At 39.7% G+C, this 72,089-nt stretch overlaps 2 pseudogenes; both read left to right on the top strand.

Moving 5' to 3' along the window:
- Positions 1-29,877: 29,877 nt before the first annotated feature.
- On the top strand, positions 29,878-48,837 carry LOC114892069 (annotated as a pseudogene).
- LOC114893510 lies at positions 46,005-46,177 on the top strand (annotated as a pseudogene).
- Positions 48,838-72,089: the final 23,252 nt, after the last annotated feature.

Genomic DNA, 72,089 nt, shown 5'->3' with positions numbered 1-72,089 from the left:
CAGGCTCCGGACGCGCAGGCTCAGCGGCCATGGCTCACGGGCCCAGCCGCTCCGCCGCATATGGGATCTTCCCGGACCGGGGCATGAACCCGTGTCCCCTGCATCGGCAGGTGGACTCTCAACCACTGCACCACCAGGGAAGCCCTAACATATTTCTGATATTAAAGTTTATACACTTTTTCAATTTATGGGCTTAGTTCCCTTGAGGAAATTTTGTACTGGCCAATTAAGAAAGCAACATGGCTGTAACTTTTTCTATTCATATTTGCAGTGTCAAAACACTTTTTAAACGTTTCTTTCATGAAATCTGATAAGAAGACCACTTCCTGGAACCTAAGGAACTCATTTTTGTTAAAAAGCTATGTGTGTTATCACTGGTTTATCCAGTTGCTTATTCTCTCTGCCCTTGTATGAGAAATGTGACATTTTCCACTGTCGAAGATAAATAAACACTAGTTAAAGCAGTGAGGATGGATTTTATTCAGTAATAAACTCTTGCAATAGGGAAAAGGGTCTAACATGAACTGAACTCAACTTCGCAGAGGTGACTGGGATTTTAGGGAAGAGTGAGGGAATAGAGATTGAGCAGAATCGGGTAAGGGAAAACTTACAAAAAGCAGGAAGGGGGTCATATAATGTGACCAGGCCATCTGGGTTTGTTAACTGGTGCTTATCTGGAGGAGAAACAAATTTCTGTATCTTTATGACAGGAGGTAGTGATGTAAGAAGTTAGGTTCTTATCCTCCCATGGGGACCAGAAGCTAGAGTCATCAAATATTTGAGTTTCAAAGAGATGGCTCTCAGGTCCCGGAGGAGATGGTTCTAGTTGGTGAAAGAGTTACATGTCAAAGAGGCAGAGAAGGGATTTATAATTGCAAGCTTTCTCAAGTAACTGCTCTAAGAGGGGGTTTAGGAACCTACCTATCACCAGGTTTGGGCTGGAACAAACAGTAAATTTTCCTGGCAGTACTGAGCTTTCTCAGGCATGCATTTTAAGAAGGGTTGGGGTCATCCAAGATGTGTGTGAGTGGGGAAGGGAAGACGGGTGTGCTGAGGATCTGATGTTTTTATGAGCCAAGATTCTGATGTTTTTATGAGCCAAGATTCTCCTAGTGGAGAAAAAGGATCAGAGGATCAGAGGAATTTGACTAGAGTTTGGTCAGAGAGACCCTCTTTGCCATCACGCTGTCCAGAAGAAGCTTTAAATACCACAGAATGACTTGTATGCTGCCCTCTTGCTCTGGTCTTCCATCGTGGTAACAGTATATCCCCAAAAGTAACTACCAAAAGATATATGGAGCTGAGTCTAGCCCACAGAACCCAGTGGAGCTCAGAAAAGCCTACTAGTAGGGCTAAGTAGAGTCCAACAGAGCTCAAAAAGGCCTAGAAAAACCCAAGAGAGCCCAGTGAAGCCAGTGACATCCAATAGATCCCAGAAGAGACCGGGAAAGTAGCAGATAATCACAGCAAGAAATGAATGTTGTTTCCTATATGCTATCGTTTACTGCTGTAGCAAAGCTGACCAATAAACCATGAAATCCTTGTCCTGGAAGATGCTTTATCACCTGACCTTTCCCCCTCCTTCAGTCAGACATGGGTGATGAACTACATCTGCCCAGGCCCAAATGGATTCAATAAAGCAAAGGAAATAAAATTGTAATTAAGTCAGACCTGTTTGCCTCCTAACCGTCCCAAGCAATGCACAGAGTCCAAAAAGAAAGGGGTGGAGGTGGGATATTTGTCTTATCTGTATTGTGGAGAATGTTTCCTTTCACACACATAAAATAAAAGCTTTTGATTCCCTAGGTTTAGAAAACTATAACCAGCAACAGTTGTTAACCAGAATATATCCAAACCCCTTTTTATAACATGTAAGAGCCTTCATAAGCTGGCACAAATCTGTATTTCCTCTCTCTGTTCTAGCAGCATAGAACCACCCACCATCCCCTGAGTGGTTTTTTGTGTCCATGAACTTTGCACATACTATTCCCTCTGCCAGACATACCTACCATTACATTTTCTCTATGTAGATCATTCCTACTTTTCTATGAGATCCAAGTCAGATGTCCCCCCTTTTATGAAGCTTTTCTCAATTTCGTTGTTCCCCAATGTCCTAATCGCTCCCCCATATTCATCAAATTCTATTTCGACCTCAAGATCTATTATAATTCCAAGTGTCTCCAATATCCATGTGGTTGACTCATTTGACAACCTAGTTTGACACTTCTTTGACTTCCTGAACCCCAGTGGTCTTCATATTTATTCCATTTCATCCATCTACATGGATGGCATCCATAGGAATTGTTTCACCTCTGGAATCTTAAATTCTAAAGCCCTTTTTCTGACTACAGCTTCCCCTCTAACTCTTTCTCCCAATGTGACAATTTTTTAGTCTCATCAAATATTGACTTTCTGTTTTTGGTCATCCCATAAACACCATCCTGGCTGTTGGCATGTCCCTACCCAGCACCAACCTCGTGGTTCAGTACTTTAGGGAAACACTTGCCTACACCTTCAACTGCTTTTACTCAGACAAACTCACCCTGTACAATTCCACCGGTAATTCGGTAATTTGCTTCATTTTACCTTAATCTAATGTTCTGAGGATTTTTTTTTTTTTTTAAGGGAGGTTGCAATTTTAATTAATTAATTATTTATTTATTTATGGCTGTGTTGGGTCTTCATTTCTGTGTGAGGGCTTTCTCTAGTTGTGGCAAGCGGGGGCCACTCTTCATCGCGGTGAGCGGGCCTCTCACTATTGTGGCCTCTCTTGTTGCAGAGCACAGGCTCCAGACGCACAGGCTCAGTAGTTGTGGCTCACGGGCCTAGTTGCTCCGCAGCATGTGGTATCTTCCCAGACCAGGGCTCGAACCCGTGTCCCCTGCATTGGCAGGCAGATTCTCAACCACTGCACCACCAGGGAAGCCCCCTGTTCTGAGGATTTTAACAGAAAAACCACAAAACCATTTTCTTTTACTTAGGAAATTCTTAGCTTCAAGTTATGGAAAAACTAAATGAAAATGCTTTAAACAGTAAGGATGTTTATTATTTCATATAACAAGAAATCCAAAGGAATGGTGCCTCATTCCTAACATTGATTCATCAGATTGTTATCTTGGTTTGGTCATTGGGCTTATGCCTTTAAGACTGCAAAATGGTTGCTACAGTTTTCTGCATCACACATAGATAGAAAAATATTCAGAACAAGAAAGCACGAGTTTAATCCTATTCATTTGTTTGAATGAGATGAAAGTCTCTCTGAAAATTCTCTCGGTGTATTTCCCCTAAGCTTTCATTGGCCAGGTTTGGGTCATAAGCCCTTGATATAAATGTGAGAGAGAAAGCAAGGATCTGGCATTTTAGTAGGAGTTCAGGTTTGTCACCAAGCATGGATTGACTTCTGGATAGGCAACAATAAGCGTTTCCTAAACATTAATATTGATGCTTATAAATGCATAGTCTCCATTTTCAGCTGGCACTTCAGTGGTACTTGACAATACGCCTGCTTGTCCCAGTGCACCTCAAACATTAATGTACACACAAATCACCTGGGGATATTTCAAAAAGAAGATTTGATTCAGTTGGTGGAGTGCTGAGATCTGCATTTCTATCAAGCTACCAGGGGATGCCAAAGCTACTTGACTAATGGCTACTCTTGAGTCACAAGGCTCTATCGCCTTCCCTTATTTCAAATATTCACCCTCACTCTCCACTAACCTAGCACTGTCCCTGTCACTGTCAGGAAATTATCTCATTCTCTATTTCACAGAGAAAATAGACCCCATAAAGTAGGGTATTCTCAACTTAAGAGGTAATATTGTGTAAGCATCAAGAGAGAATGACCTGTAGCATTGATATACTACTTCCTCCCCTGTGATGTTTTCCAATATCTTTAACCTTTCTGAGCACCAGAGCCTTAACATATAAAAATAATAATGCCAAACGCCTGGTGTTTTGAGAATTGATATAATTTGAATAGGTCCTATTTAAGTTTTTTTGATTATAAATAAAGAAACAACTTAACTTAGAAAAAAGAATTGAAAGGATCTTTTTAAAAATCGGGGTATAGTTGCTTTACAATGTTGTGTTAGTTTCTGCTGTACAGCAAAGTGAATCAGCTATATGTATACATATATCCCCTCTTTTTTGGATTTTCTTCTCATTTAGGTTACCACAGAGCATTGAGTAGAGTTCCCTGTGCTACACAGCAGGTTCTCATTAGTTATCTGTTTTATACATAGTAGTGTATGTATGTCAATCCCCAACTCCCAATTCATCCCACCCCTCCTTTCCCCACTTGGTGTCCATATGTTTGTTCTCTATGTCTGTGTCTCTATTTCTGCTTTGCGAATAGGTTCATCTGTACCATTTTTCTAGATTCCATATATATATATATATATATATATATATATATATATATATATGTTAATGTATGATATTTGTTTTTCTCTTTCTCACTTGCTTCACTCTGTATGACAGTCTCTAGGTCCATCCACGTCTCTACAAATGACCCAATATCATTCCTTTTTATGGCTGAGTAATATTCCATTGTATAAATGTACCACATCTTCTTTATCCATTCATCTGTCGATGGACTTTTAGGTTGCTTCCATGTCCTGGCTATTGTAAATAGTGCTGCAATGAACATTGGGGTGCATGTGTCTTTCTGAATTATGGTTTTCTCAGGGTATATACCCAGTAGTGAGTGGGATTCCTGGGTCATATGGTAGTTCTATTTTTAGTTTTTTAAGGAACCTCAATATTGTTCTGCATAGGGACCGTATAAATCTACATTCCCACCAACATTGCAAGAGGGTTCCCTTTTATCCACATCGTCTCCAGCATTTACTGTTTGTAGATTTTTTGATGATGGCCATTCTGACAAGTGTGAGGTGATACCTCATTGTAGTTTTTATTTGCATTTCTCGAATAATTATGAAAGGATACTAAATAATATATTGGTTAAGATTAATTTTAACTGTAAGAGAAAAACCCAAAATCACAGTGGCTTAAACAAGTTAGCTGCTTATTACTATCTCATAGTCAAGGGTCTGGAGATATCCTGTCCAGGTTGGTATGGCTCTTCACAGTGACAGAAACTCAGACTGGGATTCTTCTAGTTGTAGAGAATATTTATTTCAAGCATACACTTGGAAATAGAGATGGACTCAGTATATACTGGGCTTACTGTGAGATGGAATCAAATTAAAACTACATTTATCAGCTCACTACACAAGGCTCCACTATTCCTGGTTGGCTGTTGTGTTTGTGATCCCAGGAGCTGGAGTTGACTCGTAGTCTCTACTCAATGAAACCTGAAGGGTCTGGTTATTTCCCTTTGCCCAGTGCACATTTACTCTGATAAATGGATGTAAGCATATTAGAGAAAAGTAAGAAGAAAATTTACAGAAAGTATTTGTGAAGTGATTGATCCATCCTGCCTCAAATTTACCCAGCTTCTTTTTGATTCAGGGGATGCTAGATTTGGATTAAGGGTGAGATATTTTGACTTTATATGGTGATGGCCTAAATCAGGTCTCTGGTGGACAGAACTAGAGTCCTTTCAGTTATAAAAATCAAGTATAAAACTAGTGGGTTACACATATATTTCTGTTGTGTGCTCATATCTTTCTGATTACTTTTACACACTTTCTGCCTACTCTGATAAACATAGCCCATCTACTCCCTGGAAATTTAGAACTCCCATTTGTCTCTGACAACTTGAGATTCTTTCATTTCTCTGAAATACGGGAACCAATCTCAACAGCACTCTCTTTACTAGGGACTACAAACAACAGAAAACAGTCAAAATGCTTTCTAAAGCTGCAACATTTATCACTATCACTATCTCTCTCTCTCTCACACACACACAAACACACACTCATAATTGTAAAAATAAAGGAGAGGTATATATAAGGCAAATGATCAACCTACAACAAATTAGAAAATAAACCCTTCATGATAGATAGTTTGAGAAACACTGGTAATGCATCTGTGCATCTCCTAAGGATCCATGAAACCCACTCTATAAAACTTTGGGAAGAAAATCAAGCTTTAACAAATGTGATTTAAATATATTTACATTTCTTCATTTGAAATGTAGTAATTTCTCAGCATTTGTGTATTTAGCATTCCATATTTCAGCTATTTTTAAGCAACTCAGAAGGTTCTTGGTATTCAGTTCTTTGTCATTTTGCAGAGGCAACCATTTGAATTTTGCTTTGAGACTGGTATGTCCAAGTTAATCACTGCTAATAAGTAAGCCTTGTCTGACCCAACATCCATCACAGTGTGATTCTGTAACATTTAACTCCTTGTCACCCACACAATTTATAGTGAGGATTTTATATTGCCATTGTATTGAGTATCTGAACGTCACAGGAAGTTCTTTCAAATGCCTCTAAAAGTAAACATTAATTAAGCAATCATTATAGTTAACATTAAATTAATAAACATTATAATGGAAAGAGAAATATACTTAAATGTCAGATATATAAAATAACAAGGAAAACAAAATATATATGTTCACTGAAGAGAATGAGAAGACAAGTCACAGAGTAGAAGAAAATATTTGCAAAAGCATATCTGGTAAAGGACTGTTATCCAAAATACACAAAGAACTCCCAACACTCAACAATAAGAAAATGGACAACTTGATTAAAAAGTAGGCAAAGATCTGAGCTGACACTTCACCAAAGAGAATATACATATGGCAAATAGGCATATGAAAACATGTTCAACATCATATGTCATTAAGGAATTTCACATTAAAACAACAATGAGATACTACTGCATACCTATGAAAGTGGCAAAAATCCAAAACACTGACACCATCAGATGCTGGCAAAGAGGTGGAACAACAGAAACCCTCATTCATTGTTAGTGGGGATGCAAAATGGTACAGCCACGTTGGAAGACAGCTTGGCAGTTTCTTGTAAAACTGAACATATTCTTACCATACGATCCATCGATTGCACTCCTTGGTATCTACCTAAATGAACTGAACACATGTCTACACAAAACACAAAAAGCTGAACATGGATATTTATAGCAGCTTTGTTTATAACTGCCAAAAGTTGGAAGCAACCAAGATGTCCTCTAATAGGTGAATGGATAAACAAACTGTGTTACATCTAGACAGTTGGAATATTATTCAGCACTAAAAAGAAATGTCATGAAATGCTATGAAAAGACATGGAAGAATCTTAAATGTACATTGCGATCTGAGAAAAACCAACCTGAGAAAGTTATATATTGTATGATACCAACCATGACACTCTGGAAAGGCAAAACTATGAAGACAGTAAAAAGATCAATGCTAGAGGTTGGGGAGTGGTGGAGGAGGAAAGGATGAATTGCCAAAGCACAGAGGATTTTTAGGATAATGAAACTACTCTGTTTTGTATGGAGTACACATGTCATTATAAATTGGTCAGACCCATAAGAGGCACACCACCAAGAGTGAGCTTGAACATAACCTACGGACTTTGGGTGATAATGGTGTAACAATATAGGTTCATAGATTATAACAAATATACCAGTCTTGTGTGGGATGTGGATGGTATGGTTGGGAGTATGTAGGAACTCTCAGTGTTCTGCTCCATTCTGCTGTGAACCTGAAAAAGAAATCCTATTAAAAGAAAGAGCCATGCAGACAGAATTTATTCATAATCAATTTACAGGCATATTGAGCCATGATTCCATAGTTTAGGATAGTAATGACAAAGAAACCTTAACATGGCAATTTATTCATTTAAGGTATGGCCCTGGGAATAGATGCATCATCCATTATTTTGTAAAAAGCGTGCTCTGTATAACCAATTAACTGGCAACACACTCTCTAGAAATGGGCCTGATCCATTCAACATGGAGCATTTATCCCGTAATGTGTTTGCTTGTGAAGTCATATGTTTATTTACCAAAGATTAAAGACTATATTACAGTGCCAAAGGTTTTGTTTCAATTAAAATATTTTAACGCTAGTAATTCCATAACTTGCTTAGAAAAGAGACAACTGGGAAAAACAATGTTTATTAAGTACAAGTGTTGCTTTTACTGGAAGGAAGCTAAGTCTCAAAGATAACTCTCAAATTATAATGCCCTACATATTTTAGAATTAGCACGAAGATTCTGATATACACAGCTTTTAGCCTCCTGGCTTGTTTTCTGATTGAGTGTCATTTGTTTTAGCTCCTTATCATTTAATATCTGACAGAGTTGAGTGTGTGTTATTTTGTTCTTTCTTTCTTGTATTCCACAAATGAATTGAAATAGCCTACTCTCATGTAAAATAATTATCTGATATAAACTTTCTGGCAGAGAATAAATTAGTTTATAAGAATTTGGTAGCCATTTTCCTGCAGCAACCAACATACATTCTTCAAATTTTTCACTTCTTTTTTCCAACTTTAAAGAAATTTTGATGAGAAAAACACCTAGAATTAGACTCAAAAAATCAAATTATTACCATATTTTGTCATACTAATGACAAAAAGTTACTAAACTTTAAATCAGTGTATAGAGAAAACATGAGGAACATAGTATATGATAAAAGTATCATCTCAATTAGATTAGAGAATTTTTCATTTTAAAATCATTTATATTTGTATTTTCAAATACATGGGGCAATTATTTGGAAAAAATGCAATCAGATTCTTACTTCATGCTGTTAAAAAAAAAAAAAAGATGAAATGAATGTTTGCATGTGTGGTAGGCTAAATAACAGCCCCAAAGATACCCAGGTCCTAATCGTTGGAACCTGTGAATGTTACCTTATCTTGCAAAAGAGATTTTGCAGGTGTAATTCAGTTAAGGATTTGAAATGGAAAGATCATCCTAGAATATCTGGGTACACACTGAATGTAATCACAAGTGTGATAAGAAAGGGGAAGACAAAGAGAGATTTGACTACAGAAGAGACGTGACAATGGAAGAAAGAGGTTGGAGTAATGTAAGAAAGCAACTACCAGCCAAAGGATGCAGCCATTTTGAAGCTAGAAAAGGCTTGGAAACGGAGTGTCCCCTAGAGCCTCCAGAAGGAACCAGTCCTGCCACCTGTAGCCCAGTGAAACCGATTTCACACTTTGGGCCTCTAAAACTGTAAGAGAATAAATATGTTCTTTTAAGCCACCTAGTTCTTAGTAATTAGTTTCAGTTGCCATAGGAAACAAAACTACATGTAAAAGTAAAAAGGCAAAATATATATATCAAATACATACAGTATGCATAGTGAAGCATTTGGGAAATGTAATTGATGAGTGCCACTTTGAAATGAATAAAAATAGATTGATGTGATGGATAGAGTGATGGAAAGATGGATAGATATATAAGAAACGAAGAGAACAATGATAATGGTAGAATCTAGATGGTAAGAATATAGGTTTCCACTGTGAATTTTTCTTTTCAGGCTTTCTAAGTTTGAAATATTTCATAATAGAATATTGGGAAAGAGTCATAGATGAAAATATAGGTTATCATGGGATAGGAATTTTTTTTTCAGGCTTTCTAAGTTTGAAATATTTCATAATAGAATATTGGGGAAGAGTCATAGATGAAAATATAGGCTATCATGGGATAGGAAACAATCTTTTTTCCATGAGACCAAGGGTAAAAGCTGGAAATTAAAAGGTTATTGGATTTGCATGAGTCAAAATGAAAAGCTTTTGAAGTAGAAAAATTTTAAATGAACAAAGTTAAAACAAAAATAATGAAGTGGGAAATATTTGCAATATGTGTATCAAAATATATGTATCCATAATATGACAATGAAATATTGTCCCTAGAAATCGACATTATATACACTACTATGTGTAAAATAGATATCTAATGAGAACCTGCTGTATAGCACAGGGGACTCTACTTAGTGCTCTGTGGTAACCTACATGGGAAGGAAATCCAAACAAGAGTGGATATATGTACACTGTGCATACATAAAACTGATTCACTTTGCTGCATAGCAGAAACTAACACAACACTGTAAAGCAAGTATACTCCAATAAAAATTAATAAAAGCAGAAACATTGTCCCTAGAGGTTTTTAATGGTCTCCTAATGATGCTGAATACATTAAAACTATTGTGTTTAAGATTCAGATTAATACTCTGTAGTTAAACTTTGGAGTCAACTCCTTTCCTTTATCAACTATATTATTACTTTTACAATTTGGGGGAAATTATATGCAAAAAGTATGGAAAAAGAAACCCAATAAGAGGTTATGGGAAAGTTAATAGTAATGATGTTAATACTATTAACAAAGAAAGAAAGTTAATAATAAATGATGCTAATTAGTGATGTAGATGATACTCTGGACCTTTCATCTCAGAGCATGCACACTGGATGCTAACTCTGAAGTAAATGTGCATCTAGATGACCTCGCCAGTCTTTCCTGGATCTCTCTTCCAGCACTCAAGGTGGTTTCTTTAGAAACTAGCTCACCTCAAGTTAATTTAAACATTATAAACCAAGTATAAAATATGAAGTGCTGGGCTTCCCTGGTGGCGCAGTGGTTGAGAGTCCGCCTGCCGATGCAGGGGACACGGGTTCGTGCCCCGGTCCGGGAAGATCCCACATGCCGCGGAGTGGCTGGGCCCGTGAGCCATGGCCGCTGAGCCTGCACGACCGGAGCCTGTGCTCCGCAACGGGAGAGGCCACAAACAGTGAGAGGCCCGCATACCGCAAACAAAACAAAACAAAAAAAAATGAAGTGTTATTTTCTATAATAAAGATCATTTAACCATTATAAAGATGAGATACCACCTCAAGAGTCTCCACTGGAAAAAGAATTAATAAGAATATTATGGTGTAAGTAATCAATGGAAGAGTATGTAGCCAGTGCAAATTGTTTTCAGAGAATTCTCAGCCATCAGACAAATTGTTCATAAAGGACATTATATGAAATAGCAGTTATATATAGTTATTTGTATGGTATGGTCCCAGCATTTCAACAAAATCTTCTAAGTAGAAATAAATACACAAAAAATAAAAACCAGAAGGAAGAACATCTAATTGTTGGCAGTTGTTTTCTAGATTGTGGGAAATGGCCTTTGTTTCTATCTTTCGGTTTTCTCCTGTATCTTTCTTTCTTCCCTCCCTCCCTCTCTCTCCTTCCTTCCTTCCTTTCTTTCTTTTTCTTTCTTTCCTTCTTTTGCCATAACCATGAATCATTTTTATAATAAAATAACTATCTATCTAACACAAAAGGTACATTTGTGTATGCATGTGTGTATAAGTGGACAATGTGATTCCATGAAATCATGGCAGCAATGATTCCAGTCTTAGCAAACGGAAGGGGGTCAGTCACTAATGATTCCACCTTGCCTGCTTCTCAACTATGCATCCCTGGTTCTGCACTACAATTAGTGAGGGAACTTTTTAACATAAAATACTTGAGCCCTACCCTTAGAAAGGCTGAGATTTTCTTGAATGGGGACAAAGCATTTGTATTTCATTAAATTTCCCCAAGAAACTCTAATACGCAAGCAGATTTGAGAATTACACAGCTAAGCAATGCTTTTCAGACTTTAATATGTAGAATTACCACCTGTTGCTTGTTAAAAAATACAGATTTTTGGACTCTTACCTTTCAGTCTGAGGCAAAGCCCAAGCAGAAATCTGCATTTTTGACAAGCACCCAGCTGTTCCATGTGTTTAATAGGAAACACATTATGAAATAGAGCAATCATGCTTTAAAATAATACAGGGAAGTTGAAAGAAAGTATTTTATGAGGACAATTTTTACCTTTACTCTAAATTCACCCTGCCATGAACACATGTGTATGTATGTACTTTTTTTTTTTAACTATTTCACAGCTTCCAACTATTAGTTTCTGTTTGTAATTTACCTTATAAATACAGAACTGTCATCTAGGGGTCAAAAGAGGTAACTGCAAGTTTATTCAGGTTTTTGCATTAAATTATTTGTACTTCGTCCGTTTCTAAGAACCCGGCGCCTAGACACTAGAGAAGCAAGACAGTTTCATGCTTGAAAGAGTTCTGAAGTCCTTCTGATCTTTGCTTGCTTTACCACTTACTAGCTGTATGATCCTCTGAGTCTCAATTCTCTTATCTGAAAAATGGGGCTGTCAGTAGTGCTTACTCCACAGGGTTAGGTATCAGTGCATGAAAGTACTTAGCACAGCACCTAGTGTCCACTACAAGCTCAGTGAAAGGTTATGCTTTCTTGTACCAAAATCCACTCACTAAATTTGATTCATATTTAAGTTGAATAATATGACTCCAGTGGTATGTATTATTCCTGATCATTGCAAAAGTGCTAACATCTAAAATCTGGAATAAAAGTTTAGCTACAGTCACGCTTATGCAAACTACTGATGTTGTTATGATTGCTAGCCCTAACATGTGTACTCAGAACTAAGAATCAGTTGTGAATTCAAATTAGTTCATTTCTTTCTATGACTTAAAACTTATACAACACACTCCAAGGCATACCATGTATGAGGCAGTCCCTGTTTTCCAGGCATGGACAATTGCTCTCCTGAGTCCTATAATTTTTGTTGCAGAACACTAGCCTACAGCCCATGGGCCAAGAGTAGCCTGTGGGGGTTTCCCTGGTGGCGCAGTGGTTGAGAGTCCGCCTGACGATGCAGGGGACACGGGTTCGTGCCCCGGTCCGGGAAGATCCCACATGCCGCGGAGCGGCTGGGCCCATGAGCCATGGCCGCTGAGCCTGCGCGTCCGGAGCCTGTGCTCCGCAACGGGAGAGGCCACAACAGTGAGAGGCCCGCGTACCACAAAAACAAAAACAAACAAACAAACAAACAAAAAGAGTAGCTTGTGGGTGATTGTCATCTACCTGTGTTCCTCTTGACACTTAATAGAATACCTATTCTCTATTGCTTTCTAGAGACATTGTGGCCAGCTGCCTAAGAAACTCTGGCAGGAATATGCTCCCCAACACCAGCCTGCATACCAGGATCAACAAATCTACCTTTGTCCCTATATAAGAAAGGCTGCATATCATGTTGCAAAGATGGCTGGTCCCAGGTTCACAGTTTATTGGCTTGGTTGCTTAGGACATGAGGTTCACGGAAGTAATGTCAAGGATACGACAATATTGGCCTGAGTGGAATCTGTAGTTTATCTGACCTCAAACAGGTGTCTCTCCTCTTTCTCCCTCTCTCTCTCTTTTTCTTCCTCCCTCCCTCTCTCTCTCTCTCTTTCTGTCACATACATGTGCGTATATGTATATTAAATATTATATTATAACAAATGAGAATATATGTAAAGCTTTTCACACAGTGGTTGGCACATATAGAATATTTGCTGTATGCCAGCCAGTATGCTAAGAGCTTTACATACATTCTCATTTAGTCTCACAAAACCTTAAGAAGTATATTACAATATCCTCATTTTGCAAATATTATTGCAGGATTAAAGAAGTTAAGTAACTTATCCAAGGGCATGAAGCTATGAAGTGATAGAGCCAGAATTCAATATTCAATCTCAGGATTTCTAACTTCAAGTTATATATACATATGATATTTAATATATATATATTTATTTATATATGTGTGTGTATATATATTTGAAGTTATATATATGTTACATGTAACATATATGTTTAGATGTAGGTTTTCAACGGAAAAATACATATATAGATACATAGGTATACATTTACCTACTTATATATATTTAAGCTACTATAAGTATAAAATTAAAGCTACTGATCCACCATTAGTAGAACATATGTTTTTTTGTTTTGTTTTGTTTTGTTGTTTTTTTTTTTGCAGTACGTGGGCCTCTCACTGTTGTGGCCTCTCCCGTTGCGGAGCACGGGCTCCGGACGCGCAGGCTCAGCGGCCATGGCTCACGGGTCCAGCCGCTCCGCGGCACGTGGGATCTTCCCAGACCGGGGCACGAACTCGTGTCCCCTGCATCGGCAGGCGGACTCTCAACCACTGCGCCACCAGGGAAGCCCAGAACATATGTTTTGAATTATTTTCTCAGTTTGTAAATGAATTTAGGTTACACCTCTACTGAGTTCTTTTTTGTTCACCGAATAACACATACGTGTGTGTGTGTGTGTGTGTTTTAAATACGTTTTATATATATGTTTAAATCTATACATCTATATGTGTGTGTGTGTGTGTATATATATATATATATGCATACCCCCCCACACACACACACGTTCTTCAATGAACAAAAAAGAATCCAGTAGATGTGTGACCTGAATTCACTTGCAAGCTGGGAAAATAACTCAAAACATATGTCTTACCCCTTGTGGATAAGTAGCTTAAATTTTACAGAATATGCCAATTCCATGAGTTTTATGCAATCTCTTGGTTGTAAGGGTTAGGGTTAGCGTTTATTTTTTATTTGTTTTCTGATCCTCAAAGAATAGGAGAAAAGATGCAACAAACTTAAGAGAGTGCTTGGGTTCACAGCAGATATATGCATGGTTGGTGTTAATCCTTGTTTAGAACTGGGCAAAATCCAGAGACATCAGAGCTCTCTCCAGCATTCCTTCAGTGTTATCTTTGGAAAATCAAGTTACTCTGTATTAACCACACAAATGAAAATCTTCATGCTTTAGCCAAATGAGTGGATTTGTTAACTCCGTTGACTTAACCTGGTTCTCCTTTCTATTCATTTCAGAATATTTCCTTCTTTAATTGTCCTTTATGTGTCTATTCATTATCTACCTTGATTATTAGCCAGATTAATTTTTAAAGCCAACTAGAATCTGTTTTCAATTTGTTTTAGAATAATCAACCACACAGTGTTCCCAGCCTTTAGCCTGAAGTTTTCAATTAGGTTGCAGTGACTTTTTAACTTGAAATATTGTTGTTTTTTCTGGCTGTATACTTAACAAGAAAGGAAAAACAACTTTCCCTTTACTTTGATAGTCTTCCACCAAATAATAAAAGCCTGATCCAAAACATTAAAGTAGATCAGTCCATTGAAACTGGTGGGAAGTAAGATGCAATGAAAATGAAGTGGCACTGAAAACTTCTGACAATAAGTTAATTTTGTATGTTTTTTAAAGAAAGCTAACATAATCAAAGCAAATGGAAATGTGGTATTTAAAAATAACATTTGTTCTATCTTTAGAGTTTATTATAAAAATATTATTGACTCTGACTTCTGTAGTGTTTTCATTCTAAAGATCTCCAACTTCAGTCTAATTTTCAATTTCTATTTGAGGATGATTTAACAAAGGCATGAGGAGAAAATCATTTTCTATGGGGTAAATCTTAATAAGAGAAGATATAGATTCATAAGCTTCCCACTTGTCTGCTGTATTTCTAATACTGAAGCTATAGAGCTTTATTCTCCTTGATTTTCCACATCCTATCATTTGAATCACTGTGTGGTATTGGAATAGATTTACTGAGAAAGATTGGAGCAAATAGTGCTCTAGCTTATCACTATGACCAAACACTCTTCAACAAAGCCCTGACATACTTACTGAACACTTAGTGTTTTATTCAGACTCTGGTTGGAAACTAATGCTCCAGCAGGGAGAATACGCTCGTCAACATACTTAGAGCATCACTAGTATTCAGTGAAAAAACTAAAGTGTAAGATATAAGTTACAAACCCATACGTTGTAGGCATACAACTGCCGCTAACTATAAACAGACACCATATTCCAATCATTTCCCTGTCACTGGCATTATTTTTCTTGTGATTTTCTACTGACAAGGTTACCAATCCATCTAATCATTGATTTGGAGAGTACAAAGATAAAAATACTATTTTGTTCCACCCTATGTATTATATCATAAATATATAACATTTTAATTAATCTTTAATAAATACGTTGACAGCAATCACTTATCATTAACTATGTGCCAAGTACTCTGGTCAATGCTTTATATGCATTTTTTTTCATTTAATCCTCATATCAACCTTAAGAGATAAGCATTATGTTTGTCACCATTGATAGATAAGGAATCTGAGGTTCAGTGAGATTCAGTGGCAGTGAGGCACACTCAGTAAGCATCCATTGATTGTCTTATGTTATTCATGCCATCGCTTCTAATACCCCTGAGCAGCCACATCTCTTACTTTAGCAGGGAAAATAGAGATGATGTCCTTTCAGCCTTATTTCTGGATATCAAAGAATGGCTGGACTTGCAGCCACCCATTCCCTGGAAGAAAAGCTAAACAGTGAGCAATAGAAGTAAAGCAATAGAGTCACAGACCAATTACAAATATAAATTGTACCCAAGTGACTACAAATATAATTATGAATTTAGTCAAGGACTTACTTACCTTTCAGAGTTCAAAAAGAATCAATTTTACCCTCCAAAATGTGCCAAATCTGATATTAGAAACATTAGCTAAGAGAAGCCAAGTTTCTAGATATGGAAAAGCTAGAAACTAACATGCTTTATTGTTAATCAGCCAAAATGATTTATTAGGCCAAATGAATGTCGTTTGAATGAATATCAACATCATCTTTGCCAGGCAGATATATTATCAACAACTACCTTGCCCCTTCCCTACACAAAAACTCTGAGCAACACCTATTCTAAGAGCATTAAAGAGTCTTGATGGAAAACGTTGCCTCTTTCTCCAAGTTCCCTGGCCCAACTTGAACACACAATCAGTTGCCCCAGTGTGTCATACCCTAAAGAGGACAGAGTAAAAGTTATTCTTCCTCAAATACAGGCAAGATTGCTCATTGCCACAAAATTACTAGCATACTTCTTTCTTCTCCTATTTCCTGTCTTCCACTAACTATAACCCTTCCACAACCCTTTTTGGTGAAAGTGGCAGAGTAAACATAACAAAAGTATGTTAATTTCTCCAAAGCTCATAGGCTTACCTCTAAAAGGCATCCCCTTGGGCTCACAACTCTGAGTCTTTGGGAAAAAAATAAACTAGAAATATATATCGAGACAAAAAGTGTAAACTGAGACTACCGGTATCAAACTGACTTAGTTGTTCAATAAAACTTTGCCCAGAAAAGACCATAAATCAATAAATACTATTTTTTCAAAATATTCATGCATTGATTACTTGAACAAAGAGTTGTCTTCTCAAATAATAGTTTATCCATCAAATCTTCCCTTGAGACACTCACTCTGTCCACCAATCCTAAACTATCATGTCACAAATTTGGAGCGATTTCATCATCTCTACACCTTGAAACACCTGCCCAGACCCTAACCCCCTATAGACGTCCATTCATACTTCCCTTTTGTGAGATACTGCTGAAATCAGTCAAGATGGCGTTCTGTCTCACTGCAGTGACTTCTAATCTACTGACCTTACATAATCCATAAGATTTTACGGAAAACCCCGAACGAACTTTTTAGCCAACCCAATATTTAGCTGTGCTTTATTAAATGGTTGTTTTGTAATATTTTAGGGAATTCAATAAAAGAATGTCAGTATGGTACAGAAAGCTGGACTCTTCCAAGTGTATTCATGAAGAACTCAAGCTGGTTTTGTTTAATCCATTTTATGAGCATCTTTGTTTTTCAAGATTTCAGGGAACAGATTTGGATGATGCTATCACAACCACAAGTATGGAGATTTCACAGAGAGAATATCAAGATTATTTAACATAATCTCATAGATTATAAGTGCGGATCAAAAATGCTTTTCAGTGTTGACTTTAAAGTGTCAGCAGCTTTTGAAAGTGCAAAGGAGTGCAAAAGACAGAATTTCATGTTTTTCAATTTGTGTGTGCATTTCTCACAAATTAAATCCAGACTTGTTTCTTAACTCAACATTTGGAAGACATTTTTTAAATAGGCCAACAACTAATTATTTTCCCACTTAAACAAATAAGTAGCTTAGAGAAGGTAATTTTTTATTTTGTTATTTTTAAAATCAATTCCAAAACTAAAAAGAGGAAAAACAATTGACTTAAAATCATAAAAGTAAAATCTTACGAAAATTAAGCTACAGGTCTCTAAATAAACATTTATTAAAAGTCTCAATTTCAATTATCTCTATTTTCAGGAAGTGTTGTCAGATTTCTCTTTCAAGAAGAAATTTTTGAGGAGCTGTAAATAAAACAGTTGTGTTAATAACAGTTTGAATACATGGTATAAATACTCTTCCACTGCAAATGGATTAATATCTGTGCTAACTACATATATCATCTATGTTAACCGATGCTGCACTGACATATTATTTGATTAAACACCTTTCAATATCAGACCCTTTTTCACTCTTAGCAGGAAGTTTTAATGCAAGGGATCTAACCTGGGTTCATGGACAAATAGTTTAGTCCTTTACAAAAGTTACAAAGAACTATTGACATGATGATATTTCTACTTTTTCCTTGGCAAAAACCCTAGCATACAGAACTACAAAGGCCGACCTCATTGGACCAGATGGAATGAGGAAAGAAAACTGAAAACAATAAAATGCACAAATTAAGGCCTCAATGACTTAACCAGGCTCAGAGCCATCCTGTGGAACACTGGAAGGCAATAGAAAACTTCTCTTCAGCTATTCACTTTTTAGACAGGAGAAGAAACACAGGGGTGAATTAACAATGAAAAGCTTAATAAAAACAAGGAAATTTTAACCTTAAAATACAGGGGGTTTGTACTAACAAAACACACATTTTATCATCAGAGACTCAGAAAATGTCATGTGAAGGATATTGATACGCCAGTTAGAAAGAATAACCAAGGAATTTTTCAGCAGAGGTATGAGGTAATTAGTAATCCTGCTGTGATTACTGAAAATAGTTATTTCTTTTTTCTTTCTTTTTTTCTTTCCTCCTTCCTTCCTTCCTTCCCTCCTTCCTTCCTTCCTTCCTTCCCTCCTTCCTTCCTTCCTTCTTTCCTTCCTTTTGATATATTTATTTTCCAGTATTTAGACATATGGAAAAGAATAGCAATGTAGATCATTCAAAGTTACAATTAATTTACATCAATTTATATTTGGTTTAAGTAAACAGTTTAGAAGTTGTATTTTGATATGGAATTTTGGTATAATGGCTAGGCTTGCCATGCAGTACCACTTCATAAAGCAATAGTGTGAGATGGGAGGGTACAGAGCTGTAAGCCTCTGGAGACAAGACTGTATGTCTCAGTTATCTTTGCCATCTTTGCTCAGCTCAGCATCTGACACTTGATAAGCACTCATATTTTAATCTGTGAAGGACATGTTCTTGAGGAGGTTGAAGGACCTAGTATGTCCAATTACAGATGTCAATACTACATGATTGCTTTATTTAGTAACTTGTCTTAGCGATGTAACTGGGAACATAGACAGCAAGTTTACCGTCATTTCTTCAGCAGCACAGCTAGAATGGTTATGGAATCAAGGTGACTGGAGTTCAAATTCCGTCTCCAGTGCTCACTTGCTGTGTGACTCTGGACAGGTTCCTTACCTTCCTTGGAGTGGCTCTCCTTGCTGGGAAATGGAGATAAGAGGAGAAGCTGCCTCAGAGGACTGTTGGGAGGACTAATGAGGAAATCCATGCAGAGAGGTTAGTGTGGTTGCCTGGTCCACAGAGGGCATTCAATAAATATCATTTATCACTATTACTCACATCCTAAAATAAAATCATAAAATTTTTAAAGCTAACTCTATTAATGTCCTGTGGCTGCTGTAACAAATTACCACAAACTGAGTGGCTTAAAACAACAGAAGCGTTTTCTCACAGTTCTGGAGACTGGAAGTCCAAAGTCTGTATTACTGGGCTGAGATCAAGGTGTTGACAAGGCCATGGTCCCTTGGAGGCTCATGTAGAGAATCCTTTCCACTCCTTGCCTCTTCCAGCTTCTGGAGGCTGCCAGTATTCCTTGGCTTGTGACCACATGGGTCCAATCTCTGCCTCTGTGATCAACTGGTCTTCTGTTCTGTGTGTTTGTGTCAGTCTCCCTCTGCTTCCCTCTTATAAGGCTACACATGGTTGTATTTAGGGCCCACTCTGATAATCTGCTCATTCTCAAGAATCTTAAACTTAATCACATTTACAAAGGCTTTTTTGCCATATAAGGTAATCTTCACAGGTTCCAGAGATTGAGACCTGGATACCTTTGGGAAAACCATTATGTAGCCTGCCACACAGATATTTAGAACTTCAGAAATCGGAGGATTTGCTTCCCCAGCTGCGTATTATGGGAGTAGTCTGTTTGTCTCTCTCTCTGTCTCTGTCTCTCTCTCATACTCTCTCCCTCTTTCTCTCCCTTTCTTTCTCCCCTTCTTCTAACCCCTGTCCCATTTACCTAATTATATATGTCAAGTGGCTTGACCAAATAGAGTTGTTTTCTTATGTACTGAAAAACTGGAATAGGCAGCTGCAAGCCGAAGTCAGGACTTGCATCTCTGCAAGGCTATGTGATTCTTGTGGATTTTCTAGCATGCTTATTGCCACATGGTGACAAAATGGCTGTCCCAGATCCAGGCGTTCAAGGTAGGAATAAGAGTGTTTCCAGCTGCTTCTCTCTGTTTATCAGTAAGCCAAAACTTTCCTTGAAAATTCTCGGGAGATATCCTTTTATGTCCTATTGGCCAGAAGTGTGTCCTCCATCTCTAGATGCAAAGGAAGCTGGGGAAAGAAAATACAGCTTTCCTCGCATGGACAGTGGAAGGTGTCAAGACAGATCAGAGAGAACTGCTGTGTAAGCCAAGCACCAGGTTCTACAGCATACCTGGTCTGTAGAAATGTTGGAGGGAGGGTGTGTTGGGCAGAAGAGGAAGGAGAAAGAGAGAGGTAGAACTCTAATGAAGACCTACTAGGAGTCAGGATGTGAGCCTATAGTTCCATTCAGCCTCTCATTTCCTATTCACAGGAGCCTTTTGAGGTCAGAATGAGTGTTCCCATTTTGCAGAGAAGAAACTGAGATTCTGAAATTTTTTAAAACACACTCTAATATACAGAGTTAATAAATGATGAAGCCAGGAATAAAACTGAACTGGGTCTAAATCCAGATGCTCCGCTCTTTCTAGTATCCAAAATGAAGTATCAGAGCAAGCAGAACATCCGTAGCTGACTTTTTTCCTCAGCAGCCACTCTTCTTCAAACGCTATTTTATTTTGACAGTGTTGACCAAAACTCAGAGCACTTCACCTAGATCATAAATCTGCTCCAGGTCTGTGGCTATGGGGGCAGCTAAAATGCTCCAGTTCCATCACAAATACGTCATGAGAGGCAGGGCCTGGTCAACACATTGCAATATGCAGCTGAGACGGGAATGTGGTACAGTGAGTCTGAGAGCTCACCACACCATAGAGAGTGCGATCCCTGGGCTTCCCATGGCACACGTGATGCTTTTCATCAAGAATCATTGGCTAACTTGTATTTGTTGGTGACAAGTGCTAAAAGGAATGCAGCTCAAGTATTGCTGCTGACATGTGGAGTTAAATCAGTCTTATGTCTCCAAATCTGCCTTTATAGACATGACTTTCCAAATATATTGCTCAGAGATTTTTACAGAGAAGTTCTGTTGGTGGATACTGGCTTATTATTAAAGAAAAGCAAACCCTTTCTTAAAATTTTCTACAAACATAGACAAATTTAGACAAGAAGAAAAAGTATAATTTAAAACTCTGCTCCAGAACTAAAACAACCATTTTTGATTATCTGAATTATATCTCCTGCCTCATCTCCTTCTCCTTGAACTAATCTAATGCTTTCTGTCCCTGTTGGGTTTAAATAATTCAAACTCATCAGTTTCTGTGTGTTTTATGAAAGCAATAGAGAAAATAAACATTTTGGTGCACCCATCAAAACATACTGTACAAGACAAAAGTTTTCGATTTACATTTTGTTCTGATAAAGTGTAATGACTGTAGCAATACAAGTTAGCCAATATCAAGAGGATCTCAGATCCTAAAAAGGAATTTATTCCCTTACGGTTAAAGAATGTTCCACACAGTGAAGATATAAAATAGGATTTCATAATTTGCACATTCTTGGGGGTGGGTAGGGACTCCTTTATTCATCCATGAAAATAAGCACTGGTCCGTCTACCTATGGCTCTGGAGGAACAGGTAAGCGCTAGAGATGCAGGAGTGAGGATATCAACCTCTAGGAGAGATCCAACCCCTTTAAAGTGAGGGGAAAAAAAAGAAATTTCTTTCAAATCATTACGCTGTGCACCTTAAACTTGTACAGCAGTGTATGCCAATTATACCTCAATAAAACTAGAAGGAAAAAAAAAGAGATGCCTTCTCAGCTTGCTGGGAACATTGATTGGGTTCGGACCCAGTTTCTGCATCACTCAAAGCCAATAAGTCTAACTCAACAGACCCTTCCTGCCCACACTTGACCACTTGTTTTGATTACTGGCCAGCAAGAGTGGTTCCAGAGGCAGGCACCAAATGCCAATGGAGTCACCATTATAGATCCCACATACGACACCAACTGCCAAGAAGAAACTGGATTAGAGCACTGCTGGATCTGTTAACGCACCCACTGTCCTGCACTCTAGATTTCCTGGGACTGAACCCCCAATAAAGCATTAGCTTCTAAGTTTGTACATTGGGCTTTGTTTTCTAAGAAACCCATGTTAAGACAGAGAGTGATAAAAATCACACCTGCTCCCAGAAGTAGTTTATAAGGCAGGGGTGGCAGGGATTTTGTGCTAGGCATTTGTGACGTTTAAAGAGTGTGGAAATGGGCCTGGTAAGATCCAGGGATGGTCACAGGTCTAAGTCAGAGCCAGTATGAAGCAGAGAAGCTACCCCCTCCTTTGGAAATCGAAGTGGAATTGGGAATCGCACTTACCCATGCCCAAGGAAGATAGATGATCAGAAAGAGGAAGGGCAGGAGTTCTCCTGTGAGGCTGGACTCCATCTCACCTCACAGATAATGGTGAGGTTCTCGGAACAGGGCATTCCATTAGAAGTAAGAGCAGACTGAATTTTCAGTACAAATCAGTGAAAGGCAGGAAGAAGATGGGACAAATGTGAAAAAGAATTTCCTTCCAAATCTTTATGTCTAGGAATACTAACGATGGACTCCCCCAGAGTGTTAGGAAGAGACCAGCCTTTAGCAGACCTGAAAGTTCATGAGGGATTGCCTGAGGAATAAGGGAAATTTCCCCAAGATTGCAGCTTCACTCATCTCAGCAAATCTTTACTCGTCCTTACTCAGCCCAAGTTAATCAAGTGCATTACCCAGAGCACGTGCAGGGTCATCCAAAGCTAGGATTTCAGTGTTAGGTCTGCCACCTACTAGTTTTGCAGTGTTAGTCAAGTCAGCTCAACATTCTGGGTCTCGACGTCCTCAGCAGACTCCAGATAACACTCACAAGATTATTAGCAGAATCAATGAGGTAATGTGAGAGATCTTTTTATTTTATTTTATTTTTTAATTTTTTTGAAGTTATTTAAATTTTAATACAACGTTCCTGGAAAGGGAATCACTTAGTCCAAGTAATAACCAAATTGTTATTATTTTATTACTATAAGAGAGATCTTTTTAAATTGCTGCCTCAGTTAGAATGTTTTTGGCTACAAAGTACAAAATATACAACTAAATGTGGCTGAAGTCATGAGGGCATTTATTATCATCTCTCATGGCCGGAAGCCCAAAAGTAATTAACAGCGTTGGTGAATCCTGCCACTAAGTGGGCCTTCTGCTTCAGCTCTTTTCAGTTCTCTAGCTTTACCCCGCGAGTGTGGCACTGCTACACACATGATGCCCTCACACAGTTGTATTAAAAAGTAGGAAAGGTGGGCTTCCCTGGTGGCGCAGTGGTTGAGAGTCCGCCTGCCGATGCAGGGGACACGGGTTCGTGCCCCGGTCTGGGAAGATTCCATATGCCGCGGAGCGGCTGGCCCCGTGAGCCATGGCCACTGAGCCTGCGCGTCCGGAGCCTGTGCTCCTCAACGGGAGAGGCCACAACAGTGAGAGGCCCGCGTACAGAAAAAAAAAAAAAAAAAAAGTAGAAAAGGTCTCTTCTCTGTTTCCCTCTTCGCATCAGAACAGAAAAAACTCCCAAAAGTCCCCGCAGGCTTCCCCTCAGGTCTCATTGGCCAGAACCGGTTTCTATGTCCCACTCTAAACCAATCATAAATGAGGACGTAAGAGAGCCAGCCCAATTTGGTTTAAAACCAATCACCATTCACCTCCTGGGCTGGGGGGAGGACCTCCCTCCTTTCCTATAGTCCATTGCCACCAGAGAGTTAAACGGAATAAAGGTTTTGTTGGCTTAGAAGTGGGAATGGCTGTTGACTTGAAAACTGAAAGTGATTGTCAAAATTTAAAAGAGTTAAACAGGTAGTATTTTAAAAATACACTGTATGACAAAAATAAACACATAAGTAAATAAAAAAGCATAAGAACAAGTTCCTGTCCTTGAGGATCTTAAGATCTAACCTAAGAAAACAGCTTTATTGAAAGTAGGAGGATCTATTTAGAGAATCTGTTTTCTCTATGAATTTGGATTCCCACTACTTCCAAAGCAATGATCAGGATAATAGGTGTATAATGTGTTCACCACCTAATCAATCGATTCTGCAAAAAATATAAAAAGGAGTAAATGAATGACATGCCCTCCCCGTTAAAAATAAATCTCTGTTTATTGAAAGTCAGAGTTAAAATTGCATTTCTGATCTTTACAGATGTAAAAAAAAAAAAAGTTGATTTCTTCACTTTCTCTGTTTGGGTTCTGATATACATAAAAATTGTATTGTGCAGCCCTCCATGGTAGCCCTATCATTTACCAGACCACAACATTCCCGGCCCTCCAAACATGTCAACATGTGGGGTGAGATACCTAGCAGGCGGGAGTAATTTCGTCATCTTTCACTTGATGGGACTATTGACAGAAGTGGTACAGGGTGGTTTTAAAGAATTGAAAGCAGAGACAGGTGTTTGGGAATTTATAAATCAACTGTTTGTGCTGTAAAGAACACATAAGAGTTCCTGGAGGATTTCCCCCCACCTTCTCCCTGTCTTTACTTTCCATTGTCTCTGTGTTTGAAAATTCTGTCTTGCTATTAGTTTTTGATGTTGGGGGTTAGTAATTTATTTATTTATTTTTGCTGTGTTGGGTCTTCGTTTCTGTGCGAGGGCTTTCTCTAGTTGTGGCAAGCGGGGGCCACTCTTCATCGCGGTGCGCGGGCCTCTCACTACCGCGGCCTCTCACAGGCTCCACACGCTCAGGCTCAGTAGTTGTGGCTCACGGGCCTAGTTGCTCCACGGCATGTGGGATCCTCCCAGACCAGGGCTTGAACCCGTGTCCCTTGCATTAGCAGGCAGATTCTCAACCACTGCGCCACCAGGGAAGCCCCTTGCTATTAGTTTTTAATGAAACCAGTATGTTTATCATATTTGATGGCAGACTTGGTTGTTTGCAACTCAAGGCTATATTATTTTTTCCTCAGACAGATTCAACTGGCAGCCTCTGCAGATTCCTTTGCACAAAAATGACACATGACACAAAAATTCTAGTGGCAAGAAGCAAATTCTATACCTCAGGAATTCTGCCAACAAGATAAAGCATTGCCAACTGATTTTTCTTTTTCTTAAGGAAAAAAAAAACAAAACAGAAAGGGTAGAATTAAAAGTTTGGACAAGAACACATCTCACATATCATAACAGAGGAATGTGCTTTAGAGTTTTCTATGATTCTAAATGCTTGGTTGATGCTACAGCAGCCCCTTCAGAGCTATACTTGCTGCCATTTCAAAAGATCTTGGACTCTGGGAACAGACTGGATTAGCATGACTAAGTTTCATAGTCCCAAAGCTTCAGGCATCAGCAACAGAGAGGAAGGAGCCAGGTAGACACTGGATAAATAATAAATAATGAGAAACATGTTGTAACATTCACTGTCAAATTATATTTCCCATTTTTTCTTACATCTACAAATTTCTGGTAAAATGAAGTTATGCAGTTTCATTAAATTATCTAGATGCCATTTAAGAAGAAAAAGGAAAACAGTTTTCATATAATTTCAAATGTCTCCTTCACGGCAGATACAAACATACGGAAAGCTCTGTGTTGTATAAAAATTTCCCCTTGTCTCCACTGTCCAGTCAATCTACAGAACCAGGTCTTCCCTTCCCTTCACTGCCAAACTTCTCAAAAGAGAGTTTACAGGGACTTCCCTGGTGGTGCAGTGGTTGGGAATCCGCCTGCCAATGCAGGGGACACGGGTTCGATCCCTGGTCCGGGAAGACCCCACATGCCGCGGAGCTCTCTAGGGCCCGCGAGCCACAACTACTGAGCCCACGTGCTGCAACTACTGAAGCCCACGTGCCTAGAGCCCGTGCTCCACAAGAGAAGCCACTTCAATAAGCATGCGCACAGCAAGGAAGAGTGGCCCCCGCTCGCCACAACTAGAGAAAGCCCGTATGCAGCAACGAAGACCCAACATAGTCAAAAAAATTTTTTTTTAAATTTTAAAAAGAGAGTTTACACTTCTTCTTAAGCTCTCCACCCCTTTCTCATAATAATCTTTCTGCCTCCATCCATTTGTTTAATGGTTTCTCAAAGTCCAATGACCTCTTTACAAAGGATCTCAAAGTTTGTGCAATGTTATTCTTGTTCCATTTGTCCTTGTTCATAGGCCCTTGAAGACAGCATGCTCACCTGAAAATCCTACTAAACTTAATCCTATCAGCAGTTTCTCCTAAATGCAAGCATTCTCCAGAAGGTTTCTAGGACTTCAGGCTTTTTCTCTCTCAGACTTTCTCATCTACTCCTGTGGCTGCAAATACCCACCATGTGTGCATCTGTCTCTTAAATTTTGCTTCTCATCTAAACAGCAGACTGGCTTGTCAACTGCTGAGTTAAATCAGCATATAGGTGCATCAAGGCACTGCAAAAAATTCCCTTTGGTCCAAACCCATTCCTGCCCCTTCTAGTAAGCTTTCGCCCAAACCAGGATTCAAACAAAAGAGTTATCTTTGGCTCTTCCTTCTTTGGAACTTCTAACATTCAATCAATTGCTCAGGTCTCTCACTTGTATGCCTGCAGTTATTTCCTCATGTAAGCCATAGTTTTTACTGACATGGCCAAAATCAAGTTCCTATTACTTCTGTTCTAGACCATTTCAAGCAATATTTATTCTATCTTTCCACATCCTTCCACGTATCCTTTCCCTGTCAAAGTGATTTTCCTAACGTACAGCTCTGACCTGTCAGTCCTGACTCAAAAACCATGTACTTTTTCCCCATTTTCTACAGAATAAAGATCAGTGTTTAGTTTAGCATTTAAAGTCCTTTATAATTAAGGTGTTAGAAAGCTTTGCAATCTTTAAAAATCTTGTGTAGAACTCATTGTTTTAGCTTACCACAGAGAAGGACTCACCACAGAGGTAAATAAATAAATAAATATAAGTTGGTTTTGTCTTTTTTTTTTTTTTTTTTTAAGTTGGAGAGAGAAACAATTTTTTTTAACAATGATTGTATTGCCATCTGCTGGAGTGACTGGAGCACAACATTTGAAGCAATTTCTTTTTTCAAAAGTGTGAAAGGTTTGGCTTCAATATTTTAAAATTCTCTCTGAATACAGCTTTAATATCTAATCTAATAGCAGATGTTAAAGTTTCTGGTAAGAATTACCTTTGATTTTAAAGCACACCAAATTACAATTAACAAATTGACATGACTTTTGCTTAGAAGAGACTGTGAGTGTTCACCCTTTATTACTGAGAATATGCTAGTTGAGTCTAAGAATGAAATGATTGGCTTTATGAGAAGTAAAGTGCCTTGTCTAACATCAGGTGACTTTCAGAAAGTCACATTTTCTGATGCTACTCAACCATTCAAATCTTTCTCAAACTTTAAGACACTGAACTAGAATTACCTTTCCCAATGAAGGTTTCTCATGCCAAGTCTCAGCCTTCTTGAATTCATAGGACTTACTATTTGCATATACCCTTCATTTGGGAGATTAAACAGACTGCAATGTATTGACATGTACATTTCCTGTGTTTGCCTTTCACCATGCAGTCATGGTTAAGAATCTGGTCTCTAAAGTCAAATTACCTGTTTCAAAATGTAAATTTGACACTTACCAGCTGTTAATTAATATTTTTGTGATTAGTTTCCTCATCTGTCAAATGGAGATAACAATGCTTCCCTCGCAGGGCTGTTAGAAAGATTATTTTATCAAAAACTGTAAAATCACTCAAACAAGTGCCTGCCATGTAGTAAACCCTTAAGAATTAATAGATAGTATCAAGCATATTGCTACAGGTATGATGCTTATGCAGCAAAAATCCCAAGAGGTAGCAGTGAGTCCCACAACTCATAATAGTACTATTATTAAATGACAGAATTTATTAGATATTTTTAAATTAATTAGATTTTTAAAGTATAATTTACATACACTAAAATTTATCCATTTTAATGGTACAATTTGATGAGTTTTGACAACAGTTGAATAACCATAACCACAAATAAGGTAAAGAAAATTTCCATCACCCTAATATGTCTTATGCCCTTTTTCATATATCCCTTGTTCTTACCCCCAACCCCTAGGGACCCCCAAGCCCTAGCAACCACTGGTCTACTATATGTCTCTATAGCTTTCCTTTCAGATAGAACTCTATGTGAATAAAATCATACCATATGCTATCTTTTGTGTCTGGATTCTGTTACTTAGTGTAATGGTTTTAAGATCCCTCTATGTTGTTTTGTATAGCAGTACTGTTCATTCCTTTTATTTCATATTAGTATTTCATAGATATTTGGATTGTTTCTAGGTTTCAGCTACTGTGAACAAAGCTGCTATGAAAATTTGCATACAAGACTTCGTGCAGACATTGGTCTTGGCAATATCTTTCTGGATACATCTCCTCAGACAAGGAAACAAAAGTAAACAAATGAGACTGCATCAAACTAAAAGCTTCTGCACAGCAAAGGAAACCATCAACCAAACAAAAAGACAACCTACCAAATGGGAGAAGATATTTGAAAATCATATATCTGATAAAGGGTTAATATCCAAAATATATAAAGAACTCATACAACTCAACAACAGCAAAAAAACAACCTGATTTAATAATGGGCAAGGAGTTGAATAGACATTTTTCCAAAGAAGACATACAGATAGCCAATAGTCATGTGGAAAAATGTTTAACATCACTAGTTATTAGAGAAATGAAAATCAAGACCACAATGAGCTATCACCTCTCACCTGTTAGAATGGCTATTATCAAAAAGTCAAGAGATAACAAGTGTTGGAAAGGAGGTGGAGAAACACCTCACACACTGTTGGTGGGAATATAAATTGGTGCAGGGTAAAACAATATGGAGATTCCTCAAAATATTAAGAATAGAACTAGCATATGACCCAGCTATTCCACTCTGGATAGTTTTTGAAGAATATGAAAAAACTAATTCAAAAAGTTGTATACACCCCTGTGTTCATGGCAGCATTATTTACAATACCCAAGATATGGAAATAACCTAAGTACTCATCAATGGATGAATGGATATAAAGATGTGAGATATATATATATATATATATATATATATATATATATATACACATACACACAATGGAATACTACTAAGCCAGAAAAAAAATGAAATCTTGCCATTTGCATATAGATCCATATAGATGGATCTTGAGGGTATTATTCTAAGTGAAATAAGCCAGATGGAGAAAGACAAGTACCTTATGAATTCACTCATACGTGGTAAATAAATAAATAAGTAAATAAATTAAACCAAACCAAACAAAAATAAACATGTAGATACAGAGAACAGAATAATGGTTACCAGAGGGGAAGGTGTGTGGGAAGGTCTGAACAGGTAAAGGGAATTATGTATCACAATGGATAGAAACTAAGCTTTTGGTGGTGAGCACACTGTAGTGTATACATTAGGTGAAATCTAATGTTGTACACATGAAACATATGTTATAAACCAATGTTACCTCAATATATTAAAAAAAATTTAAGTACAGTATTCCATCTACACTGACAAAAGATGAAATAAGCTACATGAACATTTAACATCAGAAGAAAATGAGTATTTTACTGAAATGCAGTTGAAAGAAGAAACAATTGAGGAGGAAAACAAAGAATGAGAAGAAAAATCATTATTGAAAGAGAAAAAAGAAAAATAAAGACAGAGTTTTGTGGCTGAAAAGTTAGATAGCAATTCAAGTAATGCTGCGAGAAGGTCCATGTTGAGTTGCTTTATATCCATCAGAAGGTGTGTGAAGAGCGGAAAGCTCAGGCAGAATTCAGTGAGGAGCTGAAGAGGTAGAAGCTGGTGGAAGAGGAGATGGTCTCAGAATCCTGGGAGAAAGACCAATGAGCCAAGAAAAACTGAGAAGCCCGGGAGGTGAGGAGACAGAAAGCTGGTGGAGAACACACACCTGGGGCTGGGCGCCCAGGTCACCAACATCAAACACAAGAGCGGGTGGCGCAGCGACAGAGAAGAGGAGAAGCAACGGTACAAAGGGTAAACTTGGGAAAGAACAGGATAAGCTAAAGGAAGAGAAGACAAAGCAGGAAATTAGGACCTTTTTGCAAAAAGCCCTCTGAGAGAAGGTAGGACCTATTCAACAGGAATAGAGAACAGAGCAGGACTTGAACATGAAGCTCATGCAAAGGGCCCTTCAAAAGTTCCATGAATAGGGCTTCCCTGGTGGCGCAGTGGTTGAGAGTACACCTGCCGATGCAGGGGACACGGGTTCGTGCCCCGGTCCGGGAAGATCCCACATGCCGCGGAGCAGCTGGGCCCGTGAGCCATGGCCGCTGAGCCTGCACGTCCGGAGCCTGTGCTCCGCAACGGGAGAGGTCACAGCAATTGGAGGCCCGCGTACCGCAAAAAAAAAAAAAAAAAAAAGTTCCACGAAGAGACTAATAAGAAAGAAGCAAAAAAAGAGAAGACACGGGAAGAAAACGGAAGCTTTCTCAGGGATATTTAGCAGAGCAACGTGAAGAGGAGGATGTTTGGGAGAAAGAATTAGACAGAATAATAGAGGAAAAGAAGGAAGAGAAGTTGGCTGAGAAGGACAGTTTGCTGCAACTTGACAGGAAGGAAAGGAAACAACGTGGGAATGAGGCCATGTGTACAAGAAAAGTTCAAGTGCAACAAAGCTTGCAAAGAAAAGGAAAAGAACAGGAAGAAGGTGCTATGGAATAGGATCCCACAAATGAAGGTCTTGAAGAACTTAACAGAGAGTAGGAGAATTTTGCAAGAGGCTACGGTTTAGCCCAAGAGTACAGAAGGCTGCTACAGATGGAAGTATCCTACCAGCTGCAGTCTCAGGAAGCAGAGGAGGATGAAGTTTGAAGCAGAGATAGCAGCAAACAAGATTTGTCAGGACAAGATCCAGGAGATCTGGATCACCCATCAGGTGTCATCCAGAAACATGCACCCCATGCGGACAGTTTGTCACAATAAGCTTCCAGCATTGTCTCATAAACACCAACATATTTTTTCTCAGTCTTTTAATATTTATGACTACAATATGCTTGTATGTTCTTTAAAAATAACAAAGTACAGTAGCCTCTTCAATTTTATCACCATCCTTGCAGACCCACAAGCAGCCCAGCATATTATTATTAGGAGGGAGATTCCTTAGAACTGGCGATCTGTTTCCATGAGAGTTGTGAATTGGCAGACAGAAAAAAAAAAAATTGCTTTACTACTCCAGGAGGCTGGTGACAATGGGCCAACCAGCTGTGATCTTGGGATTAATGGATAACGACAGAAGCCACCAGATTCCTGGGCATCTCCTGATCTCGAGGCAAAGAAAGTTAACACCAGAGGGGAACAGTTCGGCTCAGACAGGCAGGCCTCTTCTGGAAACTGGCAGCCCCTCTTCTGGAAACTGGGGTCACTGAGGTGACAGGCCTGGACAGCTGGCTGACCTCCTCAAGTATCTGCGGTAACCTTGTATTTTTGTCCCAGGGTCCTCTGGGTGTGCTAGCCTCTTCTCAGGGGCTAGGGTTTTTCAGCATCCCTGTCCCAGGGCCTTACAAGGAAATCACTTGGCTGCCCCAGGCTGTGGCCAGGAGCCCTTGATCATTGCTGTGCAAGTGGGACCCCTCCCCCTCCTGACTCTACAGCTGGCTAACATTTCCCTCCCTCCTTCCTGCCCCAAACTTATACAAAACAAGTCTTCAGGGTCTTAGTAGGGACCCTGGGGAGAGAAAGGGGTCAAGCACATGTAGTGAACCTACCATCTTCACAGAGTCCTTGGAAAATTATATATTATACTTTTGTTATAATTTCTAAGTAGTTTTACTTTTCCCACACATTATATGTTCTGTGAGAATAGAAATGTTATCTTTTAATTCTCTCTTATCTCTTTCATGGTGTTTGGTTTAAATTTGAAATTCTGTAAATACCTTCTGCTCCCAGAATCCCCTTTACAGGCAATTCCAAGTCATACCTGTAGGTGGGGCAAGTGATATATTTCTCCTGCCTGAGGAAAGCAAGCCAGGATTCCATGAGGTAGCTCTCAGACTTTCTGAATTTTGATTGTTTCTCAAGCTTGGTAAGGATTTACCTCATATGAAAGAGTTGGGTAAAAAAATCTCCTTTAAGTCTTAAGAAATTGTTTCTATGGGTGACGGAGAAAATGAGTAACTTCTCAGCCCACACCTCATGGCATTAGCTAAGTGAAATGGTTATTTCAGAAAGTGAGAAGAACAGATGTCAGAAGGTAAAAAAAAAAAAAAAAAAAAAAAGTGCTAAAAATAGTAGGTTCTTCTGCCAAGATTTTATCATCTGGGGTTTTGATTTAAAATTCCATTCAGATGCTATTTGTTAAATACCATTAAAAAAAAAAAAAGTCATCCCCCATCCCGCCTCCACGACGGGCTGGAAAACTTACTTTTGATGCTTCATTGACCTTGGCTGTCCACCTTGTTCCACTGAAATGAGCAGGTTATTTTCTCTAAAAGTAAGTGCCTGAGACTGTGTTTATAGATGCTAATAGATTAAGTGAAACTGCTCTCTGTGACCACTATTCAAGGGTTAAAGATCAAAGCTCACATTGTTAAAGCATAATCTGGTGCCTTGCTCAGTACACCGTGATGCTGGTTCATCTTTAATGCTGTGCTTGGAGGAAGGTAGAAGGATGAATCCAAGGGGAATTCTTCTTAGTCAGTTTTTTAAATTGCCTTCATCTACCACTAAAGAGAAAGCCAGAGAACTTAAATGCGTCTTTCATTTTGGAGGAAAGAGATATATTGACTCTGGTTAATGAAAGTATGCCTTGGATTATCTAACCAAATAAATGGCACTGGATTTTGTTAAAAAAGCAACTTGTGAGACACACCCTGACCTGTAGGCAGGAGTGCTTCCTGCCTGGTGTACTTCTGTTTAATTGGGCTTCACCAGCACAAAGGTTGGCCTGGAAGCTTTCCACAGTGGTCTGCGCCCTGGACTTACCCAGAACATAGAATTCACTGGTAAAGACAATAGTTAGCAAACCACAACAGTATAGCTGGTTTAAGTGAGCTTTGGGGCTGGCTGTGCTGGAAAGCCATGCTGTTACCTGCAGAGCTCCCACTGTATACTTGCCTCCTGATGTGCCTGCCGTTTGGGGCAGGAAGTAAAGGAGAGAATGTTGGCTAATGTCTGAGATCCTCAGATTATAGGAGGAGTGCTAGAACCTGCCAGAACCGTTTCCTTCATTCCTTCCCAAGAAGATTCTTGTGTTGGGTTCAGAAGCAGCTAGACCTACTCAAAAGAGACTTAAAATGGCAAAACTTTCAAGGCTCAGGTGACAAAACATGGCATGGAATTTGGGAGAAGGCTGAATTAGGGGCTGTCTGTGCCCCAAACCAGCAGTACTATATGCTATTTGATTGGAACCTTTGGGGGAGTCTGGAAACGGCAAGACAGAGGCGTCTCCCTAGGTGACTGACAAGGCTGGTGTCCTTACCCTGAGTCAGCTTTGTAAGCAGCTGACGTGCACAAGCAAGAGAGGAAAATAGAACAGACGTCCTGCAGTGTCTTGAAAATGGCCCAATTATGTGCTAGCATTACTTTGGCCAATTCCTGACAAAGAGCATCCTTCTTCCCTAAGTTAATAGACAAAATAATATACCTTTGTTGAGAACATACCTGCAACAATCACTTGGCTTAGACTATCTCAATTCATCTTCACAGAAATCCCCTGGAGTGTTAGTATTACCATCCCCATTTGATAGATGAGGAATCTGAGGCCCAGAGAAGATAAATATCCAAGGTCTCACAGGTAATAAAAGGTAGAATTCAGATTTAAACACAAGCAGTTTAATCCCAAAGCCTATGGCTGTATACACTATAATGGACTATTTTTCCAAAGCAGAAATCCCCCACTTATATGGGTACTAGACAGAAGTGTTATCCTTACTATTGCAGATAGAAAAAAAAATGTATGTGTTATGGAAGCAAAGATATAAGTAGCACAGGGAACAAGGTATTAACTCTGGGTTTATGTGCCTCATCAAGGAGATCCCTGCAAGAGATTAAAATGATGTTTGTCAAGCAAAAAGGACTGGGAAAGGGAGTCCAGAGAGAAGGGACACACCTGCAAAGCCTGGACAGCACTGCAGAGCACGACGTGTTGGTGTAGCTGGAAGCAGGCTGGTTTAGCTGGAGCGTAAGCCACAGGTGAGGACATGAGGTTGGCCAGGTAGACAAGAGTCAGATCTGGTCAGATGGAGACTTTGGGAGAGTGCATTCCCTGGTTTGGAGATAAGGAGCTTTTATCCCATGAATGGTGTCAAGTCACTAGAAGATTCTAGGCATTCGATGTGTGTGTGAAGGTGGCAGTGACACAGCTAGCCTATCGTGGCAAGGGTAAGAAACTGAAAGTAGATAACTACTGTATTATTTTCCATAGTAGGGTCACTCCACTTCATTTTTTAAATTTTTATTTATTTTTTAAAATATTTTTTACATATATATTTTTATTGAAGTATAGTTGATTTACAATGTGTGTTAGTTTCAGGTGTACGGCAAAGTGATTCAGTTATATATATATATATATATATATATATATATATATATAAAATGTATATTCTTTTTCAGATTCTTTTCTCATATAGGTTATTACAAAATATTGAGTATAGTTCCCTGTGCTATACAGTACGTCCTTGTTGCTTATCCATTTTACATATAGTAGTGTGTATATGTTACACCCAAATTTCTAATTTATTCCTCATCCCCCTACCTTTCCCCTTTGGTAACTGTAAGTTTGTTTTCTATGTCTGTGAGTCTGTTTCTGTTTTGTAAAGTTCATTTGTATCATTTTTTTAATTCCACATACAAGTGATATCATATGATATTTATCTTTGACTGACTTACTTCACTTAGTATGATAATCTCTAGGTACTCCACTTCAGTTTGACATTAAACAGTATGGCCATTTCAGAGGAACTCATGCAGCCAGGGGGCATTAAATGGAATGAAGTTCCATTTAAAAGCCTCACACATTTCCCTCCAGGGTACTCAACATAGAAATGGATGCTTTGTTCCTATTCTCCTATGGCTACAGTCCTTCCTCCACCTGATTTCCAGGAATTTAGAATACCCCATTGTCTCTTTTTTCAGAATACTTGCCTGTGGGGAATTAAAATACATTTCTCAGTATTTATATGTACAATTCAAGGTTTCAATAGAGAGTTGGCTTTCCTGGCGAGTGAGTTGACAGCCCTGGAAACCCTCCCACTGATTCTAAATAGGGAGCTGAAGTCTCTTCACCACTAGCAGGTCAATTTTGTTTGTTTCACACTTATATATATAAACACACACATATATATATACATACATATACATATATCTCTTAATGTAAATGACATTAAGAGATATATGTATATAGAGAGAATGTATCTATATATACATATAAACACACAGATATATATACACATATATCTTCATTTTATTTTTAAACCTTATTCTTGCAAGTTACAGGAAAATATCCTAATGTTTTTATTTTTTAGTTTATGGGTTAGCAATACCTAATTGATAAAGTCATTATAAGACTTAAATGACATAACATATAATGGACCTAACACAGCCTGACCCAAGGCAGGCGCTTGCTCACAGCTCCATCTCCCTCGCCTTTAGCAGATTATAATTGGACGTAAGGAACTTCATACTGTATTTGTCTGGACAATATCAGGCAAAGGATACAAGTCGACCTGTGAAAAAGAATTTTTTGTTCTTTGTAATAGGGCAGTTCAGGGATGGCTGGATCCAGGGCCTCAGTTGGATTAGATCTCTCCTTCCCCTTGTCGTTTTCCCCCCTCCGCCTCCCTCCTCCTCTTTCTTTCCTTCCATCCTTCCTCTTTCTTCCTGGAAGTTGTCTCGATGCTCAGGAGTCTTCTTCCCAGAAGTGACAAAGACAGGTGCCAGCAGCTCTAGACTTAAACTTTACTGACTGAGCAGTCTTGAAAGGGGAGGACACTTCTTTCCAATAGCTCGATGGAGAATGTCCCAAAAGGCTGGCATGACCTCAAAGCCATAAGAAATCTGAGAATCATTAGAAAATTATTATCACAGCCTCTTTGTGTCATATAGGTGCATTGTGCCAGAATACTGCATGGAATTCTGGTAAATTCCAATAAAGAAAAAGAAATAAGCTGCCAAATACTCAGAGACAATTACTCTGACTAAAGGTGTGACGAGGACTCCCGATTGGGTCATAAAATAAAGATTTGATTCTAGCCTAGAAAAATGAAGGCTTCAAGCTTGTACATAGCAAGCCTTTCTGCAGCAGAATAATTTAGAAAATCCAAAGACCAGTGCCCTTATAAGGAGAGAGACACTGAGACACACACAGGAGGAAGAAACTCATGTGAAGACAGAGGCAGAAATTGGAGTGTTGCAGCTACAAGCCAAGGAACTCCAAGAATTACTGGCAACCACCAGAAGCTAGGAAGGAGACATGGAACAGATTCTCCCTCAGAGCCTCCAGAAGCATGAGAGAGAAAAATAACTCTTGTTTAGCAATCCAGTTTACGGTGATTTGTTTCAGCAGCCTTAGGAAACTAATACCAATTAGATGGCAATATGTTGCAATGGAATGAAAATTAAAATTCTCAGCAAAAGCTCTTAGTTTAGTTCACTCTACCTTTTTACAACCCATGAAGAAACCAGTTATCATGCTGAGAGTTTCCTTTTATCTGTAAAATGGGGATAATTATGTTTTTTTCTGTTAACTTAGAGGATTATATGAAAATTGAATCAAGTCTTTTTAAACTATACTGGATATTCCAAAGTGTGTTTAGTTGGACTTGAGGGTCTATAAAGGTGAGTTCTATGGTGAAGTAAGTTTAGAAAATCCTACACGTATGACTTTTCTCGAGAAGACTCACAACACAGGTTATTAGATAAAACACTAAAAGAAGGACTGTAATTTGGAATCTGTTTAGTCTTCTTTAACCCCATCTTCTCCAGATTTCTTTGACCATGAAACATTGCCTTTGAGGAACTTCAATTCATATCTTGTAGATGCTTGCATTGATTTGGAACACAGTTTGGGAAACAGTGCACTATGCCATTGTAAGATACTCTAGGAATTATTTGTGTAATAATTTATGTTGACTATAAGGGAGAACACTTGGGAAATCTGCAGAAATCATCACACGTCTTCATGGCAGTGTTCCTACCTTTGCATATTGCCCACTGACTTCTGTTGAATGGAATTGAAAGAGGTGTGTAAATGGAGTAACAGGTTTGATAAAATGCGTACTCCAACCCCAAGTTCAGGAGCAACAGAAATTCCTCTGCCTCCAGAAGGATGGCAGGAAGAAAACAAACATCTACTAAGACGCCTCTGTATTCTGGGCCCCATGACAGACAATTTCACAAATGTTATCTCATTTCATTGAAATTTTTGTGGACTTAATATTTGTATCCTAAAACTCACACATGAAAAGTATACTTAAGTATGAACATATATTTCCTTTAACACCAAAAACAACTTAAAATTACATTATTTATTAGTACTTTTTATTGGCAATAGAACATAAAGTAAGTAAGTATTTAACAGACTAGCCCAGAATCCCAGACCATGTGTATTTTATTTAAGAAAGACCCTTTCAGGACTTTCATCTCATTGAACCACCAACTGTTAATGGTCCCTACAACTTTAAGCTGTGAGCTAATTCATTCATTGTCGTAACTATGGGAACATAGCAGTGAATATAAAAGACACAGTCCTGACTTCCTGGAGCTTGTATTCTAGAGGAAGGAGACTAAACACAAACAAAGAAATGAGTATGAATATATGTAAGATGATAGTAACACCATGGAAAATATTAAGCAGGGAAGTAGAATTGAGAGTGAGATGTGTTATTTTAGATGCACGGTCAGGGAAGACCTTGCTGAGCAAGGGACTTTGTGCAGAATCTGATGGAAATGTAGGACTGCTCAGGATACCTGGGGACAGAGAAGACAGTACCAAGCAAAGGGGACAGCAAATGCAAGCAACCTGCCTGCAATGGGAGAATACTTAGCATGTTCATAGAACAGCAAGGAAGCCCAGTGTAGCTGGAACAGAGTCACTACGGGATAGAAAAATAAGAGATGAGGTCAATCAATGGAGAGTGAGGACACAAATCTTGTAGGGACTTCACAGGACATGATGGTAAGACTTTGACTTTTACTTGGAGTGAGTCAGGAAGCAATTCAGAGTTCTGAGCAGATAAGTGGTATGATATGACCTATATTTACAAATATCATCCCTGTGGAGATTATGACTATGGTGTGGGAAAGAAGACTGTGGAAGCAGGAAGACCAGTTAGAGACAGTTAATCCAAATTATTCTAATTGAGAGGTGATGGGGGCTCAGTCCAGGGCTCTTCTGTAAAGGTGCTGAGCGTGTGAATGTGATTTGGAGACAGAGCTGACAGGACTGGCTTTTGGATAGCATGTGAGGTATGAGGGAAAGAGGAGTCACGGAAGAATGTGGGGTTTAAACCTAAGCATCTAGAGAGATGGAGGTCCATTAGGTGAGATGAATGTGGGTAGGAGGAAGAATCAAGAATGTGGTTTAGGACAAATTCTATTTGAGATGACTTTTAACATCCAAGTGGAGATGATATGTAGGCAGTTGGATGTACTAATGTGGTGCTCAGAATAGAGTCTGGGCTTGAGGTCATCTCTTATAAATGATAGTTAAATCCTTGAGACTAGATGAGATCACTCAAGAATTGAGATTAGACAGAGAAGAGTAAAGGGCAGGGGACTAAGGCTTGGGGTACATCAATGTTTAGAAAATCATTTTTAAAATTTAATATTTATTTTTATTGAAGTAACATTGGTTTATAACGCTATATAAATTTCACATGGACAACATTATATTTCTATCTCTATATACCTTACAGTATGCTCACCACAAAAAATTTACTTTCCATCCATCACCATAGAGTTGATCCCTTTACCCATTTCACCCTACCCCACCTCACTCTGGTAACTACTACTCTGTTCTCTGTATCTATGTGTTTGTTTTCTGTTTGGTTAGTTCTTTTATTTTGGCTTTTCATTTCTTTTATTTTTTTCATAGTCCACATATGAAGGAAATCATATGGTATTTGTCTTTCTCCATCTGACTTATCTCACTTAGTATAATACCCTCAAGGTCCATCCGTGTTGCCACAAAAATAGAAGGTCATTTTTATACATGAGGCTCAAAGAGGTATGGTACCTTGGCTCGGGTAGCATGGCTGGAAAGTGAGCAAGCCAGGGTATTTTATCACTGGCAGTGAAGTTCCTCCTCATAGAGCATATTTATACTCCTGTCATGAGAAAGACAGTTTAGCAGGGAATCTGGAAATGCTGCCCCTGCCTCCTGAGGATGGGATACCTATGAGGGGATTCTAATGAACCCTGGTGAATTGGCAAGAACCAATATTTTAATCATACTGATTTCACTAGGCATATAAAACTAGATATTCTTTTGATTTCTTGGGGTACAGAAAAAAGCTGTAGATTCATGATCATTAATATTATATATATCTTATTCTGTTTAATATATGCAATCATTTATTGAGTACTACTACACCAGGCACTTTGCTAATCATTTTCATGTTGGACACTTTCCATGCCTCTCTGTATCCACCTCCATCCTGCCCCCATCTCTGCTTTGTGCCCAGAGATACTGATCAGTGTGGACCACATCAAGTGACTCCCTTATCCTCTGTTCCACACAACAGTCCTTCCAGGTTGCAGTCCTTACCCTCTCCACCCCTCACCGCTCCTCTCCACACCTCTCATGCCCTCTATTGCTAGTCTAAGGATTCAGTACCAGCCATTGTGCTGCTTCCCCTACAGCCTACCCACAACTTTATAAATTGTCCCTTTCTTAAATTCTCCTCCAGTTACCCCCATTTGAGTGTTTAATCTTTTTTCCTTTGGGAACCTTGAGTAATACAGCCTTGGAATGTTGTCTCCTTAGCCTTCTCCCTTCACCATGTCTCTATGACATGAATATAATCCCCATTTTACAAATAAGAAAAGAGAGGGCATTTGCCTGAATTCACACAAAAATAGGGGCGGAGTCAGCATTTGAACCCAGGTTTGTCTGACTCCAATACCTGCACTCTCAAACATTCATTATATTGCAACACAAAAGCAATTCTAATCAATAGTAAGTATAAAATCATAGGCAGTTATGAACTTATAGATAAATCAATTCACAATGAATTTAAAATGTAAAAAAATAATCATTTATTATATGCCAGCATTTCATAAGTTCATTTGATGCTTATGCTCTAACCTCATCATTATCACCATTTTAGAGATAAAGTGAAGTTTATCCTCTAAATATTCCCAATGGAAAGAATTTTCACAGAAAAGCCTCAGTGAGCATAATACAGTCAAGGGTATTCCATTAAAGACACGATGGTGACACACAAGGAGAGAGATGCCAACATACCCCATGGCAAACAAATTAATAACTTCCTAGTAATTTTTCTCTTCAAAGCTCCTTCTGGTCTGCTCTACCAGTGGGGACCTCCCAGCTCTTCACCCTCTTCTGATCCTGTGCTCCACTCCAACCACCCTGCTCTCCTCTCTCCCGGGTCCCCTCCTTGCCTCAACATTTTCTATGCTTCTACCATTTGTACAAATATCAATGTTCTGCCCCAAGTATATATCCCAAACTGCACACTTCAACCCATCCTGGTTTAGATTGTGAGTGAGTCTCTCTTTAGCATAATCTATCCTCTTAAGAGAGTAATTAGAATAATCTATCATGTATCATCTATCTACCTTCTACTATCTATCATCTATCTATCATCTATCTATCTATCTATCTATCTATCTATCTATCTATCTATCATTCTCTACCTAGGTATGTTTTTGTGTATATCTGTGGAAGTATTTTGAACTACATCAATGGTTAGTCTCCTGAACAGTGCAGAGCAGGAGATTTAACTTCCAAGCAAACGAGTTATCCTGCAACAATTTTAGGGATGCTGTCTGAAGCTAAGAGAAAAGAAAAAAAAATGAGAGATTAAAAGATATTTAGAGTTTATAGAATTCCTCAAGGTCACAACCAATAAATAGGAGAGCTGGAACGTGAATGCTCCAAGGTCTGTGTTAGCTTTTATGTTATATTGCAGTGAGAATACTTAGGCACAAAAATTGACGAGGAAGAAAAAATTAGTCATATTTAATATACAAGTTAGTTTTAAGCATTTTGAACAGATGATACTTTTCTGCCTGGAATGCCATAAAACTGACCGCAGCTTCCCGAATGCCCATGGCTGTTGCTTCTTTGGCCAATACCATCAATCAGCAGAAGCAGACCAAGGCTTGGTGTTGGGCTCTTCAATACATTTGACAATTACTGGGACTTGCCAATCACTGATCAACAAACCAAGATTTTCTGAGGACCTGTCCTGTGCCCAGCACTGAGCAGGGAAACCTTGTGTGGTATATTAAAAATGTAACCCATGTTCTCGTTCTTTGCCTTTAAGAAATAGATCACTGAGGAGTCAAGACAGAACATATAAAACAATCATTCACCATGTAAGACAGTACATACTCTTGTGTCAAGTTGCATGTGTGACCTATAAACATCAAAAGAGAGAAAAGTGGTTTGGGGTGTTCATGGGTGTTTGTGGAGGAGCTGAGCTGACCTCCTTGGTGAAGTAGCTCTGATTCCTCTCTTTCTGGCTTCTGGAGATTAATTACTAGATTTTAATCATTAGATATCAATCCTTCAGTCCAACATTCTTCGGAAGTAAATTTTAAGTAAAAATGGTTACTTTCTAAAGGTAGCAATTGTTTTAAACAATGTTTTCCAATCAGTGCAGAGGGTTTCTTGCCACCTCAGATGTCAAAAAAGAGGTTAATCAGAGCAGATGCCTCCTGAAAGCTGCTTCCACAGCTCACATTGGCCATTTGTCATTCCTCAACAAAGCTCTGAGAATCTCAGCTCTCTTTAGACTGCTCAACAATCAAGGATGCCCAGGGGGTAAGGAAAGCACACCAGATGCCCTCACAAGCTTCCTTGGCTTCCCCCCTCAGCTCTAGGCTTCATTCCTCCCAGGGATAAAGTGCAGGCAATGCAAAATAATCAGTTCAAAATTTTTGTGGGTCCAGGCCTTTCAGACTCTGACCATGCCTAGTGTGTGGCCTGTCAGGATCATGGTAGCTTGTTTTATTCACTAGAGCGGAGTCCTTAAGAGTCCTATTTCACAAACACCAACTCTTATGGGGTCACCAATAGAGAAATGATTGTGAGGGAGAAAAGAGACTATTTTCTTTTTCTAGTGTTACTTCAGAATCCTTTTCCCTCTACTCTTCCTGAATCCTTCCTCACCCAAAAAGAAGAAAAGTCATCCTGCCAATTCCTCCCTAAGTAGCAACCACTTGATTTGCTCCACATGCCTAACTAGGAAATCTGAATATGTATGAGAATGTCTAAACACCCACATGGCTGGCGGGTGGGACAGCTAAAGGGTAGGGTCCATTCCTCTGTGTTGGCCAGATGATGTCAATATCACAGAGTGTTGGTACATTTATAGGAAAAAAAACTGACATGGAAAAGGTAAAGGGACATTTTGGCTCTCCTTTTAAAACTCAAAGCAGTAACATAGTCCCTAGCAGTCCAGGTTCAAAAGGCCAGCAGCATAATTAGTCTGTTAAAGTCTCAGCAGTTCATATGGTTTAGAGATTTAAGGAATGGCATTAAAATGCCATAAACATAATCCACAGAATAAAGTTTTGAGAGCTGTTTGTTTTTAGTTTCGTTTTTTCGTTTTTTAAAGAAAAGAAGCCCTTGCCTTTATGAGTCTCTTCATAGGGATTCCATTTCAGAAGCTTGGGTTTTAAAGAAATAAATAAACCAAATTCCAAGGCACATTGAGGTCTTGCCAAGAGGTGGCATTTAGAAGCTGACTGTATCAGAAGTAAGCCGGGAATTGGGGCTGGGGCCCCTAGCGTTCACTAATTTTCATAGAGAGGAGGCAGCCCATATGGTGTGACTTCTGAAGGGCTGTGGGGCACACAACCCTTCCCCAAAATCAATCTTCCATGCTTTGCTCCCATTTTAAAAGTCACGTTTTGTTTAAAAGTCGAGATTTTCCAAGTGTGTTTCCTGATGCCCCAGGCTTCTTTATCAGTGCCTGTGGGGCTGCGGAGGAAGCCAGATGGGTGGTCTCTGGGAGCCCACTCTCACTTTATTCCCACTTATTCATGTTTTATCTGTTTGAAACTTTTACTAGCAAATGGATTGAAATATTTAGTTTGTAAAAAGGGTTTTGCTAAAACGTAAAAACAACAAGAAGAAGAACAACAAGCCATCCTCAAATTTAGAAAACTTCTGGGTCAAGTTGTTACTTTCAATTGATAGTGTAAGAACATGCCCAGTGCCATGTGGAAAAAGAACACAGGACAGAGCATTCACAGGAGTCGCCGAAGCTCCCTTAGCAAAGATCAGGGCCCTGAGGATGGAAGCCCCAAATCTAAAATATGATGGTGTGCTGTTGGGAGGACTGGGACAGGTCAGTTGTCAAAAAGGGAGGAGGAGGACCAAGGAAGGCTAAGCCCCAGGGAGGTGAGACATTTTAGGGACTTGGTAGAGTATGCAGCAAAAGAACATGGAAATTTCCACAGAAGATGCTAAAAGGGGCAGAGAACATTGAAAAAAGATGACACATGGTATGAAGTGGAAGATTCAACTGAAATGCCATGTAAACAACATCAGATATCAAGTGAGAGGAGAGGCTGAAAATCAAGATGCAAACTTCAAAGGAAATTGCTCAGAACCAGGTACATAATTTGGGGCCTTGACCCACTTCAAGGGTAAAAAGATTCCCCAAACTGGAAATTAAGAGGAAGATTTTAAGAGAAAGCTTTAGATAGAAAAAGCTGTACTTTGAGTTCTACCCTCCACCCCATGGCAAGGGGTGAAGGTGAGACCTGGCTCCTGACTTGGAGTCTAGTGGGAGGGCTTTCAAAGGAGACAGCTCTGAGAAACTGCTTTTGTTGCTGGGTTTGGGAGGTTCCTCTGACACATACCAAATTCCCTCTGGTGCTCTGGGGGAGCAGAGAGAACTGTGGCTAGGAGATAACTTTGCTCCCCTCTGACTGCAAGTCAAGATCTGGCATGCCTACAGCCAGGTGGAGGCTCCGGGGAAGGGATGCCCGCTGGGGACCCTTTTATGTGGGATCCTAAAGACGTGCCTTAAAGAACTTCTGCCAGAGGACAAGGGAATTGGGACTGAGAGGATCTGTGTAAAATGAAGCACCTGAAAATCAGAGGCTGAGGGGTAATAGGAACAATAGGTCAAAGGTGAAGAGAACTGTTGTCTGTTACTGTCTGAGGGGCCGAGCAGGTCGTGAGTCTGGAGGACCATCTGTGAGGCTATGAGCACAAGAAGCCAGTTTACAGGCAGGACAATTAAGTGTTTCTTTCCCCTTTATCTGTCTTTCCTCTCCTATTTTAAGCCCCAAGTCAGAAAGAACAGCTATTGGATGACAGGAAAGATGGACAAAGAAGCAAGAAACCCATCACATCCTTTTCTCCAAAGACAGACTTGTCCAGTGCCACCGCTAGCAAATGGAGTACAAGTCTTATCTGCAAATGCAAATCGTAGTGTTAATTAACATATTATGACTGAAGATCCTAATTTCTGAAATAAGACTTAGGAGATTCGGAGGTCTCTTTTTATAAAATGAGGATGACCAGAAATGTCATGATGCTTGATAGTTTTCTTCCAAAGGCAGACAGAAAAAAAAAAAAATCTTCTTCAATGAATTCATCTTAAAGTGGCTGTGGGAGAAAAATGCCTTTTAATTACAAACGCATTAACTAGGCTTGTTTATGGCACACGTTAAAGGAGTTTATAGGATAGTTGATCCCACCTCCAGTGCCATGTCCAGGGCAGGTCTTGACCCTGAGCTGAAAAGTAAAATGCCACACACTGTGGTCAGGGGAACAGTGATAAGTGCAAGGATCCAGGGAGGATTTGGGAGGTTGACTGTATGGTTGCTTGCTTGGTGTCTTTTAGTTTCTCCTTGCAACTTCTGCGGATAGCATTCGGCCTAGGAAGTGTTTTGATTCTACCACATGCCAGCATTCTATGTAACCCCACCTACTGCAGTAGAAAGAAGTCTATCTTGTGTATTCATACCATATATATAGATAAATCTATATATCATACCATATACTCATCTCTCTATTATATATATACATATATGTGTATGTATAATAGATACACATATTTGATTATATATATATAATAGATATACATATAATCAAATGGCTGTGAGTTATTTGTTGGGTGTTTTTGTTTTGCTTTGTTTTTTTAAACTGGACCCAAAGAGAAAGGTAAGAAAAAGGTGCTTGGTTTATAGGAAAACAGGAAGCAATGGTTTACTTACCCTAACCCTAAAAGTCCTTCTGTTTTCTTTTCTTTATTTGTTTTTGGGGGTGGGGAAAGTAGTTGGTCTCCTTTCAAAATACCAACTATTTATCTGAGTCAGTCCTTATCAGCTTTTCTCAGCAAGACCATTCACAACTTCTCAATAATGGGAAACATAACAAGAAAGAAAAAAATTAATCTCAGGAGAAAAAAAGGTATGGATTCAGAAGACTAAAACAATAGGCTTACTATAACAACACATCATTGATTAGATGCAGCAGGAAATAGGACTGGAATAATGGCTCAGGAATTACAGGAAAGAATCGCTTCCCGGCCTTTTGGCTACGATCAAGTGTAGTATCTGCTCTCATCAGGTTAATATCTGAGGACAATACAGTAAATGGAGCACATTTTTGGAGCTGGGAATTGGAATAGGACTTTGCTCCATTCACGCCACACCTGGACCTGGTATTTTCCAGGAATGGTGTACCTCCTCTCATAACAACAAAGAGCAGACTTTGCCTTCCTCACCTTTTCTTCATCACTTTGCTCCTCTTTGCCCTTCCAGAGTGAGGTACTGTTTTTCTCGCGAGGTTTCATGCAGCCGTGGCTCCACCCACCATACCTTCGCAGGGCGGTCTTGTTTCCTTTTCTCCCCATTTTGGTCTCATCTGCCAACTTGCAGCCGGTGGGTGGCTCTCTTTAGTTTGAGTATGGCATTGACCTTTGCGGGTTTTTAAGCAAGTTGTTGGTGAGTGTCTTCATTATTACCACTCTATGCTGTTGCTGTCATTGGCCCAAGGACTTTTTTCAGTAGCTCTCAGAGTGGTAGCAACCCCAAACCCAAGAGCTAGTTTTATCAGCTCTGTGGAAGTAACGTCTCCAGGTAACAGAAACTTCAGCCGCCTTACAGGCTCCGTGCTCTTCCCTAATTCAAGCCAGCCTGACCACCAGGTGGTTATGCCTTAAATGGTCGGTCCCTGCCATCCTTCCCCTCGGGGTGCCCTATGCCTGTGGTCTCAAGGAGCCGGGGCCTGCCAGCTCTTCCACATTTCCAGTCTCTTACCCCATAAGGCTCTCTGTATTCTCTTGGACCTCTTCTCCAACCCTGCTCAGAGTTCTGAAACCTTGTTCTTCTGATCAACCACCCTATTCTCAACCTCCTTCTCTTAAAAAGAAAAAAAAGAATTATAGGATAAAGCATCTGAGAACCCTGTTTCCTTAGGGTTTTAGGAAGCACTTCTATGGAGCTGTTTTATTCATAAAATATTTCATAATATTTTATCAGAAACATCTGGTTCTATTCCTTGACCCACAGATAGGGGAAGAGCTTGTGTGTCATGAAAACTGGAGGGAGGCTTGTGCATTTCTGGATCCAACAAGAACAAGAGTGGCATTGATCACTGCCCGCTCAGGTTTCCACCTTCTCACAGGCAACACCAAAGTGCATTTAACTCATTCGTGCGCTTACAATGATAGCTTAGAGGACAAGCTCAGGCTCCAGGCCATTACTAGCTGGGTGATGGCAATAAAGTCACTTAACCTCTCTAGGCCTCAGTGTCCTTACTTTAAAGCAAAAATGATACCAGTCCTAACCTCATAGGGTTTTTGTGAAGACTGAATAAGCTAATGTTGATGTGATGGCCATGATAAAGAACTGTTCATCTTTTATGTTGTGGGAACATCACTGATGGACAACCCCAGCTCTTGTTTGGGATCCACTATAATATATTCCCACAAGGCTGCTCCCAGCTAATGGCCAAGCATGATAGGGGAACAATTGCAGGTCATTTGAGATATGAGACCCCTTCCTCCCAAAGATGACTTTGGTTTAAAGACTCCCACCGACTTGGCAGAACATTTCTTGGAATTGCATTGCAGCTCGAAACTCTTTCTACCCAAGCTTCCGTCCTCCCTGTCTTCTTCCACAGGTGTCAGATGATCACTGTGGTAGGAAGACTCTTGCCACTTCCTACTACTTTCTCCCCTTTTATCTTTACAGGTTTTTCACCCACAATAAGCCCTTTTTTTTTTTTAGAAGATGTTGGGGGTAGGAGTTTATTAATTAATTTATTTATTTTTGCTGTGTTGGGTCTTCGTTTCTGTGCGAGGGCTTTCTCTAGTTGTGGCAAGCGGGGGCCACTCTTCATCGCGGTGCGCGGGCCTTTCACTATCGCGGCCTCTCTTGTTGCGGAGCACAGGCTCCAGACGCGCAGGCTCAGTAGTTGTGGCTCACGGGCCTAGTTGCTCTGCAGCATGTGGGATCCTCCCAGACCAGGGCTCGAACCCGTGTCCCCTGCATTAGCAGGCACATTCTCAACCACTGCGCCACCAGGGGAGCCCAAGCCTTTTTGTTTTTACCCCGTCTTAGTGTCTACAAACACAGATGGTAAAAACCAACATCTGGTATTCATAGATACACATATATGTACAGCTATCCCTGGTATGTAGTACATGCTCTATAAATAGTGCTTTTTATTATTAACGAATAGAGTGATAGGTAGCATAACCATGAATGCTCGTGGGAATTCAGAGAAGGGAAAAATCATTTCAAACCAAGACATTCAGAAAGATTTTGTAGGTGAGTTAGATTTAGAGCTAGCTGGAAGATTCTCTAAAGTGAGATTTGTTGAAGATTGGGGACAGGCAATTTGAGCTAGGAGAATAATAAAAGAAACACAGAGGCTGGGGAATGGAAATTCTTCTAGATTGGCTGGAGTGTAGGGTACATGTGCTGTTGTAATGCCATGTAAGTCTAGAAAAGTAGGTTGAGGATAAATTGTGGAATGGATTTATATGAGTTAATTCTGCTGTTGTACCAAGCAACCCCCAAATCTCAGTGGCTTACAGCAACAGACATTTGTTTCTCATCTGTGTTCCCTGCTGGTGGCTGCTATGACTCCATATCATGTGTCTTCTCATCTTATTCTTCGACTCAGACTGAAGGATCTGCTCCTGCTTGGGAAACCTGGTTTCCCAAGGCAAAGGACTGGCCGAAACATATGACGGCTTTTGAAGCTTCTGCCAGAAACAAGCCATATGTCATATCTGCTCATATTCTATTGGCAAAAATAAATCATATGGCCAACCCTGACATTAACAGAGCAAAAGATACCCCTCCAACACAGGAAGCACTAAAAGTCACATTGCCATGAAAGAGGATGTATGGTCCTCTCTCAGGAAAGAGGGCTAAATAGTTGGTAACAATAAATCTATCTACTACAGGTGAGAAATCATTCAGTTGACCAAATATAAACATTTAATATCTTTTAGTAGGCTCGTGACACCATCAGCGTTGCCTTTGGATGAGATGAATCTGGAACAGGGGGAGTGGAGAGGAGAATAATACTGCTCCTATCCAGGAAGGAGATGATGACAGGCAGGCTAAAGTTGCGACAGCTGGAATGAACTGTGCCCTCTCTTCCAGAACCCAACTCCCTATTCTAAGACCTGATCAAGCAGATGAAGAGGAAAGTCACCTGTTAGGATGCAAAACAATGAAATCACTTTGTAAGTGTCTGGACCTTCAGGGAAGCAGGACCAATTCTCAGGTTAGGCCTCAGAAAACTATGAAAGAGAAGTCGGATTTGTCTTTAGAGCCTACTCTCCTTGCACCTCTCTCTTCACAAGATCCCACAATTTCCATCCCTATTGACCAAGCCCCAGCTCACAGTGCTCTCATTTTGTCCCCAAGATGCCCAGGTGTCCCCACCTGTGATCCCCCCCAGGCCCTCCCAGACCCTCCCAGGTGACACCCACTGCCTCTGTCCTGACCCTTCTGCTTCAACTCACCTTCTTCAGGGAACCACTTCACAATGTCATCCTGTCCTCAGGGCCTAGCTAGGCAACTGCCTAGCTGTTTCCTCTAAAAACACAGCTCACTGTAAAATGTTACTTTACTATCCTGTTCTGAAATATTTAAATTTTAAATGAATGCCTCAGATGGAGAATACCTTCACCTCCAAAAAGCAGCCTTTTATATAGGCCAGTTGAAGGAGAAATTCTTAAGCAAGGAAAACAATTAGGTCTTAAACCAGACCACACAGGCAACTTCTCAGTGTGTTAGCATCCTAGCACCCCATCTCTGCCCCTTTCCCTACAGAGTACATGGAGTGTGTCATATACTGTTCCCTGGTCTACACAGAGTACAGTTTAACTAGATAATGCCAAACACAGCATTCTATTATCCTACAAATGCATTTTAATGAGAGTAGTAGATTCAGAGCCAGACACCAATGCCTGAACATTCCTGAACCTGTAATGATCATGCTGTGTGCTATTGTACAAAACTTCTGACAGGTGTTAATGTACTTGCTGTAATCCTCTCACACCATAGACAAACTTTCTAAGTCATTGTTTTTGATGGGAATAGAAAGGAAGGTCATGCCAGAGAAAAGAGTGACCCCAGGCCAGCACTGGTTTAGTTAGTATGTCTGGGCTAATCTTTTTATTTTTATTGTTTTTTCTTTTTATTATTATTTATTTATTTAATTTTTTTTTTTTACATCTTTATTGGAGTATAATTGCTTTACAATGGTGTGTTAGTTTCTGCTTTATAACAAAGTGAATCAGTTATACATATACATATGTTCCCATATCTCTTCCCTCTTGCATCTCCCTCCCTCCCACCCTCCCTATCCCACCCCTCCAGGTGGTCACAAAGCACTGAGCTGATCTCCCTGTGCTATGAGGCTGCTTCCCACTAGCTATCTACCTTACGTTTGGTAGTGTATATATGTCCATGCCTCTCTCTCGCTTTGTCACAGCTTACCCTTCCCCCTCCCCATATCCACAAGTCCATTCTCTAGTAGGTCTGTGTCTTTTTTCCTGTCTAACCCCTAGGTTCTTCATGAAATTTTTTTCCTTAAATTCCATATATATGTGTTAGCATACAGTATTTGTCTTTCTCTTTCTGACTTACTTCACTCTGTATGACAGACTCTAGACCTATCCACCTCATTACAAATAGCTCAATTTCATTTCTTTTTATGGCTGAGTAATATTCCATTGTATACATGTGCCACATCTTCTTTATCCATTCATCTGATGATGGACACTTAGGTTGTTTCCATCTCTGGGCTGTTGTAAATAGAGCTGCAATGAACATTTTGGTACATGACTCTTTTTGAATTATGTTTTCCTCAGGGTATATGCCCAGTAGTGGGATTGCTGGGTCATATGGTAGTTCTATTTGTAGTTTTTTAAGGAACCTCCATACTGTTCTCCATAGTGGCTGTACCAATTCACATTCCCACCAGCAGTGCAGAGTGTTCCCTTTTCTCCACACCCTCTCCAGCATTTATTGTTTCTAGATTTTTTGATGGTGGCCATTCTGACTGGTGTGAGATGATATCTCATTGTAGTTTTGATTTGCATTTCTCTAATGATTAATGATGTTGAACATCCTTTCATGTGTTTGTTGGCAGTCTGTATATCTTCTTTGGAGAAATGTCTATTTAGGTCTTCTGCCCATTTTTGGATTGGGTTGTTTGTCTTTTTGTTATTGAGCTGCATGAGCTGCTTGTAAATTTTGGAGATTAATCCTTTGTCAGTTGCTTCATTTGCAAATATTTTCTCCCATTCTGAGGGTTGTCTTTTCATCTTGTTTATGGTTACTTTTGCTGTGCAAAAGCTTTGAAGTTTCATTAGGTCCCATTTGTTTATTTTTGTTTTTATTTCCATTTCTCTAGGAGGTGGGTCACAAAGGATCTTGCTGTGATTTATGTCATAGAGTGTTCTGCCTATGTTTTCCTCTAAGAGTTTGATAGTTTCTGGCCTTACATTTAGGTCTTTAAATAATATCTAGGAATAAACCTACCTAAGGAGACAAAAGACCTGTATGCAGAAAATTATAAGACACTGATGAAAGAAATTAAAGATGATATAAACAGATGGAGAGATATACCATGTTCTTGGATTGGAAGAATCAACATTGTGAAAATGACTCTGCTACCCAAAGCAATCTACAGATTCAGTGCAATCCCTATCAAACTACCACTGGCATTTTTCACAGAGCTAGAACAAAAAATTTCACAATTTGTATGGAAACACAAAAGACCCCGAACAGCCAAAGCAATCTTGAGAATGAAAAACGGAGCTGGAGGAATCAGGCTCCCTGACTTCAGACTATACTACAAAGCTACAGCAATCAAGACAGTATGGTACTGGCACAAAAACAGAAAGATAGATCAATGGAATAGGATAGAAAGCCCAGAGATAAACCCACACACATATGGTCACCTTATCTTTGATAAAGGAGGCAGGAATGTACAGTGGAGAAAGGACAGCCTCTTCAATAAGTGCTGCTGGGAAAACTGGACAGCTACATGTAAAAGTATGAGATTAGATCACTCCCTAACACCATACATAAAAATAAGCTCAACATGGGCTAATCTTGAGATGCAAGATCTCTTTCATCCACCAGAGCATCAGAGCCCTGATGGAGGCAATTCTTTTTTTTTTTAAAGTCAATGATTCTAAAAACATCTGCCCCTTGGGTGAATAACTTGGCATCTCCCCACCAGTGACATCAGGTCACACGATAATGTTCACCACACCATCTACCACAGGCACAGAGAGGCAAAGGCCTTCTCCAACCACAGCTTCCAGATTTTCCACTCTCAGTAAGCAGTGCATCCAGTTGGACCTGAAAATATATTGCCTGCGGCCAATTGTTCCTGAGCCACCTCTGAAGTCGTGAGACAGCTATCGATGGGGCAGGGCTGAAAGACAAGTCACCTGGAGGTCTGGTCACTCCGCGGCTCTGCTGCCACGTCGGTGCCACCTGGGACTCCGTGGGACTTTCGGCACCAGGTTCCCTTCCACGGCAGAGAGAGAGCCACTGCTCCTAACATCGGTGAGTTAAAAGGCATCTGTTTATGGATAAATTTTGCCAAGTTTGTGTGGAGTGAGGCAACGGAAGAGGGCAAGACGGAGAGAGCTGAGCTGAGAGAGGCTGGGAGGCTTGGGCTGACTTGGCAGTTGACAGGTTTTGTTACAGATTTTAAAAATAATGTTGCTTTAAGAACAGAAAGAAAGCCAAGCCAAGAAACATCAACAGTAAGTTTTCCTCCTTTTCCCCCCCAAAGATATGCTGAAGCCAGGTTTAATTTTATGTCAGGAAAGAATTCCCTCCTGAGACTTTCCTGGCTACGGTTCAGTTGAGGATAATGTTTTCCAGCCATGTTTCCAGAGTCCCTCAAAGAATGAAAGGAAAACGGCAAACAATCACGAAACCTTCACTTTGAAGCAGCAGGGGGAGCTGTTATGATAAGGAAACTGGGTGGTTTCTTCTTGGATGGAGGTGATTTCTGAAATTCAGTCAACGTTCCCTACCTTTTATTTTCAGGACCAGGGACTACCTAAAGAATAAAATATTTACAGATGCTAGCAAATTTTATACCTCTGATTTTAATGCAAAGACTTCATGTTATATTTTACATCAAAAGGGAAGAAGTTGCAAGCATCTGCAAAGCATAAGAGTATTCCGTGATTACTTCCATCACCGTGTAATAAAGCGTATCTCATACCGTTTATTGCAATCCCAGAGTCCCCGATGGAAGCGGATGTGTAAAATTGGACTTCCAGGATGTAAAAAAGAGCCACTGTAATTGCCGCACCAAAATTCACCTATCCTTACCACACAAGGTATATCAGGGCTGCCCAGACTACTTCTGTCCAGTAATTCTGGTTTTTAAATTACTTGGGCCCGTTTAAAAATTGAGGGAGAGGTTGGGAGTCCAGACTCACTGCTTATCATTAGAAACAGTCTTTGCTCGATTTCTTATTGGGTTGTTTTGTGGTCCTACCTTAAAACACACAATGTGACGTCACACAGAGTTAAGGATTAAAATGACTGTGTTGTTACTATGTGTATACTCTACTATCTGTAACCATATGTTACTATTGAAAATGTTAGTGCATTTTAGCTAATTCTCATGGCTGCCTACCTCTGATTACTTGGTTCCTTCTAGCATCAACAGAACCCGTATGTATGAAACCTTCTGAAGCTGAACTTTGACAGTTATTGTGGTTTCTCGTACACATTTCTGTGGCTGTTGCTTATATGTTGTCAAGGATGCCCCCAGGAGTAGTAAAATAGGCTTCCAGGGAAAGCTGGCTAAAGAGAATGCTGAAGTTCAGGGAAATTGAGTCCCAGAGAAGAGGGAGATAACGGGGAATTGGCTGGAACACAAAAGATTCAAGAGGAGAAGAGACATCTTTCAGGGAGGAAGTTGAAAAAGCAAAGACCTCTACAAACAGGTGTATGGGTAATCCAATACCTGAAAGACTAATATTATATGATGCAAGGAATTCTATTACAGCAGAGTGCCTCAGATTTTCAGAGGCATTATGGGAAAATGATCCGAGAAAGCAAGAAATTGGTCAGAAAATAGACTGGTAAAGGACTGGCAGGAACAGAGTCTACGTTATGCAATATGTATGTATACAATGGAGGTGCAAGAGTTGAGGTAACAGAGAGAGAATTAGAAGGAGTTCAAGAATGGCCTAGTCTTCCCTCAGAAGAATTTTGGGAGAAATTACTGTTACTATTCTGTAACATCATGAAATACTTTGCACTCCTGCTCTTGAGAGAAGAACAAACATATCAGCTATTTCCAAACATGGCTGGCTTCTACAGTATAGTGAATATCTCCTGATATGCTAATCAGCAGAGTTCTCAGTGGTTCCAGAAAGTTCCAGATCATCCTGAAAGTGCTTAGGTACCCATTCTAAACTGTGATCTGAGTAGGAGCTGCCATATATCTTCACTTAATCTTTATCCTGTGAGCCCCTTTGGGTCAGAGCAAGACTTCATCTCTGCGTGTCCTCCATGGGAACCTCTGACCACATTCTGATCCCCAGAGGGCCCACTAGGGACATTAGTGAATGGTGTTACCTGTCAGATTCAGGGATAAATCAGTAATGGAAGTTTTGCTTTGATAGTGGTTTGAGGTTGAATTTTGTTCTTTCTGTGCAGAGTGTCTCTGAATTTAAGTGGGTTTCCACATGAACCTAATTTATAAAGCAGTGTTCACTCAACAAGAAATATAAAGCCTTTGTGTTTCTAAATCATTCTTCCCAATTGTACTATATCAAGTATTAATTCTCTGCTGGGTAGTGGATCTGCTCAGGCAACTGAGGCAGCTCCATAATTTTCCAGTTGTTTTCAGATATTAAACCTCAGTCCAGCCAGTCATTAAACATGAGTTGATCTTCACCTTCTGCCCTCCTCCACTTTACCCAGTACAAGCATGAACTGGTGCCCTGCCTGTCTGGAGGGCTGCTTCAGGGCACCACCACCTTGTATCCCCCTTCTAGGATTCCCCTTCCAGGGTGTCGAGCTGAGAGGTAAGTCAGGGAACGAGAAGAGCATCGTGCGAACAGGCCACCACCATAATGTCTCTCTCTTGGTAAGTGCTGCTTCTGTGGACACAGCCTGGCCATTTATGCCCTCTGGAGGCAGGCCTCCAGATTCTGGCTGTCTCTGGGGACTAGAGGTAGGAGTCCTTTGAGCCCCAATGATTTGGGAAGTTGGAAATCCATCTCAGCCATTCAAGCCCCTCAGCTCTTGTCACTGGCCATATACTCCACAGTCTTCTGCAGCTGGAGTGTGGTGGGAAAACTGTATTGGAACTGGCGTGAAACAACCTCAGTTACATTCTAAGTAGCATCCACTTGGCCCACAGACATCTCCTGTCTTGGCCATTAAACCGGGTGCCCCCAGTTTAACACTGCCCCCCTATAGTCCCGCTCTCACTAATACTCATCTCCCCTGCTCCCATGATAAATTCACAAGTCCTTTGCCTCAGAAATGCTCAAATAGGGAACCAAAGGATACAACAGTCTTTGTGAATAATTCTCTTAGAACCCCTAAGGAGGTTTTAGGGAGAAAGACCGGGTACCCGCATTTCCATTCCCCATGGGAAGGGGAGGGAATTGCCTCTCATCTCACACACACTGTACTCTAATGACCCTTAGATTTACCACCTCTCTCTCTAGCTCCCAGTTTTATAATGTAGCGGATTGAGGCTGGTAGCTGCTGGCCACACCCATCATCTCTTAAGAATGTTGGCTCTGACTCCAGTGTCTGTCAGCGAAGTTATTGAATTCTTTCTCTGTCCTCAGTCTTGGGTCCTAGTTGCCAATCCCAGGTGCCCCACTGATAGCTTGTTATAGATTAGAAGTGAACAAAGATCTTTGGAAGAAAGAAAATATGGAGTAACCATAAATATTTAGGACAGATATTTGGAATCAGGTGGGCCATTCTTAAGATTTTTCATTATTACCTATTAATTCCATTTCTTTAACAAATAAATAAGAACTAAAAGTTTATCACAAATCAGACATAATGATAGACTTTTGTAATGCGAGAAGGAGACATATGCCCTGCTCTTTAAGAGTCCTTCACTGTTGTGTAATGTTTACAATTGGGCATCCTGATGCTAGTGGGAAGGTAGGCTAAGGGCTCTAAGAGCAGACGGAGGACGTGCTCCTGCAGAAGCCAGGGTAGACGTCAAAGAAGAGATGGCATGTGGTGGGGCTCTTGAAAACTGAATGGCATCAGTCATTAGGTAGGGAAAAGAAAATAGAGGAAAACCTCTCAAGTAGAGATAATAATGGCATGTGCAATGACAAAAAGATATAGACATTATGCTGAATTTAGCACACATGCCTTTGGGGTGGGGTGACGGTAAAAGATGGGCCCAGCAGAGTCACTTGAGTCTACACTGCAGATAGCTTTAAATTGTCTGTGAAGGGGTTTGGGGTTTTCCTGTATATGAAATGGGGAATATCAAAGGTTTTAAAGCAAAAAGATGTTACACCAAATGTCATTTTCATAATAAGTCTCTGACATCAAGGTAGACAAGGATAAGAAACCAGGGAGTTAGGAAACAGGTGTGATCACCTGGGGGAGAATTGGTTAGTGCCTGAACTAAGTTTACAGCATCGGGAAGGAAGAGGAGGGACAGATAGGAGAAATCTTTCAGAGGAGAATTACTCAGTGATTTTAAGCTTGGGTGTCTGGGTGCATGAAAGTATTCATGAGATAAGGAGAACAGGAAGATCTGGCTGAGAGGAAGATACTGGGTGCAGTTTGGGACATGTTAAGCTGGAGGTGAACTGTGGGACATCTAGGAGGTATTTGGGCAGGAGTTCAAGAGAGAAGTCTAGGTTAAATGTGGGAACAATCAGTGAGTAGACAAGGCTTGAGGCTAGGCGAGTGGATGTGAGAATGTCCAGTTAGAATATGTAGAAACAGAGCAGGTTGCTGAGGATAAAAAATTTAAAGGGCCAGAAGAGGTGAGAGAGGAGCTAGGGAAAAAGGGTGAGAAAAATCAGTAAGAGGAGAAATCGGGTTGCACCAGGTCTCAAAAGCCAAGGCTGGGGTTATGTCAAACAAGACAGATGTAGCCCCAGTGTTAAATGTTAGAGAAAAGTATGCAGAATAGAAACTGAAAAAAAAAAAAAAAAAGGTAATGAGATAAATTGGGAAGTAACTTGGGTGATGCTGGCTTTAACCAGACCATGTTTTTCTTATGTTTAGATAATTGAAATGAATGTCTTAAAATAGGTGTTTTAGAGAACTTTTAGCTGTCTCTTGGATCAGAAATCTCTGCAAATGCTGATTTTTCCACAGACCATGAAATGTGCTTATATCCTTACATTTTTCTTTAGGATAAACAATTTTTTAGCAAATAAGCAAAAAGGAAAAGACATGCATTTTTTTTTTTTTTGAAAGGGTAAACTATACATGAAAATGGCCATTACTGAAAGGGTTGGAAGTGATAACAGCAATTTTTCTCTGTAGGAAAGGAAATAACTTAGGTTCAGGAAAAGTAGCTTGCTGACAAGGCAGTCAGTCACAGGGCTCCCTGAAGGAAGTTAAAAGATTGGTTTTTTAAGGTCATAGTTCAATGAACAGTGAAGTTGATGTTCACTTGAATAAAGCTTTCTTCGTTTATCCTGACTGGACTGTCAAAGTAGCCAGCAGAAGCACAAAAGGCTGGGGTGCTAATTCCTCTCTCCGTGCTCCAAGATTCTAAATGTCAAGTCAGATTATTTGCTGAAAGAGTAAACATCTTGAAATATGATGAGAAAGTGCATAAATGATATTTCTCTATTCAACATTCTTTATTCTAGTTCCACTGTATGCATTTAAATGCATGTTTTCTTGAACAAAACATCCAAAATATAACGTTTTTAAAAACATGGCACTTGCCTTTTGTGAAGGATTGGATCCATGGCTCACCATATAAATATACAGTATTTTTTCTTATATTCATAGATGACACAGTATCAAATAAAAATGATATCTTTATGTTATTTCTACTCTAGAAAGTATCTTAAGGTATGTGTGGACTTGAAGAGGATGAAGGAGAGAGGAGATAAAATTAATTGCCTACTGCAGGCACATGCTGAGAATTCTGGTAATATTAATGACAGCGTCTATGAGTTGTGTCCAGTGCTCAAAGAGCTAGAGCGTCTTCAACATTGGCAGAGGTCTTCTAAGCTCCCCAAGCCCCACTCAGTGTTTATCCTATCATAATGCGGTTAGCAAAGACTGTGGACCTGTTCTCATTCTGAATCAGGGATAACTTGGACCTAAGAATAAATGCAGATGAACGAAGTGAAAGATTATCTTGGCACGTCACTATGGATAGACTAGGTTCTATCTCTTGGCTCTCTTTTGGAAACCAGGCTTGCTAAACTATCATAAAAGCATAGGAGTCTACCTAATTTGCATTTTCCTAGAACTGTATATTCCTTTATAACCTCAGAGGTTTATCTATTCCTACATCCTACCCAATGTGGGAATCCCCCCCCCCCCCCCAGCGAGGCATCTGAGTCAAATATCTAGACCTGGGCATCACACAGACTTGAGTTCCAATACCAGCACTGTCACCTATAAGCTGTGTACTGAGGCAAGTTGCTTAACCATTTAAAGTAAAATGGGGATGATTAAAATTCCTCATTTGTGGGACTAGTGTAAAGACTAAATGTGATGCTATATATTATACACTTGGTATAGCGCTCCAAGCTTAAATGGTAGTCGGGAGAAGAACTGACTGGGGTCTGTTATTTTCAGTTACCTGGAACTTGTTTTTTAAATAATAGTCTTTCCCATTTTTGAGATGTCAAAATGTTATAATGTCTTTCCGTCGATTAAGCCAAAATCGTATTCTTAATTTTGCCCACTAATACTAACTCCATCCCCTGGAATGCCACAAAATAAATCCAGTTTTCAAGTATTTCCATTCCATTCAATACTGAACCGTCCATTGCTGGGAAACCAAATGAACAAGACATCATTTCAGGCTGAAATAATCTCAGGTAATAGAAGAGAGAAGATGCGTAGACAAGCATGTGTTTGCATAGGACACAGATTTAAAGTATTTAAGGGTCCAGAGGTATACAAACAGAATACAGGTAAAGGACAGGAAGAAATTAATTTCTGGAATGCAAAGAAAGGGTGAAGCCTGTGACTGAAAATAATTTGTGGAACAGGAGCTGTGCTACACCCTGAAGGATGTGTTAGATACAAGGGCATCCTGAAGGAGACTGCACATGCAGAAGCGCCCGGGCATGTTCAGAAAACGAGGGGCCATGCAGTGGGCGGTAGGCATGAATCTTTGGTTTCCAATGATATGGTGGTCTATGTATGCACCAAACACTGGGGCTAGATTGAACAAAAACGATGCCTCTCACATAACTGGACTCTTCTTCAATGGAACTTTACAGCTGTTATAATTAGCAACACAGTCATAATTTTGTTTTCTTCATCCATGAGTACTCAAAGTACAAAGCTAACATAGACAGTCGTTGAAAATCGTTCATGTTAAAAAGACATCCGTACGTGCAAAGTTCGGGACCTACCTGGTCAGAGTCCAGAGTAATGAGTAGAAGTGAGCCATTTTTTCCCATTGGCGTAGCTGCCTCCCTTGCCTTCTCATCTATTCGAGGACATCACGCTGCCAATTAGCCCATTTTAACTTTCTCCTTACTGCTACAGCTTTCTCATTATCACACAAACATGCTCTGATTTCTCCCAGCCTGGAAAACAATTCATCTCAACCCTGCTTCCACCTCCAACCAGCTACTTTTTACAGGGGGAAAAAAAAATCTTAGGAAAGAAAGCGGTGTGTCTATAGTTCCCATTTCCTATTCTGATGTTTTCTCTGTGGGCTTAGCCTTCAAAATACATCGGCCGTCTGACTTCTTATCATCGCATGTTCCACTACCACTCTGGCCCAAGCCACTATCATGTCCCTCTTGGATCCCAATAGTCTCTGAAGTGGTCCTCCCATTTTTTGCCGCTAGTCTGCCCTACTTTATTCCCAACGTAGCATCTGGATGTGATTCTGCGAAAGCATATGTCAGATCATGCCATTACTCTGCTCGGATCCCACTGAAGTTTCCCATCCCATTCAGATTGGCATCCTAGTCTGCACAGTAATCTCTCAGGACCCATGCTGTCTACCCTCATGGTTCTCTCTCTGACTCCATCTTCTGCAGCTCTCCTCTTCACTCACTCTGCTCCAACCACACAGGCTTGCATACAGTTCCTCAAGCTTGCCGGGAGACTCACCTCATCTCAAATGATTATGTGCTGCATGCCTAATTATCTCCCAGCAGGTTTTCTCTTTTCAGTATGATTTCTATTGCTTGTAATAGTTAGGTTGGTCTACAGTGAAAAAATAGCTTTGTCTGTGATTTGAAAACACTGTCTAGAAACTCCATTAATAAAACACATTATTTTTTTTAAATGTATCCCTCATGCCTTACTATATAATTTTTTATCATGTGACCCTTTTTCAGCTTTCATCATCTTCAATTACCTTTATTGTTGTATATGAGTGACAGCTCCTTTCTACTTGAAAGTCTCCCCGGCTTTTTCTTCACAGGCACTGGCCCCTGGAAAGGTCTCCTAGCTCCAAGAGTGCTCTACAGGCTCCTTCACTGACTCTACCTTCTCAGCTCCCAGCGCTTTGGCAATTCACAGAATTCTATCTTTGGTCCTCTGTTCTTTGTACATATTCAACCCGGGAGATCTCATCCTCTCACTAACTCAAATCTTCAACTGTACACTGTGTGCTCCCAATTTAAGCCCAAACTTCACTCCTGAGCTCCCTTCCCAATTGCCTACCAGCCAGCTGTGTCAGTATGTTCCAATGTCACTTCAAACATAATATTTCCCAAATTGGACTCATTAAATTCCTTTGCAGTCAGTCAGTTTTTCAAGCAAGTCAAATCCTCAGTGAATGCACCACTATCCATCTAGACGCCATTCTAGAAATCTCCAAGCCCTCACTCCTCTGCCACATTCATTTTCTTGCAGAGATCCTTAGGGGAAGGCATCTTTCCCAAGCCCACATCTTTGAATACAAGAGTGTGGGTAGCTTAATGCAAATCTATCCCTAAAATTAAAAACCATATTCTGCATCCAACAGAAGAAACTTTGGGCACCCTAAAATGATAGATGTGGATTCTGAATACCAAAAAATCTGGGTTTATAATCCGACTTTGCCTTTTGTGGCCTTAGGAAAGTTAGTAAGCTTTCTTGAATCTCAGTTTTCTCATCTGCCAAATGGAGATAATAATAATTACTTCACACATTCTTTGGAAAGATTAACTGAAATAAATAATAGGCTAGCCCCTAGTGACACACTGATACTTTTAAGGGGCACTCAAAATATTTAATTTCCATCATTATTTCCTATCAAAAGAGGCAATTATACTTGCTTAAAAATTCTTTTGTTCAAATATGTTTGAAATGTGCCCCCATCCCCTAAGGAACAGATTGTAAAAATAATCCAGCTGTGATTTAATATTGAGAAAGCCAAGCTGAGGGAGTTAGCTGAAGGGTGCAATTCACCTGATTCACAAGCCATCTGAAGTTATCTGGAATGTACAAGTGATCTTTTTAGTGAAATCTTTTTACAAGATGGTGTATTCTCTTTGTTTTGTTCTGTGGAGTGATGGGAGTTTGTTCCTGACACTGTTATACTGAGATCGTTGGAACTCTGCTCCAGAACAAGTTAACAGAACTAAAGGAGCACATTGGTAGTGATTAAGAGCCTGGGCTCTGAGTAGAACTGCCAAAACTCAAATCCGCTCACTAGCTATGTAGCCCGAGGCCAATTATTTAATTTCTCTAGGTCTCAATTGTAATGAAGTGTTGCTGTGAGAATTAAATAACATAATAAGTGTAAAGGACAGAGGAAGGAGTATCCAGTTAACACATCACATTCCCTCAGGGTGTGAGCATAATCTGGAGGTTTCTCACCATAAAGAGAGAGTAGGATGACCTGGATTAAGGAAAATACCAGAATTATATTAAACGGTAATTATGACAATTTAAGGACATTTAAGTGTTTTTTAAATATTGGTTTTAAATATTGTTCTATATAGTCTCATTCATTAGATTCTGAAGGAAAGTCATGTTTCTTGTTTAGTGCATAATTTAAACTTTTTTTTTTTTTTTTTTTGCTGTACGCGGGCCTCTCACTGTTGTGGCCTCTCCCGTTGTGGAGCACAGGCTCCGGACACGCAGGCTCAGCGGCCATGGCTCACGGGCCTAGCCGCTCCGCGGCATGTGGGATCCTCCCGGACCGGGGCACGAACCCGTGTCCTTTGCATCGGCAGGCGGACTCTCAAACACTGCGCCACCAGGGAAGCCCTAGTGCATAATTTAGAGCAAGGCTATTCTATATTAAAAGCCCAAGTGCTATTCTAACTATTTATTCCCATTCCTCTTTATTATTCACACACAGGAATGACCTTGTCCTTGGATGTATGCTTCCATCACTTCATTGCAGTTGTCATGAGTGCATATGATCCTAAAAAGAAATATGTAACCCACGTAGGGCTTGAACTTCCAAAGTTGGTATTTTCAAACCCATGAAATAATGGCAAGTATCACAAGCAAGGAATAAGACTACTTCTGAGTTTCAAGAATGATTTTCACTGGAGAACAATGACCAATGACACTGCAATCAGCATGATCCTTTCACCATGGGCTTAATATAAAACATTTCATTGTCCTCTCCCCAAAACTCCCCTTCTCACAACAAACTTTCCTACTGACTCCCTAATACCCTGCCACTAGATTCTCTTTTGGATACTGTATTCTCAGTAAAGTAAAAGAATTACTCTCTCTCAAGTATCTGCATGATGTCTCCATTGAAGCCCTGATATTCTTGGATAAAGTTGGGGCGTGGAATTTTAGCATCCAGTAAAGAATCCCACTTCCTGACCTCATCAAGCATTTTAGGGACTACAGAAATCAAGCTAACTAAATTTGGAAGATCAATTCTATCTTCTGTCTAGTCAAACAACGTTGCCACGTCATAAAAATATTCTTATTTCTGTCACTATGATTTTATTATGAAGTAGCAACTAAAATAATGAGAAATAGAGTCCAATTTTAATCATGGCTCCCCCAGGTGGATCTGAGCTACCTTGAGCAAAATTGCTTAATAGTTTTGTGTCTTGGTTTCCTCAACTGAAAATGGATATTAAAACAATAGTACCTACATCATAGGATTATTGCAAAGATGTGTTAAGGTAATTTATAGATAATTTCTGGGACAGTGCCTTACATGCATTAAGTGTTTAATAAACTATTATTAGTACTGTTATTGTTTTCATTTTACTCAGTTCCTGAAAATACAGCAAGCTAAGACAAGGTGCAATATGGAATGCCAAAATATATGAAAACCTTCAAGCCTGTCCTGTTTTAAATGAGAATCCATGCTACTCAGCTAAAAAAGCCAAAGTCCCTGCAAGCTACAGCAATATACATTCAAGATCTAAGTAGAGTGAATACTGGACAGGAAGGACAAAAAAAAATAGAAATAGAAATGGAAGCACAATTTCAAACCATGCCTTAAAAAAAAAAAGTAGCATTTTTCACATGAATGAATATTTCATTTGCATCCTGGGAATCTTTGGGAGTAGAAGGGTTTTGACTTTTCTGGTCCCAGTCAGGGATAAATTACCCACCAAGTACTGACAGGAAAAATACTCACCTAAATGTTATGCACCTCACTCCCCACTTCCTCTCCCAGGACAGATAGAGTTCCCATTTGGACAACTGTTCTGAGTTTATTCCTCCCTATTATAATGCTGAGTAAATAGAGTCCACAAGATTAGGACTGTTCAAACAAGAACTTATTTTAATCAAAAGGAAGGAAACTACTACTTCATCTGAGAAGGAGTTGAGGAGATTATGTGGCTAGGAAAGACATCCATTTATTTAAAAAATAACAACAGTCCCCATCCTCTAGCTGTATCTGACAGCACTGTTTACTGCATATCATGTGGATAAGCTACTGCAACATTTTCCTTTAGACACAAGAGATTTAAATGGTAGAACTTTAAAGGCAAAGACAAAGAAAAGCATTTATTGCTTATTAGATAGTTCAAAGCCATTTAAAAACAGTAATCGAGCTCATATGTAAATAGTAGGTAATATGGTAGGTAGGATAGCATATTTGAATGCAAAACCAATTACTCTAAAGTAATTTATTATAAAACCTAATCTTCAATTCCAAATAAACAGTCAGACGATATTAAAATGTACACGAAGTTATAACTGGCCAGGAACACAAGGAATAAAAAGAGGCTGCTGCTCTGTGGTACTGCTCTGAATGCAAGATGTCCTCTGTATAGAATTGTCAATGCCTTTAGTGATGAACTATTTAGGGGGAAGGAAAGAGAAGGGGAAGTCTCTCTTGACTCAGCAAGAAAATACAAATGAATAAAAACCAAGCTTAAGGAATAAATAAATAAAAAGGAAATCAAGTGTTATAATTGAAAAGAGAGAAAAGGTTAGACAATGAAATAAATACTTTTGTTCAGATGATTTGGGAGAGAAAAAGAGTCTTAGATAGTGAAAGGGCAAATGCTTAAGGGTTATGAAAAGACTGAATGAGGAAGCAGGTTCTGGAAGAAACCAGAAAATGTAAGTCAGTTCAAGAAATGGGGAAATTCGTTCTAAAAGTTGAGACAGAGAAAGAGAGAAGAGATAAAAATGTCTTACATTTTATTGCACAGTATGCTTCCTAGAGCATTTGGCAAAAGCTGTCTTTCTTCATTCCTACTTCCAAAACTAGAATTTCAAATTAGCCTGTCTCCTTCCTCACTGGAAAATGCCTTGAATCTAAATATAGATGACCTCAATGATGCCACTGACCTCAAGCCAGGCATTCGGGGGGCACTCCGGAGAGGATTGCTGAGAACTGGGGTGGGAAAGCATCAGAAGGGGGGTTCTCTTGCAGTAGAGGAGAGTAACACCCAGATACAAAGTCTTGGACATATACATGTAGAAAGTTCATGATGATATAAAGAAGCAAGTGGCAAGAAATGCAGAGTCTGTAAGGATCAAGTGTCCTAGGGGTGTTTCTAGAGGTGGAGGTCAGTGTTAGGATTGAAAGAAGGGCAAAGTCAGGGAGGAGTTAGGCATTCCAGAAGGGGCGAACAACATAAACGCTGAGGTGGGAACACTTCAGTGCGCTTACAGTGAATGGGGGGAAATACAGTTGCTAGGACTGGTTGAGTCCTTGCAATTTTTTAACCATCAGCCAAAGGAGATGGGTTTTTTTACCATCATAACATGTGGACCGAGTGGAAGATTTTGAACCCAAGATAGGTATTATGAAAGAAGCATTTTTGCAGATTTACTTTGATGACAGAGTGCAGGAAGGCAGAAGGGAGAGGAGACCAAAGAGCTTATTTCAAGAGCCCACATATCAGATAATGTGTTAAAATAAGGTGGTAAACTAAATTGTTGGATTAAGTGTAGAAGTAGTGGATCAAGAAAAACGACTTGATATATATAAAGAAAAGTGACTTGGTATTGTGGATGAAGGAGAATGATGAAACAGTGTCATTCTATTTGATGGCTCTTTCCTCTCTCCTAATGTAAGTGTTTATTTGAAAGACATTTTGGCACTTAATTACAGCTGCTGAAGTATACTTTCTTAGGAATGCTTATCTTATCTTCCCTGACTTAATGGTCTTCTCTCTCATATCTGTCACCAATATTATCAAAAAACTCTGCTGTTTAACAACTTCTAGGTGATTTCTCAATTTCTCATAGGAGATTCATACGATATAATTCAGTGGGAGAAATATCTGCGACATACATTTCAATGCATTCTCTCAGATTGCTAACAAGCAATCAAACCTCTAGAAACCATCTTAATTACAGGAAGAGGCATCTGAAGTCACCCTCAGTACTAACAACGAATGAGGACTACAAAGCCATGGGTAAGGGCTTCCCTGGTGGCGCAGTGGTTGAGAGTCCGCCTGCCGATGCAGGGGACATGGGTTCGTGCCCCGGTCCGGGAAGATCCCACATGCCGCGGAGCGGCTGGGCCCGTGAGCCATGGCAGCTGAGCCTGTGCGTCCGGAGCCTGTGCTCCGCAATGGGAGAGGCCACAACAGTGAGAGGCCCACGTACTGCAAAAAAAAAAAAAAAAAAGCCATGGGTAAAAACCCACAGATAGTCTGAAAAACAGCATTTCTAAAGCTCGAATTTGAATCAACACAGATAACAAGGCTTCTATCTGAATGCCTTCAAATAAAAAAAAAAAAGGCTTGAAAAATCAGTGGCACACGGTTTTCTGTTGACAAAAAGGAGGGAGGGAGCTTCATATTTTCCCTCCATCCTAGATATAAAGGGGAAAGCGGAAGGGAGACAGAGCTCTTGAACACCAAGGAATATAATGGGCCTATCCATAGGACACACACTGATCCGCTGACTTTGATTCATCCAAACAAATGTCACCTGTCCAAAGAGGACTCATATCCACGGTCAATCTCCCCATCACCCCCAAACATGGAGCTTCTCCAAGGGCCTCCTCTCAGAGTGCAGCCAGTTATAGCAGCTAGCATCTTGAGAAATGTTCTTGAAATCCTCCTCATCCTAACTCCTCACGTAAAATCAGTGCAATTCAGATCAGGTCCTCAGTTACTATTAAGCCTGCTCTGAAATGCACTTGGAATTCAACCATTCCTCTCCATCTCCACGGCCTCCATCCTCTTCCAAAGCACCATTACCTCTCATCGAAACTGAGGCAATAGGCTCCTATTCTCTCCACATCCAGTTTTCCCTTCTCTAATGCATTCTTCACACAGAATCCAAAGAACTCCTTTTCCTTTAATGTATTCTGTTTTATTATATCACTATCCTCATTAAAATTGTTCAGTGGCTTCCCACTGCACTCAGAATAAAACCAGTTCTTACAGAGACTCATAAGGCTTGCCTGGGCTGACCACTGCCCTCACCAAACTCATCTCCCTGTTGACCTTGCTCCAGTGACTCTGGCCTTCTCTCCAACCTTGAACACAACGTTGCATGTACTGTTCCCTCCGTGTTTACCCACAGTCTGCCCATCCTTAGAACGACCATTCTAGACCTCACCAAACTATATTAGTTCCCCTCGTTAGTTTCTCCTGTTTAGAATTCACCTAGCTACATACGACAAATGATCCTCTAGTCTATGATTTTATGTATATTTATATATTTATATGTTTAATATCTTCTTCACCCACAGACAATCAAGGCCATGAGAACGGAGACATTTCTCACTATATCCCTGAGGCACAGGACAAGTCTAACACACAGCATGAGCCCAATAAACACTCGATAAATAAATGAATCTAAAATGTAAACTCCAATAGGGTAGTAGTCATCTATCACTGGTCTACTGTTGTATCCCTACTGCCAAAGGATATGTATCTTAGAAACATTGGTAGATGCCCTCAAAGTATTAGTTCAATAAATAAATAAATAAACTGTTTTTCCCACTAATAGCTAATTCCATTGAGAGACAGGCCTAATTACAGAAAATTCCTTCTCAAAGTGAGTTGGAGTCTCTCAGTCTGTCATTTCTGTGGTTTTGCCCTTTGATCTAGACCTGACTACACAGAATAAGATTAGTTCCTGTTCAGTATGAAGTTGGGACATGCCAACTTCCCTCAACCATCTTCAAGTGAATGACGTGACTTCCAGACTTTTCTTTACTTTGCTTGTTGTTCCCTGCACATACTCTAGTTTTATAATTGTTTCTCTTGAAATGCACTGTCCCAAACTGTACCTGTGATATATACTAAGGTATTATTATCCCCATATTTTCATGCTGGATATTTTTATTAGCAGTGCCTAATTACACACCCTGGCAGGCAGGCTCTAGTATTAATTTACATTGAACTTTCAGCTTACACTTAAACCCCAGGAATGCAATTAAATCAGGTCCTCTATGTCTACTACTTATGCATTTGATTTTATGAACCTAAGTTAGGATTTTCCACTTATCCCTAGTAAATAACAATGAGATTTAACTCTACTTTTCACGCCCTTGAGATCTCTTCAAGTCCTGGTTCTGTCATCCAGTGCACCTGCTCTCTGTCTAAGTTTTATATCATCCAACACCCCAAAATGTTGACTGTACCCACATTCTTAAAACTCTCTCCCTTATGAGAAATCACTCTCTCTTAGTACTCTGTCATCTTTTTAATGCTCCTTCTCAGTCTCCTCTGAGGCTTTCTTGTATTTACTTATTCACTCGTCCATTTGATTGGTCATGAAATAAAAGTTTACTGAACACCTCCTCTGTGCCAGGGACTGGGCTAGTGTTCTGGATGGAAATACGAAGATGAAAAAGACACAGCCTTTGTCTTCCAGCTCATTTCCCAAAAGTCCCTTGGCCTTCACTTACTACTGTGCAATGTTACCTATAAACATTGCTAAAAACATATATTCTGCTAAATTCTGAATCAATGTATCCATCTTTATAATCTCTCCTAAGCTCTAAATGCTTATTTTCAGTGCTTTACTGGGTTTGACTTAATTATCCCCCAAAAATCTCAAACTCAACATGGCCAAAACTTAATTCATTATTTATCACTACACCTGAGCACCTCCAGGATATTTTCTATATTCCTGATCTTGATTGATGGTATCATCATTTGCCCAGTCACCTAAACTAGCAAATTAGGAGTCACCCCAGATTTACTGTTATTTACCTTTCACATAAAATGGGTCACCGGGTCCTGTCAATTCAATCTCATAAATACCTCGAATATTTCTCTTCCTCTGTATCCCTACTGCTACTATTTTAGTTATCTTCTATCAGATGGATTATTTTTATATTCTTCTAACTGACTTCCATACTTCTAATTCCATTCTCTCCAAATACATCCTTCACACTGCTGTCTGAACACCAAAAGGAATTAAGGCATTTTTATAAAACATGTATTCTGTACAGTAGTAAGATTTCAACAAACAAAAGAATAAAACATGAGGCCAGGCAAAAATAATCTAGGAAAAAAAGATGGAGCCAGGAATAATACTAATGTTTATTCGTTCTTCCTGGGACTCTAATACTGCTCTAAGTGCTCTGCATGTGCTATCTCTTAACAATCATAGCCACCCCTATGAAGATTGATAAGGAAACTGAAAGGTTAACATGTCCAAGGTCATTTGGCTAGTGACCTAGTAGATCTGAACCCAAGATGTCTGTCTGTAGAGCTCATGTTCTTAATCACTCACTATGCTGCCTTCTAAAAATGAAATAGAAGTACAAAAGTTATGCCATGAAATTTTATAAACTTGCTACAGGCGACCAACAGATTTAACTCTTAACTGTCAAACAGTCAACACAAAGAGGAAAGAAAACAGATACAAGTTTCATAGTGTTGTAAAGTAAAACAAACCAGTTACCCGTGGAAAACACAAATTAATGCTAAGACCAATTTAAAAAATGGGAGCAAATTGACATAAGCCAAGTTGGCTGCTCAAAACTGTTAGGTTCTCTTGGTAGGATCTGTATAGCCTCTGACAGTCAGAAGTAGGTAAGGGCTATAGGTTCCTTCCAGGAGCCACCCCACGCCATGTTGGTATACTGTAATGAGAGCAAGTCTCAATCTAAATTCTGACATTCTTTTCAACATTTCGTGGCACCCAGACAGAAGAAAAATAGAGTCACACAGCCTTAAAAATCTAGTGAAATCTCAGCTTCCACCTCAAGCACATTGCAGGAATGGTGTACTCGGGTCAGATGTAGTGATGTTCTAGCAGCTGAATCGCCAGCCTCCTAGTCTGACCAAGTTACAGGATCCTCGTGGAGCGGCAGGATATTTCTATCCTCGTTAGGTTGCTTCCATTCATGCAAGGACAAGGGTACCTTTACAGCATTTCCAGCACATCTACCAGTATTGAATGCCGGTGAAACATCAGTGAAAATTTATTTCCATCATCCCTTTGCCAGGGGTTCTTAAACATTTTGTGCCATAGATCCATTTGGCAGTTGGACACAGAGTGGACTACTTCTTGGGATAATGTTTTAAAATATATTTAGGGGAAAAAGCCCCATGATATTTCAAAGAAAGCCAATTACATTGGAATGCGGTTATCAGAAATAACGTAATAAAAATTGTGCTTCTCTTTTAAAGCGTTGAATAGTAAGGCTTAAAAACTACTGTAGATCTTCTTAAGTAATGAATCTAAATTTTACCTTGAGATATCTACAATAACTGTAATGCTACATGAAAACTGATCGGATTGTTGGTGAAGGATGCTCTTTCGATGTCGCCAGTGTTTCATGGTATCCGATGATGATGGCTTAATGTCTCCATCTCAAGTTAGACATATTCCTAACACAGAGACCAGAAAGAAAATAAGTCCATAGATGTAAGTAAATGTTTTCTAGGCCAAAAATAAGAAGAGCAAGTAACTTTTATTGTAGCTTAAATGACAGTTTTCATATATGAAAAGAATCCAGCAAATGATGGGTGTACAAAATCTACAGGTAACAGAAAATGTGAAGGTAGAAAGCCTTGCTCACCGAGCACCATCCAGGGTCCAGAATCTTGTTTTTAGAAAACATTTAGTTGTAAAGGTGCTTTTGACTATACCTATTCTTACCTACTGTGTATTGAGACTTTTAGTTTAACTCTCAAAATACGGTGAGGAAGAAAGGGAGTTGTCTTTGCTGGTCCCCTTATACTACAAGGACCTTTAGGACTTCTGTGGACAGTCATCAAGGAGTCTCTGATCGTCCTGAACATGGGTACAAACTTTAGTACAAATAGGTAATCCACAGCTCTCACCAGATTCTCAAAAGGGACTTGACCTGCCAAAAGATAAGAAGCATTTTTCTAAACTATTTTTTCCTTCCAGGGCACACCTGTTGATCTCCTTGGCAATAGCTTTACATTGCTCTTTTGGGTATATTTTCTTTTCTTCACAATTTCAATCTAAATCTTTCTTAACCTGGTCAAGAAATCTCCTGTTCAGTCTTTCAGAACTTTGTGAAGGGCACTAAATTCCTTTCCAAAAAAGCCCCTCTAGTGTGTGAGCACCAGTTACGTACCACCACCACCTGAAGGAGTTTAGAGTGGGTGCTCTCTGAATTTGGAGTCAACACAGGCACCGTGTAAAAAGAGAAAACCTTCCTCTTCCCAGGTTTTCCTCTTTTTAAACTGAGGTTCATGCTTGGGACCCCAAGAATCTAGATGAAGAAAGAGACAAGATCAAAACCACATTGTTCTAAACACATAGCTATTTGGAAGCACATAGAGAACGATAAAGAAGCCCATGTAACTAGGAGCAAACTACAAATGCTTAGAAGGGGATTTGTCATGCACAAATTGTGGATTTGTCTCTATTGTCCTGGTGGCTCCAACCAGGCAATGTCTGTCCCCTTGTTGACATAGGGCGGTCCTAGAACAAAGAAAGTTGATGACATAAACACATCCTTTTCCCAGCACTTGAGTGTGTGTGATTTAACCTTTAACTCTTGCTTGTTGATGTAGGTGAGATGTCAAATACTTTCTACTGAGCTGCTGGCAACTGTTTAAAGTGTTTTCATCACTCTTCCACTAAGATGAATCCAGGCTCAGTCTAACCCGTCGCTGTAATCGAGTTGCCTCCTCCACTCTCTTCTCTCTCTGCCACTTCCTCCAGACCCAACAGGAAAGCGGCGACAAAAACCAGGGTTCAACCTGGTAGTCACTGTAAAACTGCAGTTACTTCAAGTGTTGCTTCCTGTTTTTGAAAGAATACATTCCTAGCACGGAATAGAGACTGCGGTCTTGTGACCAACTGTGAACAAAGGATTTAAACTGTCACACAAACAATAGGGAGTCCATATCAGATACTGTAATCCCATTTTCATCCTCCTTTAATTCTTTAGACTCAGAGATAAAGCCTTTCACTTCCTCTGGATCAAACCTGCCATGAAAAGACAAAACAGTGCCTTCTACCCACTTCACACTTAAACCCATTCCAACTTTTCCTGAGGCTGAACCTAAACCCATCTGTCTACTCAAAGTTTTAAATGAACATTTCTGTTTAATGTTTAAGCCAAAAGTATGAAGTTCTTGCTAGTTTTGCCTT

This window comes from Monodon monoceros, unplaced genomic scaffold, assembly GCF_005190385.1.
Source record: "Monodon monoceros isolate NGI ecotype Baffin Bay Population unplaced genomic scaffold, NGI_Narwhal_1 Super_Scaffold_12, whole genome shotgun sequence".
In the NCBI taxonomy this organism is placed as follows: Eukaryota; Metazoa; Chordata; class Mammalia; order Artiodactyla; family Monodontidae; genus Monodon; species Monodon monoceros.
Note: the sequence above shows the minus strand (reverse complement) of the source record. Positions and strands in the feature narration are given on the sequence as shown.